The sequence below is a fragment of the Thamnophis sirtalis genome, unplaced genomic scaffold, assembly GCF_051295495.1.
Source record: "Thamnophis sirtalis isolate CommonGarterSnake01/CBP01778 unplaced genomic scaffold, rThaSir2_p1.2 scaffold_10, whole genome shotgun sequence".
NCBI lineage: Eukaryota > Metazoa > Chordata > Lepidosauria > Squamata > Natricidae > Thamnophis > Thamnophis sirtalis.
This window is the reverse complement of record NW_028261390.1, coordinates 46,657,663-46,729,349: the sequence shown is the minus strand read 5'-3', so window position 1 is coordinate 46,729,349 and position 71,687 is coordinate 46,657,663. Positions and strand designations below refer to the sequence as shown.

Below are 71,687 nucleotides of genomic sequence, written 5' to 3'. Positions count from 1 at the left end.
GAGCCAGTGTTGTCCAAAGACATTCCCATGGTCATGTGGCTAGCATGATTATACACTGAGGCACAGTAACTTAGTCTAGCTGTTACATCTCTCTCATATTACAGGTTCACTTAGATTTCTGCTCACTTCATTATAAGGGAGAAGTCAGACAACCACTTATTTTAGGAGAATGCCAGTAACCTTCCATTTCCTCTAAATGACTTTTACGTATCCCTTTTCATCCAACTTTCCCTCAAGATTATTGATGTGGGACTAAAATGATGGAAGACTCTGTGCTACTTTATGCTCTTAAGAGAATGCATGAAATTATCAAAAATCTTAAATCAAGCCCAGGATTGTCAAAACCAGTTGCTTCTGGGACAGATGAACAATCTTTGGGGACAACCCTTAGCATCTTTCTGTGCTATGAGAGTCTTGCTGATTCATAAATAAAGGAACATTTTCTGTGGTATTCAGAGCAAGTATTTCCTTAAGTACAGATAAATCCCCAGAAAATTATTTCCCTTATGACAGAACAGAAAAAAATAGCAGAAATCCACATGGCAAGACAGGCTTATGAGATCAGCCATAAGCTCTAGATACTCATGTAAACCAGCTTAGTCCTCCTGTCTATGTGGAACTAAAGTGTAACATTGAAGTTAAGATGCAACATGCCACTGTAAATTTCTATTTGATATAAGTAATTGATGCTTTCCTACATCTGACTATTACATCCTTCTGTTTATAAGATCTGGAAAAAAGTTTTTCTGGCTTTAATCATTAGGGATTTTTGTCATTTTAAAAAATTCTTTATGGTGAGATGGAAATATTTTGCTATTTAAAAAAATTAAAGCAAACCAATAAAGCTGCAGTTGGAGCTCCGCTACTAAAATGGAAATTATATTAAAATTATTATGCATCCTCCTACTCAGCTGTGTACCCAAGGAAAAAATTGATATGTTTAAAATGTATGTTTTGTATAATTCACGCTTTTTTAAAAGAAACTACATTTAGCTGAATAGTTTCTTTGCTATGCTAAAAAGTTGTTCCAAGTTCATTTCAAATGTTCCACAGAAGGATGGTAGTGTTTCAAAACCTGCTTGTGTTATCTGCGAGCTTCTAATATTTGTAAAGCCAATATCTTGAATAATTTCGTACTCAATTGTATGTAATGGATATTTCTTTTGTTTATTTGTAATCAATCAATTTTTCCACTGAAAGGAAAATTTTCCACTAAAGGGTACTCACCTCCTTCAAGTCAATTAAGGAGAATGTTGGCTTAATTTGGTAGGGATGAAAATGACAACATTTCTGTTTCTTCCTTCTTTTCTGAAAGTGATGATCAAGTACGTGAAGTGGGATTTTTATTTTTTATTTTCTTTCTAATAGTGTAAGAAGGGTTTTGGTTATTCTTTTGGAATGGATAAAACATATGAGCCATTATAATAAATTATAATTCCCATATATAAAACATCATTTTGTTAGAATTTATCCACTCTCTTCTGTATTTTAGCCTACAAGTGTGGCAAAAGAACCATGGGAAAAAGTATCTTGTTGATGACACTGTATTGTTCTGCCTTTTCATGACAGGTTGTATGAAGTCAATTCAAAAAGTTAATAGTTTTGACCTCCTAACAAGAATTAAATTCAAAGTTCTTATAAGAAGGATAACGAAAGATCTTCTATGACAGTTTTTTCACTATCAAATATTGATGGAGGAACTCTTCTTGACGATCCATCTAAGGAACTACAATGAACTATACCAAGTAATGTTTTGATTTCTATCTCCAGCAAAGGCAATAGCCCAGTGATGGCTAACCTTTTTCTATAGGTGTGCCAAAATTGTGTGTGCGCACTATCACGTGTGGCCACTCCCACAGGGAGCAGTTAAACAATACTTACAAGAAACCAACCTTCCCCAGATACCTAAAGAAATGGAAACAATATTAGAAAGTAGAATAACGATGATGGAATTAACTGGAGCACTTAAAAAACAAAATAACGGCAAGGCTCCAGGCCCAGATGGGCTGCCTGCAGAATTCTATAAGACTTTTCAATATTTTTTGTCCATTCCACTACTGGAAGTTATGAATGAGGTGATGTCAGAGAGTAGGGTACCCAAATCATAATCAGAGGGATATATTATGCTCCTACCCAAAGAGGAGGCTGATCTATTACAAATTAAGAATTATAGACCCATCTCCTTGCTGAATTCAGACTATGTTATTTGCTTTGATACTAGCAGAAATACTTAAAAAATATTTAAATGGTTTTATTCACCCTGACCAAAATGGGTTTTTACCAAAATGACTAATTAAAGATAATATGAGAATAATTTTGAATTCTTTGGAATATTATGAGGCGCACCCTGAAAAACAAATGAATTTGATCTTCTTATATGCCCAGAAAGCATTTGACAACGTGAATTGGTTATTTATGTTCTTACAATTGGAACAGATGAATTTTGGCAAGAAATTCACACAAGCCATTCAAACCATATACCATAAACAAACAGCAAATATAATGATAAATGGAGAATTGACAGACGCCATTGAAATAAAGAAAGGTACAAGACAAAGCTGCCCATTATCACCTTTACTTTTTGTCTTAACATTAGAAGTATTAAATAGAAAGATCAGAGAAGAAAAAGAAATAAAAGGAATAAAAATCAAAAAAGTAGAATATAAACTACAAGCATTTGCAGATGACTTGGTTTTTATTCTCGAGGATCCACTTGAAACGGCACCTAAATTGATTGAGAGAATAGAGGAATATGGGAATATAGCTAGGTTGAAAATAAATAAAGACAAAATGAAAATTTTGACAAAGAATATAACATCAAGACAAAAGGAAGAATTGGCAGAAGCATTGGAGATCCAAGTTACAAACAAGGTTAAATATTTAGGGTTATATTTAACTGCAAGATGTAGCACTCTTAAAGAGAACAATTATCATAAACTTAAGCAACAGATTGCGCCTGATCTAATGAAATGGGAAAATTTACAATTATCAATGATAGGGAGAATTTCTACAATCAAAATGAACATTTTACAGAATGTTCAACAGAATTTTATATCTGTTCCAGACAATTCCAATTAGACTAGGGAAAAAATTATTTTGATGAATTAAATAAAATAGTATTGAAGTTCATTTGGCAGGGGAAAAAAGCAAGAATAAAATTAAAGTCGCTACAAGATGCTATAAAAAGAGGAGGCATGGGCCTACCCAATTGGGGAATTATATCACCAGGCAACCAGCTTGATGTGGGTTAAGGAGTGGATAACACTAAGGAATTCCAGACTATTGACTTTAGAAGGACATGACTGATTGTTGGGATAGCATGGTTTTTTATGGTATAATGGTACTAAAACACAGGGTTATTTCAGAAGACATTACTTAAGGGAAGCTTTGTTATTGAATTGGGAGAAGATTAAAAAGCAATATTACTTAAAAATACCAGTCTGGCTATCAACTATTGAAGCTTCTTCATATCAAATAATATACAAACGGTTAGATATGGTGAAATTTTGAATGCAGAAGGTAAACTCAAATCTATGCAAGAGCTGAAACAGGAAGGAATAGAAATGAATTGGTTTTCATATGTGCAAATACAATCTAGATATGACAAAGACTGTAAAATGGAAGGTTTTTATGATAAAAAACTGAGTTAGATAAAATCTTGGCAGGTATTGATGAAAAAATAATTTAAAAACTATATGGACATTTACTAGAGGTTAAGCTAAAAGAAGAACAAGTTAAACACCCTATGATAGCTTGTGGGAAAAATTTTGGACATGGGATTGAACTAGAGAAATGGGAGAAATTGTGGTCCCAAAATTATAAAATGACAATGTCAACAGCTTAGGAAAATTTGTATAAGATGTTTTACAGGGGGCACTTATCCCAATGAGAATAGCAAGAATGTCCAAAAACAAATAGGAAAAGTGTTGGAAATGTCATCAGACACCGGGATCATACTACCATGTGTGGTGGACTTGCACAGAAGCTAAAAGATATTGGACTAAAATTCACATGTGGCTGGAGAAAATGATACAAAAACACATATACTTTAAACCAGAGATTTTTTTATTGGGACATACTGGAAACATAACAGGGATTTGAAATATTTGATCATAAATATTTTAACAGCAGCCAGAATTGTATTTGCAAAAAATTGGAAAAATGAAAAAAGACCAATACAGGAGGAATTTATTCAAAAAACAATGGAATGTGCTGAAATGAGTAAATTGACATTTGAAATTAGAGAAAGAAAGTTGGTCCTTACCTGAAAGTTTCTTTTCGGTAGACGAGAGGGAGGGGAGACTCCTGGGATATTCTTTTTTTTTTTTTGAGAATTTTTTTATTGTTTTAGTTAAACAGAAAGAAAAATAAGAAAAAAAACATCTTTCGTTACATCTTGTTGAAAGCGTATCGATTGGTTACAAATATATTCCGTCCGTTTCTTCCACAGTCCTTACATATACTTCATTCAAATCATGTTGTACATTTTAAATCAAGAAAGAAAAGTTATATATTTTACTGTCTCTGTACCATAATTCTCATTTGGTTACCATTGTTTAAACATGTTTTTATCTAGAATCATTTATATTAGAAGACACAACCACCTACTGGAGTTCATTTGCAATTTCAATAAATCTCCAATACTATTACACCTTTATGACATGTTCTAAAATTAATTCGGCTAAGTAGGATATCTGAGCATTCCCCACCCTTTGTAACACACTTGTATGTATCCTTAAATATTGTCCATTAACATTTCATTGTTATTATTGTAGTTAACTAAAGGTTATTTACTAATTATCTCACCTCTGCTCTCCAGGCCCACACAATATTATAACTTTATAACTGTCTTTAAACAATGATTTATTAATAAGATTTATAGGACTTTTCCCTCAATCCCAAATTAGTTAATTACAGGCTAAGAAAATAAACATTAGACATCTAAGACAATCTAAGAAATATTAACATTTCTACTTGACAATCACCCAGAATGTATATTAGTATTTCTATGGTCTGGTTATTTATCCTAACTAGGGTTATTATTTATTAGTATCATAGTAAATTTATGTTAATGGATAAACATTCAATGGTAGTTTAAAACAGTCTAAAAGGTACTATAATCTCTACTTAATAATCCATCAAAAATTAACTAGTTTTTTTCCATCAATTGTCATTATTAACCAGTATCTTTCCAGTAACATAATAGTCTTTCATCTCTCGCCAGTTGTTGTGCCAATTCTATATCCAAAACCTTTCCAGGGTTTAAGACTTCTCTCCGCACATTGAAGCTTAAACGATCTCTCATGTAGTTTTGTTGCCCTTGAGTTGTTATTAATGTAAGCTTAACTTTAGTTGTTTGTTTGTTTCTAAATAGATTTGTCTTATTACCTCCATCTTTTTCGCTCTTTCTTTTTCTCCTACATCTTGAAGTTTGGGGTGAAACACCAAATTATCAAAGTCACTTTTCCAGCTTCCCTTCTTTCCACTTTCACTCACGTTTACTGCATTTATAAGTTCATATAAGTTCTTATCTTTGTTTTCTGTATTTCCATTCACTTCCTTAATTTCTGGGGCTATAACCCCATCATCTTTTTCTGTAATATCCCATAGTCTGTCCCATTTCTTGTAGAATCTCTCAAATCCTTCTGAGATGTTTTGAAGTCCAGCCAAAATGTTTTGAATTAACAAGTTTTCTTCATCTGAGTATTGCTCCATTTTTTAGAATAAGGAATAATATAGGGAAAGAGCAAGAAGAGAAGAGGAATTTGGTACAATCTGTCTAGTCTATCACAGATTTTGAAGAATATATCTATTTTTATTTTAGATGAATGTTCTTTTATGGTTTTCAAAGAAGAAGGGTCCTGAAGTTTTTCTTTCCTTTTCCAATTCTTGTCAAAGTATTTTCCACACACCACTATTTGTGACCTTGAGTCTTTATCAGGTTTTAAAGAGACCAAATCCTTTTGTTGCGCAGTCACAGTAAATATAGTCAGATAAGAGTGAACAAAGAAAACATTGTTACAGTAGCAAAAGAAAAAGAGCTTCAGATTTGGGCTTTCAAGAGGCAGATTCGATTCTTTTAAAATCTCTTTCCTTAAGTATCTCCAATATAATATTGCAACAAGTAGAAGAAGAAATTTATTGAAGTAAAAAGAGTTTTAATTTAAGCCAAAAAAGTTAAAGTAGTAAAGGAAAATAAGGAAAAAAGAGATCCCTTCACCACAAGGAAAAAACAGGAGCGTTGCAATCACTCAATCCACAAAAGATTACAAGCAAGAGCAAAAAACTTTCTAAGGCAGTCCCATGGTGATTAAGTATGCCACTTTGTTCTTGCTTAATGGACTAATTAAGCTTAAGAAAAGAGTTTCTTGGAGCAATCTTCTAAAAGAAAAGAAAAAAAACCCTCACCAGTAGAGACACTTTCATTCTCTCTTCTTGGAGCTGTCTCCAACTATGTCAGCCGGGGGGGGGGGGCTGCCTGTTTGCCGCCAGTTGGAAGCACTCCCCTTGGGTCGATCAGGGACTTTGCGATATCCCTGAGACCAGCAAGGTCTTGTCTCCCCAGTCACCGTCTCTTTGGGACGGTTTAGGTCCTGCCAGACCGGCCAGGGGCAAAAGTGTCATCGGCGGATTTGGACAGCCGAATCCAACAATATATCATTGCGATGTTGGCTCCTCCCATCTCCTCTCCTGGGATATTCTCACAGCCTGATTGGTCCAGAAAACTGAGGTAAATCTCTTTTAACCTCCTTCTTTCCCTGTGGTTCCCAGTTCCTCGAAGCCGCATGAGCAGAAGCATGCTGTCAAACAAACAGACAACAGACAAGGGGACATCCTCACCCCAGCCCCCCACCCCAACTGACTACCAACTATGTCTTAACAGGGGTGGGATGTTGCCCCTCCCTCTTGTCTACCGAAAAGTAAGGTTCAGGTAAGGACCAACATTCTTTTTCTGGTAGACTCGAGGGAGGGATGACTGCTACCTGCTGTAGAACCCTATGCCCAAAAGATTCCTTGGCCAATGCAAAGGCATCCAGCCAGTAGTAGCGAATAAACGGAGTGGGGGAGGTCCAGATGGCCGCCCAGCAAATGTCTTCCATTGGAGCCTCAGATCTATGGAAGGAAGATCTGCGTCAGAGATAAATGCACAAAGCGCGACGCACATCCAGCCTGTGCTGAAGTCACTCCCTTTCATGAGAGGGAGTCAGACAAAAATTGGGGAGTATGACCTCCTGACCTCGATGGAAGGGCGAATTGACCTTAGGGAGAAAGGTAGGATCCAACCTCAGGACCACTCTATCCTAGTGAAACTGGCAGAGGTCGTCCTTAGATGACAGAGCCCCTAACTCGGAAATGCTCCTGGCCGAAGTCACGGTGACAAGGAATGCTACCTTGAGTGATAGAAATCTAAGGTAGACTATGCGCAAGGGCTCAAAGGGAGCCCCTGTCAAGGCCCTAAGTACAAGCGGCGGGTCCCAAGTTGGGAACCTATGAATGGGGGGTGGCCGTAAATTAGTGGCCCCCCTTAGAAGCCTCTTGACCAAGGGGTGATGAACCAGAGATGAGTGACCGTCCCTTGGATCGAGGCCAGGGCCGCTGCCTGATGCCATAGGGTGTTATGGGAGAGCCCCCATCCAGGCCTTTTTTGTAAGAATTCCAGAATTTGAGTGATTGAAGCCTCAGTCAGACAAATTCTGAGTGGGCTGCACCACTTAACAAATGCAGCCCATGTGGAATTGTATATCTGAGTGGTGGAGGGGTGCCTAGACGCCTCGATGGTTGCTATAACTTGGGAGGACACGTTGGCACTTCTCAGGAGGCTCTGCTCAAGCGCCAGGCGGTCAAGTGGAGCCATTGGGGCTTCGGATGGATTAAGACCCCCTGGTGCAGAGAAAGCTTCTCCCAGGGGATCCTCCATGGGGGGAGATGGAGAACTGGACGAGGTCCGCAAACCAAGGTCGTCTGGGCCAGTAAGAGGCGATCAGAATGATGTCTGCCCTCTCTACCACTACCTTCCTCAGGGTCCCCGGGATCAGAGGGAGTGGGGAGAAGGCATAAAACATGCCCGTAAGCCATTTGCTCTGGAGAGTGTCCGTCCCTTCTGCGGCCTGGGCTGGAAAACAGGAGAAGAATCTCGGGAGCTGGACGTTCATCGGGGTCGCAAACAAGTTCACCAATGGATCGCCGAACCTCTGACAAATCTTCTGTAAGAGTTCTGATAGAATCTGTCACTCACCATGGTCTATAGTCGCACGGCTCAACCAATCGGCGTTGTGGTTGGCTGTGCCCAAGATGTGCTCTGACACCTCTGACACACAATGTTTCTCTGCCCGGGAGCCGAGTTTCAGTGCCTCCAGCCAAAGGGCTCTGGAGTGGGTCCCCCCTTGGCAGTTTATGTGGGCCTTTGTGGCCATATTGTCTGTCAACAGAAGAATGTGACGGCCCTCTATCGTGTCTCTGAATTGTTGGAGAGCCAGCTGGCAGCCTTCAACTCCAGCCAGTTTATATTGTGGTGAAGGTCCAACAGCTCTGCGCCATCTTGGCGTTCATGAGCACTCCCCAACCGAACAGGCTTGCGTCTGTAGTGATAGTCACTCTATCCGGCTCCCAGAACACCAATCCGCGTTGAAGAGCTGGGGACAGCCACCACCGCAGAGATAGACGCACATCTGCTGGCAGATGGATGAGTCGCAGGGAGTTGCTCAGGCGTTTTCGCTGGAATGGGATGAGGACCCACTGCAGAGTCCGTGAATGAAGCCGTGCCCAAGGAACAATCCCTATGCATGATACCATCTTGCCCAATAGGCGGGGCAAGGTCAGGATGGAAACTGACCGCCTTGCACGAACCTGTCTTGCCAGGGCCCAGAGGTTGACCAGCTGGTCTGAAGATAGGCAAATCATGCCCTCTATGGAATCTATCCAAAATGCCTGCCCCCACGTGTGCACGGTCGAAATGGCTACCGGAAGGCTCCGCGCACTGCAAACGCCTTTTTTTCTTCAGCCACGGCTCGAAAAGGCTTGCTGTGGCTCGTTGCAACCAGGCGCGGCTTGTAGAGTTGAATTCATAGCCCGCAGCCTGATCATTGCCTCTGGCCAGCAGCCCTTCCCACGGAGCTGCGAAAAGGAGCCTGACACCCCTGCAGTTCCAGGGATCGGTCAGACCTCCTAAAGAACACAGGCAGAGAGCGGAGCCAATTTTCTCTCCCCCCGGCTTGCTGCAAGACGGAGGACCCTGTCTCTGCAAGATACCAGCTCAGACAATTTGGAATTTAGAATAGCTGATATATACAATCTAATCATTTTAAAATTTTACTTACTCACTCTGGGAACTCAAAACACAGTGCTTGGACCAAAAGACTGAGAGAAACTGGGAACCACAGGAAAAGGAGGAGGTTAAAAGAGATTTCCCTCAGTCTTCTGGACCAATCAGGCTGTGAGAATATCCCTGGAGTCGCCCCTCCCTCAAGTCTACCAGAACAATTGTTCACCAGAAGATGAACAATTTTATAAGATTTGGGACTTGTTTTATCAAAGGATACAATTACCATAATTTTGAATTGTAATAATAGTGACAGGAGATACCATAAAGACATATTACTTTTATATAGATTTTATAGAATTATAATAATGTAATAGAATATTGGTATATATATGAATTGAATATTTAGAATATTTTGTTTAAAATGAAGAAATAATAATAATTGTAGTTTGAATATATGAAACACAACGATAAAGATGTATTTATATACATTTGATAGATATTTTATGATTTTACATATAATTGAAAGTAATGATACACAAATATAAAATGTTGGTGAACCTTTTTTTAAATATATACTGCAAGAAATACCAGAATAAGATAGATGATACCATAAAGATATGTTATTATTAGATTTCTAATGATGTAACAGATAGATAGCATACATATGAATTTTAACTTTAGAATACATGTTTAAAAGGAATAAATTATAAGAATAAACTGAATATATAATTTACAATGATAATCAATGTACTAATGTATATTGGGTTGAAAACTACCGATTTTATATGCAACTGAAAGCGGTGATACACAAATGTTTGTGACCAAACGACATGCTAAATAGATATGTAATTGATGATAATTTTTATGTTATATGTATGGTTTTGCTTGTTTTAAAATAAAAAAAACTTTAAAAAAAAGTTAATAGTTTTGACTTCCTAACAAGAATTGAATTCAAAGTTCTTATAAGGATAACTAAAGATCTTCTATGACAGTTTTTTCACTATTAAATATTGATGGAGGAACTCTTCTTGACGATCCATCTAAGGAACTACAATGAACTATAGCAAGTAATGTTTTGGTTTCTATCTCCAGCAAAGGCAATAGCCCAGTGATGGCTAACCTTTTTCTATAGGTGCGCCAAAATTGTGCGTGCGCGCTATCGCATGCGCATGTGTGCCCACTCCCCTCACATGCATGTGCATCTCCCCTGCGTATGCATGCATGACCCCCTGCACATGCTTGTGCCCCCTCCACACAGGGCGGGGGAGAGCTTTTGCCCTTCCCAGGCTCTGGAGGCTTTCCCGAGGGTGAAAACGGAGGGTTGGGGGAGGCTGTTTTTGCCCTTCCCAGGCTTCAGGAAAGCCTCTGGAGCTTCGGGAGGGTAAAAAACGGCCCAATAGCCCAACTGTTGGGCCTGTTTTTCACCCTCTCCAGGCTCCGGAAACTCTCTTGATGCCTGGGGAGGGTGAAAGCGGCCTCCCCCAGCCCTCTGGAAGGCCAAAAATCAGCTGGCTGGTGCACTTATGGGTGCCAGAGTGGAGGGCTGCCGTGCCAGAAAATATGGCTCCGCGTGCCACCTGAGGCACATGTGCCATAGGTTCACCATCACGGCAATAGCCTGTACCACAAGAAATATTAAAGGATTCTGCAATGATCTCAGGGAAGTATTTAAAACTGTAAGTTCTAGATAAAGAACTAGATAGATTAGGATCCTTCTAGCAGTTTATGAACATTTTTCATGGATATTAAAATTTTAAAAGACCATTTATTGGGAACTTTGTGTAACATGGATAGTTTACATATAACTACAGTACCTTGCACAGGATTTCCGCCCCCTCCCCCCCTTCACAATGTTCTTTTATTTAGTTTGGTTTACTTCCTTATCTCTAGTGACACCCTGTGGATACAGAGGACATCTCAGTTATATGGAAATTTAAAAAATGATCCTTTATACTAGTTATGATGTCAGTACAGGTAGTCCCTGACTCACAACTATTCATTGGTGACTGAAGTTATAAAAGCACGGAAAAAGTGACTTATAAGGCAGAAGCTAGATTCATAAACACTACTATTTTAATGACTGCAGTGATTCACTTAACTGTGGCATGAAAACTTGTAAAATGGAGCAAAATTCACTAATGACTGTCTCATTTAGCAACAGAGATTTGGCACTCAGTTGTGATTGTAAGTTGAGGACCACCTGTACACAAAGAGCTCTACCTTGCTGTGTGAAGCAAAAAGGAGACAACCCCACCCCCTTGTAATTTATTCTATTATGAATTCTATTTATTAGAATATGAAATCAGGCATTGGAGCCAGGAGGGCTGTGATATTAATTTGGGTTCCTGATTCCTATTAATTTTTGTTGTTTATAACCATATTGGTTGGTTGGTTGTTTCTTTACTTTGATGTTTAATATACACACTCTAGAATAATAGATGTTCAAGTTGGGAGATCATATTAATGTATTGATCAGTCAAGCACACTAAGCCTTGTATCATTGTTTGCATGTAATAAAATAACCTTCCATGGCCACCTTCCAGAGACATAATTGTACACTGAGATAGTTCTATTGCTTGAAATGCATACCGGTTGAAATCTGCAAGGTCCTAAATTTCTACTGTTAAAAACAGAGATGGTCACTCAGTTGATTAAAACAATGTATAGGATTTATTGTTGTATGAAAATTCATATAGTCACAGATGTAAGTATTTAATAAATTAAACATTCCTTGAAATGGTGATCAAGTTTCTGATATCACTTTTGTATAAGATGAAGAATTCTTTTTAAAGATTAATGTCTGCATGCTTACTCTACAACCAATTCAGAAAGCTGTAAACCGAGAACATGCGACTTATCAAGCAAGTACACATTGTAGGTTTATTGCTGACATACCAATGTACTGTTCAGCAAGCCCTGTAAGAATGGATACTTCAATTCTAGGATCCCTGTTTCTTAAGACCTTTCTTTCTATCAAGCATATAGCAGCTACTATAGTGCTCTTGAACTCTTACCTCTCCCATCCATTTGCATTTTTGTAATTGATAAGAATCAATTGTTTTATACTGTGGCATTGGTAGCCACAACAAAGACCATCAGAGTAAACTCAAATGTCCTGGTAGAAATGGGCATCCTTTTAAAATATTTTTTAATACCTGTTGTTTTTCTGAATTCCCAGGGTGCTCTCAGAATTTTAGCCTATCCCACTGAAAAATCCTAGTGAATATATGAAGATCACTGGAATGGAGGCAGAAAATGTCCTGATTTTTAAAAAGGGGGAAATGGAAAGTCTTTAGCAAATCTTTAATCAGGACAAAATTAAGTTCTAGGAACATAGATTTCTATTTTAGCAGTATGAAAAATTCAACATCAAAGATTGTTAAAAAGTGAAATAGCCTTACCTTTACTCTTGAGTTTATAAGAAGAAAACAAGCATGCATTGTAGATGCTCAAAGTCTGAGTTTCAAAGGAAATGTATACCTACTGAGGTTTTAGAAGCCTCTCTCTTTTATTCTATTTTTAAATGATTCATATTTCTACAAGCTACACATTCAAAATTAGAAATGTGGACTCACTTTTGCATGCCTTTTAGAATATACAAAGTGTATATACTACAAGTTAAAAACCACACACTACTGCACCACAAACTGAAATCCGAATCCAATTCTGAATCAAGTTCTAACTTCTAAGCACCTTTTGTCATCTTTTAAACTTAAACCCATTTAAAGATATTGCTGGTATTCTAAAAGAGCAAAATGCTCTGAGTAAAGTTTAAAAGTCTGTCACTGAGCATTTTGTATTCAATAGCAAATGCACAGCTATCAGGAATTTGATTCTATTATCAACAGATTAATCCTATTGATAGTTTAGTCTTTACACCATTTTGTAAAACCTGTTGTATAAGGATATTACAATCCAGTCTTAAATACTCTGATTGACAAGAAGTTCCAACTAATAACAATATTAATTTTTGGTTGTATGTTTATTTACAAATAGGCTATTGCATTGCTACCAAAATTAACCACTTATTCTGAAAATGGTACATTTTTATTACTTTTTACCTGCAAATTATATTGTCAACCAAAAGTTACTGAATCTTTCATAATTTTTATTGAAAATTACTCCAAATCAAATGGAAACATTTTCATTTTCTAAATCGTAATTTCTATATCACCAAATCTTCACAATTCTGTACTATTGTTCTATCAACTGGAATACTTATCTTTATAAATCTTATCTTTATAAAGCAACCAGGGCACCAGAAAATAAACATAGCTCAGAATAAAACAAATTCTGCCATCTCCCTTCTTTTAGTTTCTGTATCAGAAGATAAAGAACTCTTTAGAATGGAAAATAAAAATCTTTTGTTAGCATAGAGACAATACATGGAATCTGCTTCTTTCCATGAAAGTCAGGTCTGTTTGAATAGGAACTGAATTCTGCAACTTTGCAATTTACACGTGTTAGGATCTGCATAAGTTCAAGTTTCTTAGCATATTGTTTCAACATCACACACAATGACTGTATAAACCAGGAACCATCTAAGGAATTCCTCCATGAGTAGTAGCCTAAGAGAAAGTAAAAAGAAATAATATTGTTCAAGCAATAATTATAAAAGCCAGCCATAGAATTTGTTATCTACAAACTTATACAATTATCATTAAATTCAATGAGAGCATCTAAAGCAGTATTCTGGTATTTAAAATATTTGATCACACTATACCCAAAATTATTTATTTGTAGATTGTAGATTGTAGATTTATTTATTTATAGGCTGCCCTTTTCCCTGAGGGGACTCAGGGCGGCTTACAATCAAAAAGGAAGGGGAGTGTAGGACATTACGAAAAAAGAAATGTGCACAAAGTAAATTAGACAGTAAAACTCAACATTCATTCAGCATTCGGGTGGGGCGAAATAAGATTATCCCCAGGCCTGACGGGTTAGCCAGTTCTTGAGGGCTGTGCGGAAGGCCTGGACGGTGGTGAGGGTACGAATCTCCACGGGGAGATTGTTCCATAGTGTCGGAGCCGCAACAGAGAAGGCTCTCCTCTGAGTAGTCGCCAGTCGGCACTGACTGGCGGATGGAATACGGAGGAGGCCAACTCTATGCGATCTGATGGAACGCAGGGAGGTAATTGGCAGAAGGCGGTCTCTCAAATAGCCAGATCCACTACCATGGAGCGCTTTATAGGTGGTGAGTAGGACCTTGAAGTGCACCCGGAGACCAACAGGTAGCCAGTGCAGCTCACGGAGGATCGGTGTTATGTGGGCGAACCGTGGTGCGCCCACGATCACTCGCGCGGCCGCATTCTGGACTATTTGTCATATCTCATTTCCCCTTTCCTTTCACCAATTCTTCCAATTATATTTTCTTAGGGAAAAAGGAAGAATGAAAGAAATAACCTCCATTTATTTCCAAAGATTTCAATAGAGGTAATCATTCTATTGATAAGAAAAATCAGTGATCATAAAAACATTCATAGAATGGTCTTTCCCTGTTGTATCCTGATCCAAAGCTTGAAACCTATCGTCATAATGGGCAGGCTTCATTACAGTCATAAGTCAAAGAATTTTGTCAAAACAAAATTAAGTTCCATTAATTTTAATAGATCTTTTCAAGATAAGGTTATAAACCTAATAAAATTTATGCAAAAGTTGCATTTTCCATTCATTTATCTTACCTGGTGCAGTAGAATAAGCATATAGGAAATCTGCCTCTACAGGTATTTTCTGACACATTCTTTCCTCTGAGCCGCTGTCTGTTTCAATTCCAGAATCAAGATCCGTTCCTCTACAAGCCTACCAAATACAAAACAAGAAAACATCATAAATATTACTAATGTTCCTTATTAACACTAATGGGATATAAATGAGTGCATAGAGTGTAGAGGTGAGCAATATTTTGATTCAAAGCAGAAAAAGTACTTTGGATCCAGCATCGATTCATTTGTTGTATCTCGCAGCAGCATCTTAAAAAGCTATGCCTTCTCCTGGTCTCACAAGAAAGCTTCCTGGGTCCAGACAGTTACCATATAAGACCAGGAAAAGGCATGGCTTAACACCACATGAGCTGAGACGGTGCCCCTATGAACAAGGAACCATTGAAACTGACCGTTGTCTTACCTGAACGGTCCTTCTATGGGTGCTGCGAAGGGAATCCAATCATGGGTTAACTTAGCCTTCTAGCCTTGAGACTGAGTATGCAAATATCAAAGTTACGCCTCCTCTGACTGGACTTCCGTTTCCTCCCCAGTTCTTATTACGAAGTCCACCGAAGAAGCATTATGTCAATCCTCAAACAAGCCGCAAGTCATCCGGCACTACGGAGTCAAGTCCAGTCAGTAACAAGTCAGAGAGTCACAATCAAAATGGAGCCCTGACCAGCCGAAGCTGCGGGCGGGTTTGGATTCCCTTCGCAGCACCCATAGAAGGACCGTTCAGGTAAGACAACGGTCATTCTCCTGTGTGCTGCTCCGGGAATCCAATCATGGGATATATCAAAGCAATGAACTCCCAGGGCGGGAGCTAGGCTGGTCAGGCTCCTCCGCAGACGGAAGGACCCTTTGCAACACTCTCCGCCCAAAGGACGCCTCGGCCGAGGCGAAGACATCAATCTTGTAGTGGCGAATAAAAGGCGAGGGGGATGCCCAAGTGGCCGCCCTGCAAATCTCTTCCACAGACGCTTGCGTCGCCCAGGCCGCTGTGGTGGCCGCACTCCTGGTGGAATGAGGAGTGATTCGCCTTGGAACCGGTCTGGAGTGGGTGTCATACGCCAACGCAATGCAAGCTTTCAACCATCGGCCGATGGTGTGGGAGGACACCTTCTGTCCCATTGAAGATGGCTGGAAGGAGACGAACAGGGCCTCCGATCTTCGGAACGACGCCGTGCGCTTCACATAGCGACGAAGAGCCCTGCGCACATCCAGATGGTGCCACTGACGTTCCCGCGGATGAGACGGGTGAGGACAAAAGTCCGGCAGGACAAGTTCTTGAGTTCTGTGAAACAACGAGTTTATCTTTGGAAGAAAGGTCGGATCCAAACGAAGCACTACCTTGTTCGGGTGGAAGATGCAAAGATCTGCACGAACCGAAAGGGCTGCTAGCTCCGACACCCTCCTGGCCGATGTTATGGCCACCAGGAAAGCCGTCTTGAGTGTCAGCAAGCGGAGGCTGATGGAATGTAGAGGCTCAAAGGGGGCAGCTGTAAGGGCCCTGAGAACCAAGGTCAAATCCCACGTGGGATAACGATGTACCGTCGGCGGTCGTAAGTTGGAAGCACCCTTAAGGAAGGTTCGAACTCGCAAGTGCTGGGATAAGGAGCGGCCTTGGCCACCCCCGACCACCGTTGACAAGGCTGTGACCTGCCGGCGAAGTGTGTTTGGTGCCAACCCCTTGTTGAGGCCGGACTGCAAGAAATCCAGAACCTGGGGCACCGAGGCCTTGATGGGATCGACCCCGGTGCGTCGGCACCAGCGGCAGAAGGCCTGCCAGGTAGCTTCGTAAATACGGGTAGTCGACGGGCGACGGGCCGCTTGAATTGTAGAGATGACTTCGTCTGAATAGTGGAGGGCCGCTAGCATCTCCCGCTCACGTGCCACACGGCTAACTGCAACAGCTGAGGGCGCGGGTGCCGGAGAGCCCCTTGGTGGAGCTGAATCTTGTCGTCCGGGATCCTCCAAGGACGCGAAACGGACAGATGGACGAGGTCTGCGTACCAGGGACGTCTGGGCCACATTGGAGCGACCAGCAGCACTTCCGCCTGTTCTGTCAAGATCTTCTGAATGACCGACGGAAGGATCGGGAGAGGAGGAAAGGCATAGAGAAGGCCGGCCGGCCAACGGCTGCGTAGAGCGTCTACCCCCTCCGCCCCCGGAGCCTGGTATCGGGAGTAAAACCGGGGAAGTTGTGCGTTGTGCGGGTGAGCGAACAGATCCACCTCGGGCAGGCCGAAGCGGCGAGAGAGCTCCTGGAAGAGAATGGGGTGGAGCTGCCACTCCCCCTGATCCACAGTCGCTCTGCTCAGCCAGTCCGCCTGAGTGTTGGCTTCGCCCGAGATGTGCTCCGCCCGAATCGATGAGAGCCTGGGCTCCGCCCAATGGAACAACCTTTCCGCTTCCAGCATCAGAGCTCTGGACTGCGTTCCCCCTTGGCGGTTGATGTGAGCCTTGGAGGCCACATTGTCGGTCAGGATTAACACATGGTGATGAGATACAATGTCCCGAAATTCCAGGAGAGCCAGACGGATGGCCCGCAACTCCAGCCAGTTTATGCTGTTCGCCAGCTCCTGATCCGACCATCGACCTTGGGCCACCTTGTCCAGGGCATGGGCCCCCCATCCGAATAAGCTGGCGTCTGTTGTAACTTGAACTCGGTCCGGCTCCTTGAATGGACATCCCCTGAGGAGCCTGGACGACATCCACCAATGCAGGGACCGCCTGGCCTTGCCCGGGAGCTGCACCTTGATGTGGGAATGACTGGTATGCGCTCTTTGGAAGGGCAGCAGGAACCACTGGAGAGGACGCGCATGGAACCTGGCCCAGGGCACCACGCTGATGCAGGAGATCATCTTCCCTAGCAGTTTGGAAAGCGACAGCAGCGGTACTCGCCGATGGGATAGCGCATGATGCGCTAGGCGGTATATGCTCTGCCTCCTTTCCGGGGACAGGAAAACCTCGCACGACATCGAGTTGATGGTGGTTCCCAGATGAAGGAGGGACGTGGTTGGGCGCAGGTGGCTCTTGGGCAGATTGAGGACAAAGCCATGGTCCCGCAATGCGTCCATCGTGACCTGTAGGTCTCGGAGGGCCTGATCTCGAGAGGACGACAGCACCAACACGTCGTCCAAATAACAATTGATGCGTATTGGAATTGAGCGAAGGGAGGCTGCCAATACTGCCAGAAGCTTGGTGAACGTGCGCGGGGCCGAGGAAAGGCCGAATGGCAAGGCCCGGTATTGATAATGACGGCCGTTGAAGTGAAACCGCAGGAACTTCCGATGTGCCGGATGAATGGGCACATGGAGGTACGCTTCTTTGATGTCTATGGAAGTCATCATGTCGCCTTGGCGGATGGAAGCCAATATGCTCTTTAGAGAGTGCATTTTGAATTTTTGGTATTTGATATACTGATTGAGCTGTTTCAAATCTAGGATTGCCCTCCATCCCCCGGAGTTCTTTGGTACTAGGAACAAGATGGAATAAAACCCTAGGCCTCCCTGCCCTTTGGGAACTTGTTCTATGGCCCTGATGGTGAGAAGATGAGATATCTCGGTGTCCATAAGGCGCCGCTTTGACGGGCACCTGGGCACAGGGCACCTGATGAACCTCCTCGGGGGAATGGATAGAAATTCTAGCGTGAGACCCAAACTCACTACTTGAAGGGCCCAGGCGTCTGACGTGAGCTCCGCCCACCGGTGGGCGAAGGCCAAGAGACGTCCTCCTATGGGCCCTACCTCCTGCGAGTCAGCGGTATCTGCGAAAGGATCGGTTGCCCGCTCCTCGGAATGACCGTCTACTCTGCGCCTGACTCTGCTGGCGCCCCCTGTCTCTGGCCCCGGCTCGGTCCTGGCCACGGTCCTGTGCCTGGGAGAACCCCCTGGTATAGTTGGGGACATAGGGGGCAGAGGTAAACCCCGAGTCCCCAGACCGAAAGGGCTGCCGTCTACCATAAGGCTGTGGCCTTCTGGCCACACGGGCACTTGTGGAGGGAAGCACCCTACGTCTGTCCCGAGTCTCAATGAGAATTGGATCCAGCACTGAACCAAACAAGGCCCCGCCCTTAAAGGGCGTGGATGCTAGACGCCACTTGGATTTGATATCAGCTTGCCAGTGGCGGAGCCAGAGCAAACGGCGAGAAGCCACATTGGAAGCCACGGCTCGGGAAGCAAACTTTGCCGCGCTAAGGGTGGCATCAGCAGAAAACTCTAGGGCCGCTATCAGTTTGGTGACATCCTGATGGAGGCGCAGTTCCTCCGGATCCAGCCTTTCCTGTAGCTGTCTCAGCCAAACTAAAGAAGTCCTATTAAAGAAGGAAGCTGCAGTGGCTGATCGCAAGGCCCACGCTGCTGCCTGATGAGTCTTGCGAAGGACCGATTCGGCCTTGCGGTCCTCGGCCTTCAATCCTTCCGAAATTTCAGAAGGAATTAACGCCGGTGAAGCAAGAGCAGCTATGGGAGCATCCACTGTGGGAAACTGCAGGAGGGCCTCCAACTCTGGGGAAGATGTGAAAAGCTTCCTATCACCAGACCCAGGGGGCTTAACCGCGGTCGGCTCATCCCACTGCTTTTGGATCAAATCAAGAAAAAGCTTGGGAGATGGGATAAAATCCTGCAGAGCCACCTGCTCAGCAAAGAGCCGCTCGGTGGCATCCAGGCCCACAGCAGCACTTTCTGCAGAAATTGCCTCCCCCATGTGGGTGGTAGTCTTGGCCTTATATAGCAGGGATTTGAAAAGAGTGTGCCTGAAAAGCCCAGGGGGCGGAGGCTGGTCCACAGGAAGGCCCTCGTCACCAGAGAGTTCCCTATCCTGGATTTCACCTTCCTCCACTAAAGGAGACTGTGCGCTAAACACAGAGTGTAAAGGGGAAGGAGGATCAGTTTGCAGAATGGAAGAATCCCCTTGTACTGCTTGGGGAGCCAGGCCTGAGTAGGCCAGAGTAGGCCTGGAGACCTGGGATCTACGTGCTAATTCCGCATCCACCCCTCTGGAAATAGCCTCTGAGATCATGCTGTAGAATTCAGCAGAAAGGCCCAAATCCTGGCCCTCCAGAGGCCTGAGGCCTGCAGCTGTGGGGGTGAACGTGGCAGAGGGCCCAGCGCGTGGAGGTGAACGAAGAGAAGCCCCACTAGCCTCCGAAATAATTGGGGGAGAACGAGGCCCGAAAGCCCCTACCTCAGGAATAGGGCCCTGGGGAAGCTGAATATCAGGAGACCAACCCTGCTCAACAACCCTCACCGGAGACACAGGCTGCTGAACCAAAACCGGAGGGGAAGAAATGGGAGCCCCAGGTGCCTTGGGGGGAACTTTGGCCTTGTCCTTGCGCTTGTGCGACTTATCCCGAACAGTAGATGAGGCTCGAGGCCTACTAGTAGAGGCCCTGGTCGCGGCCCTGTTGGGCCCAGGGCTGGCCCCTCCCTCGCCAGGGGAGCGGGGCTCAGAAACTGGCCGGACAGTACCTTGCAATTGATCAGCCATGATATGAATTTGAAAGAGCTCAATCAGCGAGACAAAGGAATGCAATTGAAAGCCCTTCGCCAAGAACGCCACGTGGAAGCAGAGACCAAGAGAAGCGACCTCCTCCCTGAGTCAGCAAACTCGAGTGAGGGAAAAGGGAGGGGCGGAAGCAGTGCGCAGACTCAAGCGCGCGAACAAAATCTGCCTTCTCATCCCAGGCGTTAGAGCGCATGCGTGAAAAGCGCTTCCAAATAAGGTCACCGGCTTCAAAGGCGCGAAATTCAAAGGAACCGCAGGGGAAATTCCCAAACAGCCGATTCATGTAATCCTCCGGCAGCCGCTCCAGCGAGGGCACAAAGGAGGGAGGCGGGGAGGGGGGGAGACCCGCTCCGACAAGCCAAAGCCTCGGATCTGACCGCGCCCGCGGGCGGGTGCTATCCGGCAGGGGTGGCAGCGCTGGGAGACTCAGCTTCCTTGCGCGCTGATGATAAGGGAGGGCAGGCGGAGAACGCCCCACTCCAGCTGCAGCGATCCGATATCCCTTTAAGGGAAATAGCGAGGGAGGAATCTGCTGACAGCAATCTGCCGCTTTACCTCCAATCCAGCAAGAAATCCACAGTGAAAAACCAAGTAATTTCATCCTTAACCCTGAAATATTAGCAATTAATCAAGAGAGCGTTGAAAATAAGTCTCGTAGGCTTGACTGAGTAATAAGGACTGGGGAGGAAACGGAAGTCCAGTCAGAGGAGGCGTAACTTTGATATTTGCATACTCAGTCTCAAGGCTAGAAGGCTAAGTTAACCCATGATTGGATTCCCGGAGCAGCACACAGGAGAATATAGCTCACCTCCCACTGTACTGTATCTTCTCTATAAGGACTCATAGACTCAATTAGGTAACACCTTACCTAATAAAATATCTGGGAAAGACTGGTCTTTTTTTACATGCAATTACTGTTACCAGATTGATATGAAATAGTTTCTCTGAATGTGGCTAAATTCTCTAAGATATATGTAAAATCAGGCAAACTTTAACTGGGCACTGTTCATCCACCATCAATCGCAATATGTTATGTCTGTCTTTTATTTTTATTGTTTACTATTCTTATGTTTTAATGCTCTTATTTGCTGGTCTGTGACAATAATAAGGATGGATTGATTGACAGGTTTTACTATGTCACTGATAAATACAATGAGCCATGTTGACATCATCTTTGAATACAACCCTAGTCCTAAAACTAAGAGAATAAGTGCACTTTCATATACAAGAGGCACATAAAGTTATAATATGTAAAATTTAATGTCTATATTAAATTTGGAAGTTTTATCATTACTCTCCGAATCATATTAAAAATTCACACCATCTTTAGAGTGCCTTGTCACAATGGAGGTTATAGATGAAATCATGCTCAGTAATGGTTTTTTTATGTCATGACTTCGATTTAGGTCAAGGGAATATTGATGATTTTAATTTCTAAAGGTGAATATATGGAAACTTCAGGATTATGAATTAGATTGCTTTACTTTGAAAATAAGCCCGCTAAAAGAAAATAATGCATCCTTTAAAGAAAGGACATAACTCTTTGGGAAGAGACTCAGTTCCTGTGTAAGCACATCAGAATAAGGGGTCCTTGGTGGTCTCTGAGCTTGGTTGTTCTCTTGCAGACATTTCATTACCTAAACCAAATAACCTCATCAGTGCTAGTCACTAGCACTGATGAGGTTACCTAGCTTGGGTAATTAAATGTCAGAAAGAAAACAACTAAACCCAGAAGCATCCTGATTTCAATCCACAAACATTCTCCTTTATTGGGATACAAGAATAATTTATATTACTACACAAGGACAATTACCACATGTAAGAGGATTCATGTACTTTCCTACAGATGCCAGAAGGATTCTACTTCACTACTATTCCTAATAGTATGTGTATGTTGGGAGGATATGAAATGTTTGGTCCTTTGAGGCAGTCTTCTTTTATTGAAGGATTTCCATTTCTCTACTTTATGTTTCTTATTACCTGGATAAAAAAGAGCTTTGGCTTCCCTCGCAAGGTTTTACATCTGTCTCCTCTGAAGAGGCTGGCTAACATTTTCAGCTCTATAGGGCCATCTGTGCCATAAATCAGTCCATCTTCCCCATGGCTTAGCAAGACACAAACAAAACTATTTCGCTTTCTATGATCATCCTTGGAAACTTAAAGAGAAGATAAACAATAATGTTATATCAGGTCAGAAATTCCTAAATAACAATTTTCTTCAAATTAACCAAGAAAATTGCATTTATTCACAAAAAAGACTTTTGAATGATAAGATCTAATTGATCTATAGAAACAGAGTAACATTTAGTATCATTGTTTGTTTTTTGCACTTCCAAAAACAGTCTATGATTTTGCTATCTTCATCAGAATAGTCACAGCCAAATACTTTCCTATTTTAAGTATTCACATAATTTTCACAAGATGCAGTACTGGTAGACCTCAACATATGAATAACTCAAATCATTGTTTAGTTATTGTTCAAAGTTACAATGATGCTGAAAAAAGTTATTTATAACTACTCCTCACACTTAAGAGTGTCCATGATCACAGTGTCCATGATCAAAATTTGATCAAAAATATGATCAAAATTTGGTTACTTGGCAACTGGCATGTATTTATGACAGTTGCTGTGTCTTGGGGTCATATGATCGCCATCTGAAACTTTCCCAGAAATGACAAGCAAGTCATTGTGGGAAGCCAGATTTGCTTAACAACCATGTGATTCACTTAACAGCCATGGTGATTTGCTTAATGACTGCAGTAAAAAAAATCAGGCACGACTCATTTAACAACTGGCTTGCTGAGTGATGGAAGTACCAGTTCCAATTGTGGTCGTTAAGTCAAGGACTACCTATACATAATTTGACTCTAGTTTATAGCAATAAAATGTTCTACCTTACACATCATTTTATTAACACCAGAAAGTAACAAAATGATGGGAATTGTATGAAACAAAACACCTTTGAACACGACAAATTTTATTCTGAAATGTAAATCTGATTGGATTTCAAAATTCTATACTTTCTTACCAATATGCCATACAATTATTTTAACTGTTTTAACTCTAGGCATAAATCAGGGGTTGGCAACCTTAAACACTCAAAGAGCCACAAAGGTCCTAATTGGAAGCCCCCTGTTCAATTCTGGAGCTGATCAGAAGTCTGGTTCCCCCACCATAGAGTCTCCTAATAAGGCATCCTTTTTCCTCTATCTGTCCTAACCGAAAGCCCCATCAATTGTGGAGCTGACCGGCAACAGGGAGCCGCAGCAGAGGGATGAAAGAGCCACATGCGGCTACAGAGTCATGGGTTGACAACCCCTGGCCTGTTTTACATTTCATTAAGAAGAACAGATAGCTCCAAAATTAAAACATTAGCTTGTTCTGTAATATACTTCAATACAACTGATGATGCATCATAAAATGACTACTCACTGTTTTGCAACACATCAATAATTTCTTTACATGAAAGATCATTATAAATTTTCACATTATATCCCAAGGTTCTGAAAGTGTCTAAAACAAGTGCTGCGTCTGCATCTGTACCAGATCGAAGTGACATTCCTTCATGTTAAAAAAAAAGGGGAAAAAGTCGTAAGACATCTTGCATTTTGAACACACTATAATGCAGCAAGACTGTGAATATTACAGGCAGCATCTACCCGGGTAGAGAATATATAAAATGTGAAATAACAGCTAGACTGGGACATGTTTTCAGACAGATCTCACATCATAGAAGGCCATGGAGGCATTTACAGTTGGGTATTCTGGCAAGGCAGAATTTCCAATTAGATTTACTCTTTAAGTCACCGAGAGTTGTGGATTTTAGGTGAGTGGCCAAACAAACCTCTTCAGAAGAGTCTTTTCAGGATTTCATGGTGAGTGTACAATGATCTAGCAGGCAGCTGAGTCCTTTGGGACACTGGAAGGAGGGTTCACTTAACATGCCTTTATTCCCACAATCTAGGAATGCTGTATGGAACGATGCCCTTCCATAGCCTTAGCTTAGTTATATGAAGGTAGTTTAGTATTGAAGCCAGAATGGAATGGGCAGAGCTTCTTTTAGAAATGGATAGAGTGTCTGAACTCATGGAAGTGGCAGATATAATGGACACTGGGTGTAGTTGCCACACTCTATAGGCTGAACTTTCATGCATTCTGAAGAATTGTTGCAGAATAGATGATAAACTTTATTTAAATGCCAAGCAAATTGTCAAGGGAATTAGACTTCACTCCATTGCAGTGTTAATTCTGTCTCTTTGTACTTAGGGAATTACCGTATTTTTCGACTATAAAACACAAATTAGCTTCAGAGGATGAAAACAAGATAAAAAAATTTGCCTCTGGGGCCCATTTGCTGCTGCTGCTGTGGCTCATCACTGCTACCGTGGCCCATTTGCCATGGCCTGTTTACTCCCGCCACCGCAGCCTGTTCCCCATTACCTGTTTGTTGCAAATGGGCGGAGGCAATAGGTGGCGGAAATCCTCACTATTTAGAACAGCTGATTAGTGCAGCATCAACCCCCCCTCCCCTCGGCTGCAATATTCCCTCTATAAGATTCACACGCACTTTTGGGGGTGGGGCAAAGTGCATCTTATAGTCCAAAAAATACGGTATTTCTCTTTTAAAAGATAACAAGAGGAAGTCAGGTTCTTCCTTAATGTTGTATATGGAAATGTAGCTATCCATGGCTGCACACAATTGTAATTTACTGATTCTAAATCTCCAACTCTTGTTGCTAGGAGAAATGAAGTTGGATCTTCTCTTCTGTTTTCCTATATGTGTTACCCTTTTGCCTTTTCTTTTCCATTTGATGTTTCTGTATCCATAACCTAAATCTGGGATGGCGAACCTTTGGCACGCCTGGGCACATTTGTGCGCTGGCCAGCTGACTTCAGCCTTTTTTTGAGGTCATTTTTGCCCTCCCCAGGCTCCATAGGCTTTATAGGAGCCTAGAGAGGGTGTAAACAGCCCCCCCCCCTGAGGCTTCAGGAGCTTCACTGAAGCCTCCGGAGTGCAAAAAGTGGCCCTATGGGCAAACTGGAAGTTTAGGAACGGACTTCCGGTTTGCTTATAGGGCCGTTTTTTGTCCTCCGGAGCTTTCAGGGACCTTCAGGAGGCTTCCCTGAAGGCTCTGGAGGGCAAAAAGCGACCCTATGAGCAAACTGGAGGTCCAGCCCTAAATACGGCCCTACGGAAAAACCACAAGTGACTTCCAGTTTGCTCGTAGGGTCATTTTTTGCTCTCCAGAGCCTTCAGGGAAGCCTCCGGAAGGCCCCTGAAGGCTCTGGAGGGCTAAAACCGGCCCTACGAGCAAACTGGATGTCCGTTCCTGAATTTCCAGTTTGCCTATAGGGCTGTTTTTTTGCGCTCCGGAGGCTTCAGGGAAGCTCCTGAAGCTTCCACAGGGCCTCAGGGGTGGTGGGGGAGGCTGTTTTCTCCCTCCCCAGGCTCCTATAAAGCCTCTGGAGCCTGGGGAGGGCGAAAAAAGCATGCAAAAAATGGGGGGAGCGCAGGTAATGCACACATGCGTGCTGGGGTCATGCATTGCATTATTGGTGTGGCACGCCCGTGCACAACCCCCTGCACTCCCCCCACTTTTGGCACACAAGCCAAAAAAGGTTTGCCATCACTGACCTAAATGTTCCCTAGAGATGAACTGAGATATTGGAAATTTTCCCAAGACACTCCACTCATCATGAATACTCCTTTTTTGGATTGGGAGGGGATATTAGGTATTTTTAAAGCTGTGATCAGAAGTGCATGCTTAACTATAGAATATTGGTTGATGGTCTTAGGAAATATAACTCTAAAGGATGGCATTGTAGAAGGAATGCAAGTTCTAGGAATTATATTTTTAAAAAAACATTTGACTGTTCCAAGTCAATTACCCACTTATATTTTCATTTTAATAAAAATATGTTTACCGGTATCTGGAAGGAAATGTTTATTGTTGACTAGAATGCATATTCCCATTTCTGGACAGTCCATTCTATAACTTTCATCTGCTTGTATCACAGAATCAACAGATTTGCTAAAAGGAATGCTTTTCCTATGAAGAAATAAAACAATGTAAAGCTAATGTCATTCAAGTTATAAACGGAAAATCACAATATTTGATTCTATGCATTTTATATGCACTGAGATATTTACCAATGTTAAGATAAAGGGTTGGTGGGAAAAAAAATACTAGTTACACAAATGACAAGGAATCAGATCTTGAAACATGTGAAATAATTACACATCTCAAAGCTGTTTAATGCAAAAAGATTGTTAGTTTATTTTTGATACACAAAAATCAGAATAATATACAAGGGGATGATATGAAAAGAAATAAGATATAGAAATTGTGACAATATAAACAACAGGGCTGTGAGCATCCCAAAAAATTAGAAGTAATTTGGAACCAGTACAAAAATACACCTCTCTATTATTCATTAAACAGTCGAATTTTTTCTAGGTTTCATGAAAGTTGAAAAAATATTTGTTTGCTTTAAGAACTGACTTGTTAAAGGAACACAATCTTTTTTAATGCTCATGTGAAAATCTAAATTAGGGCTGTCAAACTCTCGGTCCATGGGCTGGATGCGTCACAAGCTGGCTACGCCCACACCCGGTTTAGTGAAGAGGAAAAAAGTGATGTGAGTTTGACACCCCTGATCTAAATGCTTTAATGAATAACAAAGGGATGTTGCATTTACAAAGTCCCAAAAACTTCTTGTGATGAGTCTGTTCCCAAACTCAAGAAAATACAGCACACTTTTAGTTATAAAACCTTAAGATACTGAATTAAGTTAGGATTAATTTGTAATTATCTGATGCTAATGGTTTAATACATGTATTTATTTACAAACTGGCACTTGTCAAAGTACCCAAATTTTCATACGGAATGTAAAGTAAGGATGCTGCTACAATCCTCATAGTTTTACTTCTGTTTCCTTTTGATATAGATTTTTTTCATATTTTTTTTCATTTTCCCTTTATTTGTATGCCGCCCTTTTCCCTGGGGGGACTCAGGGCGGCTCACAGTTCAAAAAAAGGGGGGGGAGGACAAACAATGTTCCAACATGAAGGCAATACAACATATTAAAAAGAAAACACAACAGTCACACAATTCGAGTGGGGTTAGAGTCTTAACCCCAGGCCAGCCGGGACAGCCAGGTCTTTAAAGCGGCGCGGAAGGATTGGAGGGTGGTGAGGGTCCGAATCTCCATGGGGAGTTCGTTCCAGAGGGTCGGAGCAGCCACCGAGAAGGCTCTCCTCCAGGTAGTTGCCAGTCTACATTGGCTGGATGATGGAATTCGGAGGAGGCCTAATCTATGCGATCGTATCGGTCTAGTGGAGGTAATCGGCAGTAGGCGGTCTCTCAAGTACCCAGGTCCAATACCATGAAGGGCTTTGTAGGTGATAAGTAGCACCTTGAAGCGCACCCAGAGATCAACAGGCAGCCAGTGCAGCTCGCGGAGGATAGGTGTTACGTGAGTGAAGCGAGGTGCACCCATGATCGCTCGCGCGGCCGCATTCTGGACTAGCTGAAGTCGCCGAATGCTCATCAAGGGCAGCCCCATGAATAATAGTGAGTGGTAGGAAGTGCCAAATGAAATAACCACTGTTGACTGACACACTCTTAGTTGATGCCAGGCTCACTGTAGGAACTGAATGCAGTATGGATAACTATTATAATTGGCTTAAATAGGTCAGTGAGATTTCCCATAAACCAATTAACTTGAAAAAAAATACACACACACAACCCAAGAGACCTCCCCCGCCCCAAGTCCTACTTACCCTTCAGAACCAGATAAAGTCTTTGCATCTGTTACACTTTGTGGTGATTTTAGGACATGGTTTTTGTCTGCCATGGTTGTTTCTGTTTGTAAATAAAAAATATATAATTTTAATTGTATAATTAAATAGTGAGCATCTTTTGTTTCATTGCACCTTAAAATGTAAATTAGATACCCAACTCTGTTTGCCTTTTGTAAGGCTGTGAAAACTTGTTTCCTCCTCCATGCATTTGGAACAGGATGCTATTCTGGATGGTTAATAGTTTCTCCTCTGGCATCCAGGTGGAGGGATGTTGGGAGGGTTCTTCGTTTTTAATCTGGTAAAGCACCCAGAGTCACTTGTGTGAAATGAGTGGTTGTAAACATGAATAATAAATAAACCATGCTTTAACAAACAGTATGTGATTTAGCAAAGTGTGACTTTGTAAATTCCTGTATATATGCACTTAGACTTACTTACTTGCCTTGTAAATCCCTTTTGAGAAACAAGGTCAATAGTTACTGCATCTATGGGATCAAGGGATATATGGTGTATTTTCCCTGAACGTTGAATTATTTCAGTTAGGCAATTTGTCTACTGACCTATGAAAAATCAATACTTGAAGGGGTCTCAGGATGCTGTTTCCCCTCTTTTCGATTGGACTTTCCTAATTTTATGTGCTAGCTAACCTACAGCAGGGATCTATGTGAACACTTTCTGAGATCCTGATGCTGGACTCCTGACAATAAGAATAAGGGTGTGGCAATTAAAAGAGGCTCCCCCTTTCCCTGTAGGGTCTGTTAAAGGTAGAACAGTGATGGGACACATGGACACTGTCAAGGATGGAATGTTATGAGGATGTGAACTGGTGATATCTTTTTCTGTGACTCTCTTACTATTTATTCCAGACATCCTGGTGAGCATTTCACCCTTATTTGAGCCTATTGTCTCTGAATCCTAAAAATACTAATTGGCTACTCACTAGTTATCCATGGTAATAATAAAATGAATGTTTCCCTTCAATAATGTTCAAACAAAGAAAATACAATCTAGTTACCACTAAGGCTTAGATAATTATTCAGAAGAAATGTTGGTCTAAAGAAATTGAGGGTTCCATTTTTTTTAGCCCAGAACATGCAAAGAATGTGCATATATAATTAAGGGAAATTCAGTCAATATACACAAAAACCAAGATACCAATAAGAAAACTAGAAGAATACAAAGAAACACTACCTGCATAAGTTAAATGAATATGTCATCGCTTTAAAAACAATTACATTTTACAAAATACAATCATTTTTTCAAATAAAGCAAATTGACCACACACTTTTCTAGGACAAAGAACCACAAAAAGACCTTCCCATAAGCCGACATCTGTTCTGATTTTGCAGAGTCTGACACATGCTCTGTCAGCAATTATTTACTTCTGTTCCACTACAGTGATACTAACCTACAGAAGCATCAAACCTCTTGAAAGGACAATGCTGTTACCAACTAACCTCACTCATGTATCAAAGCATTACCTCATCCTGCTTAGCTAATGCACTGATGTCATCGTCTGTCAAGCAGAATATACGTTCCTCTGGGGAAGATGATCTCATTTCTCAAAGGGGAAAAAATCTATCTAGGACTGTTTAAGTTAACGCTTGTCTGCTTTTTGGAATTAACATTTGCTCCCCTGAGTTTCTTTGACAGAAACACAATTAAGAAAGTTAAGATGGTTCTATGAAAAGTTAGCAATAATACAGATAACATATAAAGTAATGTATGTCAATACAATTTTTAATGCAATTTAAACTTAAAGTAGTACTTTTTATACAGTAAAAGGTAGTGCTAGCTCCTTTGGAAAGGCATTGAAAATAAAATAAAACACAGCTTTCAGGTAATACTTGAAACCATGTTTTTCCATATTGTTCTTCAAATAATTGACCTACTGCTAACTTAGGTTAGCATTCCTCTAGAAATAGTAATGTTTTAAATAAGGCACTTCTCATTCAGCATTATCAGTTTATAATTTTAAATATATTAAATGTGATACACCAAGAAGAATAGAATCCAGATTCCCAGCTATGGGAGTAAATCACAAGTACTATTAACTGTAAAGGAAACAAGGAAGTATCTTTCTTCCAAATGTGGTATGTATCAGACTTGGAGGCACTGAGAGGTATCTACATTTTACTGGACAAATTTATCTGCTTTATGCTAGCATCCCAAAGATTAAATTGATTCTAGAAAGAAAAATTAAGTAAGTATAGTAACTCCAAAGTATGCAACTATAGAACCTTGTCAATTTTGGTGCAACATTGGGGATTAGAAATTATTTTTATTTTGGATAAGATTCTTGTTGAAAGCAGTGTTAAAATAACCCTTGTTTAGCTTTTCCAATCTTTATAATTTGAGGCTTTATTGACAGAACCTGGATGCAGCCTTGAGTAATCTGTCTAATCTCTTAGGTGAAGGTTGGGCGTGGTCCTTTTCCAATCTTTATGGTTTGAGGCTGTAATTATTGACAGAACCTGCAGGCAACCTTGATTAATCTGCTTAATCTCTTAGGTGACTGTTCCATTTAAAATAACAATGGAAAGCACAGATGTGTTCCAGATACATCTGCTTCCAGTGTGGCGTAGTAGTTAAACCCCTGACTATGAAAAGGGAGGCCCAGATTCAAGCCTTGAAAATCCATTAGATAATAGACCAATTACAGTGTATCAATTCAACCTACTGCCCAGAGTTGTCATTGTGGGGATAAAATAAAATCATTTAATCTGGTGTGAATTTTAGAAGGGAAGGCAGGATATAAATCAAATAAGCAAATAAATTGTGTCGACCTTCTTATAAAAATCAGATAATTTAAGGTTAGCCTCAGAATATAAATAAGTGAAATAATAAAATCAGCTAGTCTAGTAATCTTCACTTAACATCCATTTGCAGTTACAAAACATTGATGAAAAAGTAACTTTATTACCAATTCTTGCAGGTCTGTTAAACAATGGAAAGCTAAAGTAAGATCATATGCATAACTTAGCAACACTTTACCTAGTGACTGAGTTGCTACTTTCAATCGGGGTATATTAAGTCACTTTTACTATACAAAATTAATGTGTAACTTTCATTAGTAGCAAGTAAAGATTCAGGGTCAAGGTACTACTAGCATATAAAAGGCATATCTAGTAAATTGCTCTTAAGATTGTTGCAAAGGTTATCTACTGGTATTCTAAGAGTTTCAAATATCATCAATTTTATTCCCATGAATTCTCCTAGTAGATGTCTTTGCACTAGCTGTATAAAGGCCCTATATGAAATTTTATTTTGGTTATGTCATAATCAAAGATAATAGACCAATTACAGTGTATCAATTCAGAGTTTCAGATTTCTGCAAAATTAGAAAAGACAATACAACCCATAATTTACGTTAACTCCTGAAAGAAAAGGAGATTATAAATCTAGCAAATAGAAGTGTTAATTTCATGGTGTCCTTAGTTGAAAACTCCAAAGAACATTGAGGGAAGCCAAATATTTAGAGCACAGTATTCTCAAGGAGGATTCTCAGGGGTTGCCACAAAAAAGAGGGAGTCAAACTATTCTCCAAGGCACCTGAGGGACAAGAAGCAATGGGTGGAAACTAATCAAGGAGAGAAGCAACTTAAAACTGAAGAGAAATTTCCTGACAGAACAATTAATCAGTAGAACAGCTTGCCTCCAGAAGTTGTGAATGCCCCAACACTGGAAGTCTTTAAGATGATGTTAGATAGCCATTTGTCTGGAATGGTACAGGGTTTCCTGCCTAGGCAGGGGGTTGGGCTAGAAGACCTCCAAGGTCCCTTCCAACTCTGCTATTGTATTGTATTGTATTGTATTGTATTGTATTGTATTGGTAGCAAGTGCCCCTATCCTCACTGAGCTGTATTTCTGAATAAACTACGCTAAGATTGTGTTGCAATTTATCAGAGTTGATTCCAAATTAATTTGTTCTAAAGATCTGACAATTCTTTGGGAAAAATATTTCTAGAACAATGCAAAATATTTGGTGCAACATTTCTCAGGCAGCACTTTAGTGCATGTTCTTCACAATGCAGGATGTAGTTTTGTCAGTTAATCTCAGTGTGAACTACCCCATGAAAACTGTTCATGAACTCTCAGGTAAACTGCCATACATTCATTGTAATCTTGATTATTCACAAGGCTTAACCCAAACTCAAAGTCAGGAACTAAAATTAAGAATGAATCCAAAATAGTTAAGTTTTGCTTTGCAAGCCATGCTCTTGGGATGCCAAAATGGAGGTGGGAAATCAGTGTTAAAGGATAGTTTAATTTAGGGTAGACAATCTACCAAATGCTTTAATACTTTTGAGAATTAAACTCCTCCTCTTTTAGGGATACAGTATTGAGTGTTAAGAGGCTTCCTTTTTTTCACTTAGTTAACTGTAGTCGTTTGGTGTTTGTTTTTAAATACTCAAATGTTGGTCTGTGACCATAATAAACATCGATTTTTAACATTCGTCTCTCTTTCTCTTATCATTGAAACATCGTGAATGTTAAGTGGAGCAAAGGGCACAGAGAGAAAGGAAGGCAGTCTCAATCCACTGCCAAACCAAAATCTTTTTAAAACCTTTTTCAAACTGTTGCACAAGCGATCTGGGGATAGGTATCAGAGAGAACGGGTTATCACTTTTGTTTCCAGGCAGGACGCCGCTACCTACTTTGCTGCTTGCCAGCGGCTATTCGGCCACGTCTCAATTTCCGAGACTGGTGTAGGGGAGAAAAAGCTTGTGGGGTAGAAGTAAGCAAGAACAACTAACCGCGATGGCGCCTATTAGCAGCTTCCAGAGAAAGGAAAGAACGGCGATCCGAGAGAGCAGCAACAGGGGCGCGTCCCCGCTCCCTTGCGGGTCAGCTCGGCTAGAAGCAAGCTTTTAAGGGAAAAATGCTTTATTTCCAACGGAGGCGCAAGGACCACCGGAAAGAACTGCTCGAGGGACTCCCCGCCCAATGGGCGCAGCACAAGCACCAGCACCAGCCTGGGAGTGAAAACAATGAGTTAGGTGGGGAAACACCCTCCCCCCACCACGGGCCAGGGTCACTGACCTCTGCTGACTCCCCCTTCTTTCGCTCCTACGGGTTTATGCTGTTTCCGACCGCTTCCAGGGCTGCCTCCGACCGCTTTCTCTACACTCGGTCCCCCAGCCTAGCCTGCTTTCAACCCCGCCCTGGAGGAGGGGCCAGAAGGGGGAGGGGAGGGAGGGGTTGCCGCTCCTTGGTGCCGTTGACGACGACCCCAGCAACAGGGCCGTTTGTCCAATCACCAGCGCGGGCGCGGTTTTCTTCCCGCCGTCTTTCGAAGCTTGGCTGGCAACTGCGGTCCTCCCTCGAGAAGGGGCTCCGTAAAGCCCCCACCCCACACTCCGCCGAGGTAGGTGGGCTGAGCTTCCTCCCTTTCCCACCAGTTGCTGGGACGAGTTTAAGATGATGTCGTGCAATCACGCAACCTCCGATTCTTTTGTTTTGGAACCGCATGTTTGTTTTCGCAAGTTGCACGGGGCCTTTTGAGTTTTTCTTTGGAGCCGGCAAGAAAAAAAATGCTATACATACATATGTATGTACGTACGTACGTACGTACATACATACATACATACATACATACATACATACATACATACATACAAATAGGCAGATGCAGAGAGACACGGGAGGATCCAGGACACCGTTTTGTGAAGAGGCACTGCTTTCATTCACAAAGCTTATGGGAGATGCACATCCAGTTTGGTGTGCACATCCAAATCAAACTGCCAAATCTGACCTGAGGTAGTAGTTTGCAGTAGACAGGAATGCAAGTTTCTATTCACTTTCAGCTGATCTGAATTGGCAGCTTCTTTTGTCACTATGTGTCAAAAGTGCTTTCCAGTTTGTGCAGACTGGACTGTTGTGGTTTATGTCATCTGGCCCACTTCATTTCATTTTGGGCAAATGCCTCCACTGCACTAGGCTACTAGGGTATGCAGTGACTCCTCCCTTTCACTCACTGGTTGTTGTCCTCCACAGTTATTTCTCTGGGTTGCCTGTCTCCTGAAGGGCCTTCAGTGCTGAACCTGTGGACTAGAAAAACAATGGGCTTTTTCTTTACAAGCTCACTGGGGAGAGTGAAAGGTTGGATTTTCTTTTTATTTTACATATCCATTGATGAAGTAGTGCACCCGTCCTCGTTTCTTAAACTCGCTGAAATTCATGCTATTTCTGCCCCTCTCAGTTTCTAGCCCAGGATCATGTTTCTGTGGTCTGTGTGCACGCACAAACACATTCATTACAGAATAAGGCAGTGGTTCTCAATCTTTTTTTCATCATGTACCCCTTTTGAGGCCAAGAACTATGACCACAGACCAACAAGAGATTTAACTTGAGATTTAAATCATAACATTTCTTCAAGCTTTCTCAGATCCCCTGTGATGACATTGCAGCCCCCCCCCAGTGGCCTGCGGACCACAGATTGATAACCACTGGAACACATATTGGCAATCCAAGACTGTAAATCTTGAATCAAATTATTTTTCCATCATTGATGTATAAATGTATATTTCCAAAAGAATCATAGCCAATAGTTGTTTGTGACATGTAAACAAGCAACAAAGTGCAAAAATTAGCTACATAATGAAAATTGATTGAGTTTGAAAGATTTGTTATAATCAATATAACAATATTGGTACTAGAATAACAAATTTTAATGAGTTGTAGAATGTTTCACTGGTTGATTAAATATGCATTTTATTAAACTTCAATCTAATGCCATTTTGAGACACATAAAAGTAAGTTGGAAGAAAACCAGTTTGGTATAGTGATTAAGACATTAGGCTAGAAACTGGGAGACTATGAGTTCTAGTCTCAGTTCCAACCTAAAGTTGGCTGCATGACTTTGGGCCAGTGACTTTCTCTTGGCCCTAGGAAGGAAGCAATGACAAACCATTTCAGAAATACCTTGTCAAAAAAAACTGCAGGAACTTATCCAGAAACCTCTCCAAGAATCGGACACAATTAAATAGAAGAAAAAAAAGTTAAGTTAACTTGCAGTGTAGTAAACAAAAGCTAGCAAAATTTTGGACATATATAGTACTTTTCTTTCTCTATTAGACTAATAGACTATTGTATGAATTACTGAACATGTGAACATAATCTAGCCTCACTTCATCATTAACTTGAAAAAATGCATTAAGGGTAACAAGTTTCTATTGGTAAAAATTCAATAACAGGCTGGCTGTAACAGCATAATAATCTAGTATTTTATGTGTTTTCCTACAGATATTTTTCTTATGAAAACTAAAGATTGAATGCTATTGATTACTATCCAAAGAAACTGTCATGAATATTGGTAAGTTCATTGTTTGAAAACCTAATTATGTTTATAATGTATTTGCTCACAATAAATATTTGCTAAGTAGTAAAAAGACTTGCAATTAAGTTTTGATTTCTGTTGTGTGTTTCACGCTCCTGTTTCATATACTATTAAAATCTGCTTAAGAAAAAAAAAGTTGTTAACTGGAACCTAAAAAAACAACAACCTATCTCTTTCTCCCCTTCAATTTCATTTCCACATTTTTACTGCATTCTAATTCTTTCCATAAGTGAAATAACATTTGTAATATGTTTTTACATATACATCAAGAATGTACTTTGGGAATCTTGATGCTAAATTAATGGAATGATTATACACCAGCATAGAGTGGTTTTTCTTTCCAGTTGGCTTTTCCTTATTTGTAATCAGATTTCAATACTTGGGTACAAAATGGTTGCAAAAAGTAGTCAAAGGAATGTGCTATTAGTTACATATGGTGACTATTTATTTATTAGATTTATACCTGCCACTATTAAAAGAGTTTGCACTTAGGCAGTTTAGTTATGAGAATAATATCCTAAAACATATATACTGTAGTAGAAAATCAAAGACAATGGCAACAAAGTTCCATTCATAACACATCAATAGCATCTCAACTTTCAAAGGCACTCAGAATAATTTAGCTTTTAATGGTTTACAAGGGGATCAGTGTAATTTCCCTGGGTAAACTATCGGTAATGCAAATGTACTCACTGAATAATAGTGCTTGTATGCCTCATTGCCCTTACTGCAACAAATAAGTAACTGCATTTCCTGACACCTGCATATATGACAGGTCAAATCATGCTTGGCTCTGTTAATGTTGTATAAAGCTATCCATCTTTTTATAATTGCAGCAAGAAGTGAACATTGTCAGATCAAAATGTAATAATGTTTCCAACATATGTCAGCCAGCATTTGGACCATTGCATTCTGGACTAGTTGCAACTTTTAAGTGGTCTTCAAATATAGCTACTTTTTGAATACATTGTAGGGATCAGCAGGAAATACCATTACATGGTCTTCCCAGTCTAAGCAGTCCTGCAACAGGCACAACAATCAGAGCTGCTGCCACCTTCTCCACCTGTTTATCCTGCAATACCTGTTCTCTTAGGGATATTGCACCTCATTGAGAGACCAAACTGGGGCTGACAGAACTCCTTAATGTACAAACAGTAACTCTGTTCTGAACAGGGTTAGGATTGTTTTGTCCCTTTCGGCCTCTAATATTTACTCTCAGATGCCAGAAGAAGCCATTAACAGATCTCTTGGATGTCCCAGGGTTACACTATATACTTGCTGATAATATCATACTTGGTACAGATGAATGTTCTATCAGTTTGATGTAAATGTCAAAAACCAGGTAAAAGAAGATTTCACGTGGGAGTAACTACCAGGCTAATCTCTCCACTGACCAAATGGATTACACACTAAAGAAACAGTAGAGCATAGGATAGTGCTTTTAATCACCAATCTTTTCAAATGCTCCAGAAAGATGCCAGTCTAAATGTTATAGAAGGCCACCAAAAGATCTAAAAGAACCAGAAGGGATATGCCACCCTCATCCAGCTTCTAAAGAAGTTCATAAGAATGGCCAATATTGTTGCATTCTATGTCCAAGCTTACATCCTGAGTGAAAATGGTTCTAATAATCAACTTTCTTTATTATGCTCTTGAAATGGGCTGTAACTTTCCTAGGAGAAAATAGAAGACAGGATGCTAGCTGCCAGGACCAAAAGGCTTTCAGCATCACTCTCTCCTGAAGACAGGTTGGATCCAGATCATCACACACTTCTGATTCTCAAAGTCAGGAGGATCCAATCTATAAGTAGCCAGAAATAGACAGAGAGCACATTAATAGATCACCTTAACAGAGAGAGGACAGCTTCAGTAACTAATCAGATACTCAATATAACACTACTTATCAGTGGAAAACTACCTTAAACACCCACTGGAGTCTATTTTGATTCATAAAATGTGGCAGACCATGTCTATTGGTTTAATCATCCCATATAGAGAGATTAATCTTATTTGCACTAGGAAGAGATTTGACAAAGGGTGATAGAAATAACTTCCATATCCAGACTACTAAATATCTAAAGCAAATCCAACATGTGGCTTCCTAAATCTGGAGAAGTGGATCCCAGCCTAACATGTCTGGTCTAGGATTATATGGGAGAAGCTCATGGTTACCATGGAGGCCATGACCAATATCTGACCCAGCTTCACATGGATAAAAGTTGATGTTAGCCAATACCAACACCAAAAGATCTTTGTCTTACATAGGGATTCTGCCAGACTGCAGGAAGATCCCCAACTTGCTGTAACAGCCAACATAAATACAGATATTTAGGAAAATAAACATCTTTCTTCCACATCCTGTACTACATTCTATAATATGTTTATAAAACTTTCTAATTTCAAACATTTTGATAAACATAATGTTACTATTGGATTGAATTGGGATTTTTTTCTGGAAAGGTCTTAAGTGTTTACTGTTAATTGCTTCAGGATCAACCAAGAGAAAGTGGGAAGAAAAACTGAAGAATGTTGAGGAACTAACATCTTGCTATAAGCGGAGGCGTCTCTGCTCCAGTTACAAGCCCAAACTGTCCAATCCATTGCAACCACCTTCAGTTTGGAAGCTATTCTATCGGCAAACTCATGCATTTAATTTTGCCAAGACTTGTAAAGAGGTACAGTAGTAATGAATAGGGCAGCATTTCTGACAATTGAATGTTAACAACTGTTATAGGATTTTGATAATTCAGAAATTAATTTATTATTACTGAATTTTAGTTATGAAATGCTCCATATTCAAAAAACAGGTTTAGTCTGATTTACTCTACAAATCCTTGGATATTTAAAACATAAGCTAATAAGCTTAGGAAACAGCCACATTTTAATTACATAGTGAAGAAACTGAAAATTAAAATGCACAAAGCCAGCTTGCTTCTGTTTCTTTTGAAAGAAGTCAGAAATGGTCAATAACAACTAAATAAGTACCTTTAATAAAAATGGCTGAATGTTGCTTACAGAATTATGGTCGAATCAGCATCATTAAAAAATAAGAGATTTATACTTAAGGAAATTTTTAGATTATTACAATTATTTGGAAGAAGCAGGGCCATTCATATAATAAGCAGACTTAATATATTGCAGGATTTAGATATAATAATACATAGCAAATAATAAAAATAGAAATATATATTTAAAGGATTTAAAGGATTGTTTTCATGTGACTTTCTTTTATTGTCAAACATAGCATGTTACAGACAAAATATGACAACAGAACTAAATTAATAACTAGCTATGACTTTCAGAAAAGCATATGTAGTTATGTATGTCATTGATGTTATTTCAAAAGGATGTTCATGTATTTGCTTTGGAAAAGTGTGATGGAAATAATCAGCGGCTCTATCTTGTGACAACTTATACAGAACTTTGGTTCTACTACCGGTATGTACCTGAAGATTGGGAACAAAATAATTCTATAGCCTACATTGATGCAAATTCTGTCTAGCAAAGCTTATTCCAAAATTTGTGTAGAATTGCAGCCTTTAATATTTGTGTGTTTATTTTTCCCATTATTATGAGACATAATGAATTTTATCAGATTTTTAAAAAAAATAAAGCTTAAATTCAGAATAGCTATCTCTTTACAGTGATGCTAGCTCTTTGCTATGATGCTGAACATCCAACCTTACATTAAAGTCTCTAAGCAGCTTCTTAAAATATTTAAATAGTACTGGGATCATTCTGTTGTCGGAATAATAGATAATATAGATACCTTTTAAATATTCACTCACAAACATTTTGGCTTAGATAGTACCTTATGCTTGGGACACTTGTGATTTTATGATTTTAAGGTGGTCCTTTAAAAATGAGAAATGCATGAAATAGACTAACAAGTCAACAAAGCCAGGATAAAAATACATTTAAATTAAGTAAATACAGTTCATGATTTTCCCTGTCTCATTTGACAGTTTTTGAAAGGCCCTGGGGATATTTGAGGCTTAATATGAATAGCTAGAGATTATATGTTCTTCACATGGTGACTCATGAAGGTCCCCCTAAATATGCAGCTGACATTTGGCATTCCTTCCCGAAATATTGTGGTTTTCCATAATTGTCAGGTCAGAAACAAACAAAAAAAAGGAAGATTGTAAAATATTGTATAAATATCTTATATAGCATTTCTGCAACATTAATACAATGCCCTGATTAGTATTGTGATGGTTCTATAGATCACAGAGCTCTACTATGTTTTAGTCAAAGTTGGCTGAGGAACCCAAGACCTTCCAGTTGTTACTATTGAGTTACTGAATGGCAGCTCTCACATCCTTCACCATTTATCTGCATTAGTTAAAATTGCTGATATTTGTAGACAGGGAATCTTTAGTCAACGGTACTATACAGGGAAGAAATAGTTTACCTAATTATGATGATAATATTTCTGAATTTCAACGTAGCAAACATGAAACAAAACTGAAACACTGCTATGAAATCATCCCAGAAACAGCTGTTTGCAAGCTTTACTTTGATTTGGAATTCTACAAACCAACAAATCAGGGAGCCAACGCAAATCAGATGGTAGAAGATCTAATTAAGGTATTTTTTTAAAGGAGAATTGCAATTACAAATTAATTGTAATAATAGATTGTCAGAATTAATAGCCAATAGAAGCTGTAAAGCTTTCTATAAATTCAAGTTTAAACCTGAAAATGAATTTCATTACAATTTTAGAAAATATTATTTGTTTGGGGAAGATATATGATAAGAATTATTTAACTTACAATGTATCATAATTTTTTATATATGAAAATTAAAATTGTTAATGTACATTCTGAGTGGTTCTCAGAGGCCAATATTTTTTTGAAAAAGCTCTCAAAACCATAAGAATGTTGTGGATTGCTGCTAGTATATGGAACTATTTGTTTTGATTGTCTGCCTTTACATATGAACATACATAAATATTAAATGAAAAGGGGCATTGTGATTGGGTTTTTTTTTAGTTTATAGGTAGAAAACTAGATGAATACTATAAAATAAAATGCTCTGCTGAGAATATTTTGAAATTGGATTCCAGCACTGAAGAAAAATATAGCTGCCATTTAATATTTCTACTTGAAAATGCTGCATTTAAGAATAATATCCACATAGGTAAATATTTCATATTTCAAATGCATGTTCTAATTCATTTGCTTTTATAAACTTTATACCGTTCAGTTTGTATAACAAATATTGTGATTTTAAACACTTTGCAAGACAAAATTACAGGTTTTTATGGTGATTTTCCAAATGTTTATATACTGTTTTTCTCTATTCTGATTATCTTAAAGGTAACTTTTTAAGAACAATTTTGCAACCTGCTATTCTTTTAACTAAGAATAAAGATGCAATGGACCCCCAAAACATCAACTCTGTTGGTCGATGTTATAAAACTACCGTTGGTTTGCCTACATGTTTTGAAACCAACAGTTTAATCAAAGATGCATGTCAAAACGTGAAACTGAACTCTTACAAAATATCAGAAAAAGTAACTTCAGAAGAAAACTCAGATCTTTCTTTTTTAATAGTGAATGGTAAACAAGGAGAAAAGCAACTGTTTGTGGATCTTGGTAAATATAAACCTAAATATTATACTGTCTAGGGTTTGCGTAGCATGCCAGGATTGTTTAAGATTGCAAATATTTCTTCCCGTGAGACATGCAGCTTTGAAAACAGTTAATTCATGGCTTGTGTAGTGTTTACTACAGAATTAGCATATTGGGACAAAGCATTTTCATGGTGTAAAACGATTAATGGGTATGTTCTTAACTATGAAACGTCAATGTGCCTGATGACATTTTAAGATCTAAAAAAGTTATGAACAGTTATTGCAAATATATATATGAATTGAACAGCAGTCAGGTGTTGATTAGTTAAGAACACGATTGGCTTGTGTTCTGTTGTGTGTTCTACTATTTTCAAATATGACATTCCCAGGAAAATAGCTAGCAAATTTACAGTATCTATCTGAAAGTCCGAATCTAGTATTTTGTATTTTTCTCTCTTGGTCTATGTAGAATTGGTTATGCACACAGGGAATATTCGTATATTGTTTAACTAATTTTTTCAGTATACTTCTGTTTCAAAATTCTAGCACAAATTTGAATGTTACATGATATCTGATGCTGCAGTGTAGGCCTGACCCAATTTCTTCCCAATGTATGATACTGAATCTTATAATGTGCAATAGGAAGAATATCTGTAGGGCTTCATTCGTACAATTATATGCAACTACAAATACAGAAAAATTATAGGCAATTACATCATTTTTGATATAATTTTTTTTAAGAATTAATTTTTGCATGTGTAATATAATCTTGGTTGCAGAGCACTAATTAATTTTAGAATAGAACTTTAGAATTATACAATCACCAATAAATTTGTATTTGCTGCATTTCCATTTCTGAACATTTATTAGAGATTTCAGAAGAAAAGTAATATCAGTGTCTACCATGTTGTCTAAAATATTTTCCCTACACATTCAGACTGAAGAGCACATAAAAACTTGAAAAGTTCAAAATTCAGAATAAATGTTAAATCGAGTCAAAATAACTTGATTTGTTTAAATCAGTGTTTCCCAAATCTTTTCCTTCATTATCCACAAGTATTTTTGGGGTCCGGCAAAAAGAGAAAGTTCAGTCTGCCCAAGGAACTGCTGATACAGTTTTACAGAGGAATTATTTAATCTGTCATTTGTACTGCTCAACTTACCGGTACATCACTTAGTGACCGTTCAAAGTTATAATGGCACTGAAAAAAGTGACTTATGACCATTTTTCACTTATGACCATTGCAGCATTCCTATGGTCACATGATTTACATCAGTGGTGAAATCTGTTTTTTTTTGCCCACTGGTTCTGTGGGCATGGCTTGGTGGTGGTAGTGGTCATGTGACTGGGTGGGCATGTCAATTTTTTTTCCACTTTTTAAAGCATTTTTTTTCCTGCCTATTCGCCCGAACTGGCAGGAAAAAAATGCTTTAAAAAGTGGGGTGGCAAGCTTCCCATGATTATGTGGATCAGCTGTGAGCTACGTGATTGTGGGAAGCTTTCCTCCCCCCCCCCCACTTTTTAAAGCATTGTTTTCCTGCCAGTTCAGGCGAATTATCTTACTTTGTTGTTTGTATAAGAGTTTGTGCATTAGAGACAAATTTCTTTTGTGTCCAATCACACTTGGCTAATGAAGTATTCTAACAATGTAGATAGAAGACTGGGGAAGGGAGCACAGAGAAAAGAGGGATCAATCTGGAAACTCTACAAAGTCGCAAGGAAACTATGTCCAATTCCAACTTGAGCACTGCTTACCCATATCTGACTCTTAACTAGGTGCTAACCATTAATAAGATTCATGTACATAGACTTTTAGCAATAAATCTGCTTCATTGAACCTTCATGTGTGGATTTGTTCTTCTGTGCCTGGCAAAGAGTTTTGTGTTCTTTATGAAGGCAGGTGTGGAAAATCCTACTTCAAAATGGCACCATAGCCTCCCCAGATACCGCATCAAGAATGAATTATGAATTGCTAATGAGAAAAACTCTAATCTTCTTCAATTAACATGTTGCCTTGACTGTTTGACCTAAGCTTAATTATTTATTTATTTGTTTGTTTAGCATCCCAACTTTATTATTTTTACAAATAACTCAAGGCAGCATTTGCTCTAGGAAACCATTTTAATGGGCTTGTGTATTGTGACCCAAAGAAAAACCACTTTTACCAAATTCGGGGTATTTGAAAAGCATTCATTTAAATAAAAAACAATCTTTCGAAGTAATGGTTTTTTTAGCCAACTTGTTTCCGAAAAATAGTTTCTTTAAGAAACTATGCCACATGAAGGAGAATCTTTGGAATCCGTATTTCTTTAAAAAAATGATAATTCTAGTTTAAAATGACGATTCTAATTTAACTTTTGAACACATACACATGTATAATTTGTCTTATTTTCTATGTTCTTTTTGTATTTAAAGGAATGCATGATAAACTGAAGACTTAATTCAGTAGGGTTAAACATTCTTATGCAGACCAAAATCCATAGTCTTAAAAATGGTTGTTGAAATGTTTTGTATTCATGGATTAAAACCCTCATACTTTTCTATATTTATCTTTCCTTAGGAGTTTATACAAAAAATAGAAATTTTCGATTATACATGTCATCAAAAGCAGGACACACTGTCATTTTGAATATTGCAGAAGATAACAAGTTTGTTCTTAAATCTGTAAATAATTCTTGCATAGATGAACAGTATTTTTTGTCCTCCTTGATCTGCAATGTAAGGTAGTAATTTCAAAGTATTGCCTTTTTAATTATTGAAGATGTTTATTTGTAGCAGCAAGAGATTTTCTGTCTGGGAATGCTTGAGGCGACTATGTTACACAGAATCATACTCGAGTTTAAGCATGCTAAGAGTTACTAGTGTGAGGAGTTGAGTTTTCTCAGATTTGGATCCTTGAAGATAAACAGCTCTGTCATAGAAGGAAATCATTGTCCTGTCTCTTCTGTTTCAAGTCTGCATCTTGAAATTTCTTTAAGTCAACTTCTGTCATTTTATACGTAGTATATATATCACAGTGAAAACACTCTTAGAATACCTTGCAAACTAAAAATAACATTTTCTAATGGGCAATGATGGAATGAAAAGGATACATGAATAGAGAAGTATAATTGGAAAAAAATATTCTTATAATTCTTGTTTTCCATCAGATTTTCAGACTGCTTAAAAATTTTGACCTGTGACAACCAAGAACATGCAAGAGAACCATCCCTACATTTTGAAGACAAACTATCAAGGAGCTGTCTGGGTATTTCCATTAGATTAAATTGAAATGTTGGTTCTAGTAATAAATGTATGGCACTGACATCAGTATTTCACAATATGTAAATAAATGTAATTTTCAAACTTAATTCTGTGCATCAGGAGTGCACTTTCAACAAAAAATCCTGTGCTGTAAAATATGTATTAACTTTCTGTAAGGTAATTGCGAAACAATATTGCAGATTTCAAAATGTGTTTTGCTTCTGAGCAAGAGTAAGGTTCTTGCCTCCGTAATATTGACAATAATTATGAAAAGCTTACAAATTACTTATGAATCCTAGCTGGTTCTTACTATGATTTTTTTAATTTTATTGGTAAGAATAAAGATGTAATTTTATTCTTTTACAGCTCCAATAGAAGGATGCCATTGTTCACCTTACCCAGAAATTGATGATTTTGTTCGCACTTTAATCAAGAAAGATAATGTTCAAGGAGGTAAAAAAAAATTACCCAGGAGAAATATGTTTTCTAAAGATACTTATATTGTTTTCAAGAAATAGACTATCTTTTTTTTCAGGGATAAGAAGATGGAATTACTTTTCACTTGAACAGCTTATTGTATATGACATCTTCAACTATCGATGGTGCAGAAATATTGGCAGAGCTCACAAAAGTAATAATATAATGTAGGTTCACTCTTGTTACTCTTAATATCTACTTAATGCTTTGGAATCTAAATTATATTTATTTCATGGCATATAGGCTTTTGTAATTATGTTTAGAATTTGTAAAAAAAGGGTATAGCAAAATTTGATATGTTAGAATACAGGGAATAAAGGTTTGGTAATCATTTTAGTCAGCATCAGTATATGGTAAGTATATGAACTTTCTAAATCCAATATATGGATGCTTCTGTATGTTCATATACATGTGTATGCATGCATGCAGAGGTTCAGTATGAACAGTAAATCAAATTTTATTCACTAGTGCTTAATCTTATATCTATGATCGCACTATTTTTTCTTAACAGTAACAGAAAAGGAGGGAATTAATTTCCTGGTATACAGACATCAAATAATAACATTCTTATTTATTACAGAACAAACTTTGTAATTCTAAAATCCCATTTATATTTTAAGGATTATAATAGATTTGAAAAATGAAAATTGGTATCAGAAATGTCATGATCCTATTTGCAGAGCTGAAAACTTCAAGTCAGAATGTGAGTACATTCTGTAATTATCCCATTATCATTGTTTATTTTAAATAAATTGCTAATATAATTTCACTTGTATTTATGACATAGGTTTTCCACTACCAGTCGAAGTATGCTTGCCCTTCCTTTTCAAAGAGGTATGTTTTTCTCTTTTAATACTGAAATTCAGCATAAGACATGTTTAACTGAATAGATAATTATGAAATAGGAATTAATTAATAAATTAACAGAATTACAAGTACCAGTATATCTTGTTATCTTTGTTTACCTTATAAGTAACTTAATTATCATAAAGTTTCAGTAAATGTATTTTGTAGTTATAAAGTTATATTTGGAAGCTTTCCTTTAGAACAGTGGTTCTCAACCTGTGGGTTGGAACCCCTTTGGGGGTCAAACGACCCTTTCACAGGGGTCGCCTAAGACCATCGGAAAACACATATTTTCAATGGTCTTAGGAACCGAGAAACCAATTTTATGGTTGGGGGTCACCACAACATGAGGAACTGTATTAAAGTGTTGTGGCATTGGGAAAGTTGAGAACCACTGCTTTAGAACAAGGGTGTCAAACTTATGTCACGTGATGTATCGGGACTTTCCCCTTCGCTAAACCGGTAATGCCCAGCGCCTGACGCAAGTGGTGCATAGGCCAGGAGTTTGACAGCCCTGCTTTAGAAGCTTTGAAGTGATTTGATTTCCAGGAATAGTTCTGCAAAACTGTAAATGGGTGAAGTTCAGCATGAATCTATACAATTTGTAAAGTGTGCAATTAAAAATATTGTATTTTTCGTAGTATAAGACACACTTTTTCCCTCAAAAAAGAGGCTGAAAATCTGGGTACATCTTATACACTGAATACAGCATTTTTTGCCTCCCCAAACCCTGCCCCCTTCACCAAAATGGCTGTGCAGAGCCTTTAGAAGGCTTCCAGAGTGATCCTGGGGAGGGGAGAAATGAACGAAAAATGGGCCATTTTTTTGCTCAATTTTGCCCCCCCCCAGCCCCCAGGAACATTGTACAAGCCTCCTAAAGCCTATTCATGCCCTTTTTTTGATTAAAAAAACAGGCCCGTTTTCATGAAAACGGGCTGTTTTTGGGACATCTGCAGAGTGCAAAAACTTTTTTTAAAACTTGCCTCTTCAAAATTTTGGTGCGTCTTATACTCCGAAAATATGGTAGCTTTGTTCCCTCCATTAGAGCAGGATAAAGGAAATAATATCAGTAACCTGGAATAAGAATAGTTGAATAAAATATTTCTGTCCGAACTGAGACATAGGGAAGACTGCATTTAACTTTTTTAAACTGGCGTTGTCCCTCTATATTCTGTTAGCTTAAAGCATCTTTAATAGAGTTCTTTATGTCTAAAAAAATGTTCTGTGCAGAACAAGATTGTTATGGAAACGACCTAGTTCTAACAATAACTGTGTATCAAAAACAATAAATATAAACAGTTTGTTTTCTACAACAAAATAGCATTACTTAAGAGTTTCTTTTTTTACAATGGATGGGGGTTATTCTGTTAATCAACATGTTCCTCCCACTTGTTTTGATAAGGCTATCATTTTTTTCAGCATATCCCTATGGGAACAAAACCAGTTAATACAAGCCAAAAAAGGGCAGCTGGGCACTCCAGGTGAAAATAATAATAAAATATACAGTGGCTAAAAGCTAAATTCCCCTTCTCTCTTTTCATTATATGTAGGACACTGCATAGATAATCACAGTTCATCTATAGCAGTGTTTTTCAACCTTGGCAGCTTTAAGATGTGTGGATTTCACTTTTCAGAACTTCCCAGCCAGCATGCTTCCTTCTCATATAATCCACTATTATCCACCCATCCAAATCCTAAATACAGCAGTGTTGTGTTGTTCAGGGCTAGATAAGCCTAGAACTTTGGGGGGGACGGGGGGGGGGTAGCTTTAGCCAATATGTAATTGGTATTCTATATGACAATGTCACCAGAAAAGTATAATCTAAAACTCTACATTTTGACATTTGCTCTTTAAAGGATGAAGAATATGTTGGTACAATAGGTGAAAATAACACTGAAGAAAGAGCAAATACAGTTGATACTACAGGCTTATTGGACAGCATGCCTTTTACTTCGGTGCAAGAAAATAGCAAGCTAAACAAGAAAAGTTCAAATGTTGAATGGGATCATGAGTTTGACGCCTGCCTTTTGGAAGCTTCTGAAGATGTGGAACTAATTGAAGCTACTGATATTTTTCATACCCAGAGGAACTGTACTGTGGATGAAATACCTGATGAGCTCCTAGCAGATGTTTTAAGAAATTATGAAGTAAAAGAAAGGAAAGTTACAAAAATCTTGTGGATGAAGTAAGTATCACATCATCAGATACATTTGTCAATACTGAAAACCCAGCAAAAAATTAATTTGATTATTTCTTTAAAATTACTGTGACACTATGTATATGATACATTTTGTATGTTTACTGTGGTTGATGAAGAATAAAGACAACTAGAATTTAGAAGCAACTAGGTGTAGGAAAGATAACATTTGGGATTTAGGAAAAGGATTTTATTGAATTGCCAAATATGTAAATAGTAATGCAAGTACATAAATAGTAATGTTATATATTTAGAGCTGACAAGTAGAAGCCTGCGCTCTAAGTTTTAATTTCTCAGCAACCATATTCTTTCTTATTTCTTGAAAAGCAGCATATATGTACTCAACATGCAGCTACATGTGCCTTGCCAGAAGAAACATTACTGCAACTAAATAATAGCAAGATTATTTTTTCTGTTGGAAAGACTACTTTCATGAAAGAATAAGTTAAAGATCACTTGCTCTCTCACACAAAGTAAATATATTAAAATACTATATTTATGATTCAATGGTCTGTTTTATTGCCTCATTATTTCTTCTTTGTCAAACAAAATATTTTTCTTTTTCTTTCAGTCAGTCATACCAGTAAGCATGCCAAAAGGAATTTATGGAGTTTAGGTCACTGAAAAAAATGCGATTATTTAGAGTTTTCCTACTTCAACTTCAACTTTATATTTGAATACATTGCACATCTGATAACACAGAATTTACAGTATGAATACTTAATTGGTTTTTTGCAATTCCAAACTTTCCTGTAATTTTGTGTTGATATTTTTTAAGTGACTTTCTGCTCCTAAAATTCTTCGTGACTCCATCAGAAGTGCAGGGAGGCTGGAAATGCCATACTATGGAACAGAAAGAGAAAAACAAGACATAGTTTATAAATTTGTAAGAAAAATAAGCTGGCTGATTTTGGGCCATTCTCTTTCAGCTGAAGAAGAGGGCAAGAGGAGAAACCACTTCCAAAAGGGATGCCAGGAAAACAGCATGGACTTGTGCAGGCAGTTGCCACAAGTCAAGACTGTTTTAATTTCCTCTGCTCTTGTAGTTAACAAACCATAGTCCTGACAGTTAAGATATATGGGTTTATGATTAATATCCATGCTGTTTTTGTGATGAAGGCTGATATTCTGCCCATATCCCAATTGTGTTTGTGGGCCATCTCTGACATGTTCTTTCATGCATGCCTGAAAAGAAAGCTTTATTAAAATATGCAAGACTATATTTTATTCAGATGTGTTTTCTTAAAAATTCAATGTTGAAGTATCCTTCAATCTGGAAACTCTGGAGCCATTACAAGGCTTGTTGCATTCTTAGTTTCAAGTGAATACAAGTATCATCCCGCACGTTCTGCCCACCCCCCAGCTCTGCACATTCGGGATCCCCCCTAGTTCAGTGCATGGAGCTCTGCCCCGCTGGAGAGGGGTTGCACGAGCGCCTGTTCTGCCCTCAGCCTCACCAAGCCCTTGCGCAGCTCTCCCAAGGCACCTCCGCCACGCTCCGAACTTCCAAACTCCAAAACTCGGGGCTGAGTCTTCCAGCATTGGCTGCTCTAGGAGTGCTCTCTATGGTGGGCCGGCTGCTGGAAGACACTCTGTCTGGAAGACTCTCTGTGAGGCTATGGAAGAGCTGTGGTCTGAAGTGCAGATGGGCAAGGGGTGTTACTGAGTATGAGATCCCTTCTCCTTGGGAGAATACAGAATTGGGGTAACTTGTGACCTATCCTGCTGACATCTCCATTGGCTTTGCTTGTCTGAAGCCTGCAGGGTAAATTGCAAATGGCAATCTTGTGAGTGGCTCACTGCATGAATTGGGCACCTGTGGGGGCACTGCAACAGCCAGAACTAGAATAATTGTTAAGTCCATTTTTTCCTGTGCTATTGTAACTTTGAATAGCCTGTAAAAAAAATGGACATAAGCGGAGTACTATATGTATTTGAAAATGATGCCAGGGATGGAGAATCATGGCAATGCTTATTTCACTCAAATAGGTTTCTCTGTTGCAGCACACCCTGAATGTCTGAAAAAACTGCATCTCCTAGGAACTATACAATTATGTGTATTTGCGTTATCTCAAATATGGAGGGGTTAGCATTTAAAGGATAAGCAGCAGTAGCTACAGCTATGATTCTTCCAGTATGCTAAGCCAGTATGCTAAGTTACTTACTCCTAATTTTTCTTGTGAATGTTCCTTTTCATCCATTTGCTGAAGACTCTTTAAATCTTTGATAAACTGAACTGCATTCTTGAGACAGGATATTTTTTCTTTTAGTTTACTGTGTTCTTTATTTAGTTTCTTCAGTTCTGGTTCATTTCTAGCAAAAATAAATGTTGAGCATTATGTTTTGATAAGATTTCCTTTTATTTTACAGAAAACTGTTTACATAACTGAATCTAAAGGAACAAGAGTGATAAGCTAAACAATCACACAGCAAGAGGATAATCAGTTCTTGATTCAGACCTGATAAAAATAAGGGAGGACATCAACTGTTACTGCATCAATATAAAATCTAATTGGAAACCTGCTTCATAAGCCAGGGTGGCAACTCTTTGGTAGTCATCTTTTTTTCTTCATTGGTTGAAGAACATAGGACAGTCTTGGTGACATTGGAAGGGGCAGGCAGAGGTTTTGGGTCTTTTGCAGTGTGTGATAACCATATTTTAGCAGTACAATTTCAGATAGTTAGGGTGTATGTTTGGAATTTGAACTTTATTTAGTGTATGTCACATGTTAGGCAGGGATCACCAAGGTGGCTGCCTGCCTCTGTGAAAAGAATTTCACAGTGCTATCTTTACCCGCGGGTCACCTGAATACCAGTAGGCGTCGGAGGAGGCTCCTTTCTTGTCCCTTCTGCAGTTTATTCACTCACGGGAATCAAACCGCCAAGCTGCTGACCTCACCAGTGTGCAGGCCCAGCGCCTTATCACATGAGCCACCACGGCCCTTATTTATTTCTCTGAGATCTATTATTATGTTTGTGTTAATTTCACTACAATCTTTTGTTTTCAATGTTATGGTACAGATACTTGCAAGCAGTATCTCTGCTGTATGAAATTAGTCTTTAGTTTCATTTTTCATCCAGCCAAAATCACAGCAAAAGTTTGCATTTCTACATGCATTTAGGAAGATTATTATGATTATCTGAGTATGAGCAATCTGATAGCTTCTATAGTCAATGTGCAAAAAGCTGCATAGACCTAACAGGAATGATTGAGGTCAACAGGTGCCAACAAGTTATCTATTTCAAAAAGTGGGTTAATAAGGCAAATCAATATTTTCTTAGATATTGTTATTATTTTATTCTTGCAAAATAATGGAAATAAATCTAGAAATAATATTGCAATGGAAAGGAATGAATATGGCCAAATGAGAAACTATACTGTTTGAAACCTATTTGGAGGAAGGATCTGGAATTTAGTTAATGCTCCTCTTTTAGTTTTGAAAAAAATCTTTACCCTATTCATAAATGTATAGTTTCAGTTCTCTGATGCATTTGATTTGGAGCAGCATAGTTAGAGCTCTAAGTATATATTTTGAGCAAAAAGAACGTTGGTCTTACCTGAACGTGTCTTTTCAGGGGAAGAGAGGGAGGGGTTACGCATGGGTATTCTCAAAGCCTGATTGGTTCAAAGACTGAGGGAAACTTCTTAAATACTCCTTCCTTTCCCTTTATCTCCCAGTTTCCTTGAAGGGGAAAACTGCACCTGTAATCAAATACAAGACACCTCGGGAACTTCCTGCCCCCCCCCCGGTCCACCCCACTCAAATTAGGGCGGGTTGTAACCCCTCCCTCTCTTCCCCTGAAAAGACACATTCAGATAAGACAACATTCTTTTTCCAGAGGAAGAGAGGGAGGGGTTACGTCTGGGACATCCCAAGCTTAGTCGCAGGGAGGGATACCCAAGGGGAGAGTCAGCTGCCACCCTCTGCAGGACCCTACGTCCAAAGGCAGCGTCCACTGAGGCGAATGCGTCCAACCTATAATGATGGATGAAGGGTGTCAGCGACACCCGTAGCTCCAAAATACGCCTGGCAGATGTAACGGCCACCAGAAACGCCACCTTAAGGGACAAGAACCTAAGATGGACTGTACAAAGGGGTTCAAACGGAGCCCCCGTCTAGGCCCTGAGGACCAGAGGGAGATCCCAGGTCGGAAATGTATGGACGGGGGGGGGGGGCCTGCATTATTTTTTGTTGCCCCCTTCAGAAAGCGCTTGATCAGGGGATGGTGGAAGAGGGAAGACAAGCCCACCCCCCCAGGACGGAGGACAACGCCACCACTTGCCAGCATAAGGTGTTGTGTGACAGACTGCCATCCAGTCCCTTCTGGAGGAAATCCAGGACGTTGGGAATCATAGCCTTGGCTGGACAGATAGCCAATGGGGAGCACCATCTGACAAAGGCTGTCCAGGTGGAGTTATAGATTCGAGTGGTTGACGGTCGCCTAGAGGCTTCAATGGTTTGTATGACTTTGGGTGAATCAGGACCCCCTGGCACAAGACGATCTCCCGAGGAATCCTCCATGGCTGGGAAACCGAAAGTTGTATCAGATCCGCAAACCAGGGTCTCCTGGCCAATAAGGGGCCAGCATGATGACTTGAGCCCTCTCTGTAACTACCTTCCTGAGGACTGCTGGGATAAGGGGTATGGGAGGGAAGGCATAGAGGAAACCCAGAGGCCACCTGCTCCAGAGGCCATCCGTGCCCTCTGCGTCCCGGGTTTGGAAACGGGAGAAGAACCTTGGGATCTGTGAATTTTTTGGGGTGGCAAACAGGTCCACCCGCAGGGAGCCGAATCTCTGGCATATCTCCTGAAGTAGGGCGGGATGGAGCTGCCACTCGCCATTGTCGACAGTCGCCCGGCTCAGCCAGTCCACTTGGTGATTGGCCTCGTCCGATATGTATTCTGACACCAGCGAAGCCAGATCCGCCCAAGAGCCAATCCTCAGAGCCTCTAGCCAGAGGGCTTGAGAATGTGTGTCCCGCTGACGGTTTATGTGGGCCTTTGTGGCGACATTGTCAGGAGGAGTACATGGCGCCCCCTCACTGAATCCTTGACATGATGGAGAGCCTTCAGCTCCAACCAACTGGTATTGTGTTGGAGGTCTAAGACAGTCCAGTGGCCCTGAGCTAGCTTAGAGCCCATCAGGGTCCCCCAACTGAATAAGCTCGCATCGGTTGTGACAGTCACTCTGTCCGACTCCCCAAATGAGCAGCCCCGCCGCAAAGCTAGGGAGAGCCACCACAGGAGGGATACCCAGACCTCTGCTAGGAGGCGAAGGGTCCAGAGGGAGTTGCTCATTTTACTCTTCTGAAATGGGATGAGCGCCCATTGGAGGGGACGCAGGTGAAACCGGACCCACAGGACTATCCCGATGCATGAAACCATCTTGCCAAGTAACTGATGGACTTCTGTGAACTGAGCTTGCCAGCTGGTGAAGACTGGCCAATCGATCCGGGGAAAGGCTGACTATCCCCGACACCGAATCTATGACTGTCCCCAAGTGAAGGATTTGCGTGGATGGTGAGAGATGACTTTTGGGGAAGTTGACTGAAAACCCCAGGGACTGAAGGCACTGAATGGTGAGTTGAAGATCTGATACCGCCTCGGGAAGGGACCCCGCCTGGACAAGGACGTCATCTAAGTAGCATTGGAGTCTCACTGGGACTAAGTGGAGGTGAGCCGCCAATGTCGCCAGGACCTTCATGAATGTGCGAGGCGCTGAAGCCAACCGAAGGGGTGAGAGCCCTGTACTGATAGTGGAGGCCCCCCTGGGAGAATCTGTGATACCTGTGGTGAGCTGGCAGAATTGGTATGTGAAGGTACTGTCAGGTTCACCGAAGCCAAGAAGTCCCCCCTCCGAATGCCCTGCAGGATGGATCAAGAGAACTGCCTGTCCAATCTGAATGTATTGTATCTCTGCTGATGTTCATGCTTGTGAGCCCTGTAAGAGGACCTGCGATAAGGATGAGAACGAGACTCGGACATTTTAGCAGTGGAAAGGAGCACCTTCTTTTTATCCTTATTTTTGTCCAAGACGGGCTCTAAGGCCTCCCCAAAGAGGTTGGGACTGGTGAAGGGGGAAGCAGCCAGATTCCACTTTTCCTTATTATCCATCTGCCAGTTGTGAAGCCACAGCAACCGGCGAAAGGTGACCGACATAGCCAAGGTGCTGGAGGCAAACTTAATCGCGTCCAGCATTGCGTCGGCTGAAAACTGGCAAGCCATTATTTTAGTGATGTCTTGGTGCAGGTGATCCTCCTGGATCGGGATGCGATCCTGGAGCTGGCGGAGCCACATGATGGTTGTACGATTGAAATGAGGCTGCCGCTGTCGATTTGACGGCCCAAGCAGAGGCATTAAAGTTCTTATGTAAAGTAAGTTCCGCCCACTTGTCCTCCAGCTTCAGCTTGTCAGCAGCATCCCCTGAAACTACCGGGGAAGACACGACCAGGGCAGCAACAGGGGTATAAAGGGAAAGGAAGGAGTATTTAAGAAGTTTCCCTCAGTCTTTGGACCAATCAGGCTTTGAGAATACCCATGTGTAACCCCTCCCTTTCTTCCTCTGGAAACTTACCAGTACTGAAATCCATACTGGGGCATGGGAAAATGAATACATCACTAGATTGGCACAAAACAGGATTTTAGGATTCAGTGATAACTATCTAAAACTTAATTGCAAAGTTATTACAACATACCTAAATATTTCTCCTTTTATTTCTATTAAACGTTGTCTTGCCTTATTTGTCTTTCTGACCATCTGTAAAGCCAGAAAATAAAATAAATATTACATATGAAAATCCTTAATACTTTATCACTGCCATTACCTCTCTAAAATACAGGTAATTCTTGACTTACGACTGGTCGCTTAGCCACCATTAAGTTTCAACAGACCTACTTAAGGGTTCTTATGATGTGAATTCAAAGTTCCAATAGTTCCTTACAGATGTGACTGCACAAGGAGCTCAGCAACCAGACCACATTTATGACCATTTTCAACATCCCCTGGTCAAGGGGTCATGTTTTAAAATGATTTTGCCAAAAACTGCATTTATTTATAGTTTTCAGCAAAACTTCACCCATACTAAACCATTGGTTCACTTTACACCTGTGCTGTTTGCTTAATGACAACAGTGATTCGCTTAACAAGTTACAATGGCACTGAAAAAAGTGACTTATGACTGTTTTTCGCATACTTATCCAAGAGCTGTGGTGGTGCAGTGGTTAGAATGAAGTATTGTAGGCTAATTCTGCTGACTGTCAGCTGCCAGAAGTTTGCAGTTTGAATCTCACTTGCTCAAGGTTGACTCAGTCTTCCATCATTCAGAATTCGGTAAAAAGAGGACCCAAATTGTTGGGGGCAATATGCTGACTTAAACTGCTTAGAGAGGGCTGTAAAGTTCTGTGAAGCAGTATATAAGTCTAAGTGCTATTGCTATCACATGATCAAAATTAAGATGCTTGGCAATTGACTCATATTTATAATGGCTGCAGTGTCCTGGGGTCATGTGATCACTTTTGCGACCTTCTGGCAAGCAAAGCCAGATTCACTTAACAACCTGTTACTAACAATTGCAGTGATTCATTTAACTGGGGCAAGAAAAGTCATAAAATGGGGCAAAACAACTTAATGAAGTTTCACTTAGCAACATAAATTTTGGCTCAATTGTGGTCATAAGTCATGTATATGTATACACATATAGAACTTAGTATGCATAAAACCTTCAATTTGTATTTGTCAAACTCAAAGACAGAATATTTTCTATTCTTGCTCCTAATTTGAATTAATGAAATTTTATATTATTATTACATCATATTTCTTTAAATAGTGTCCACTAAAAGCTAGTTTAATCTATTGGAAGAAAATCTATACAGTTTAAAAGACGATGCACTGGCTAGTTTACCTTTGTTTGTTTCAATTTTGTATTTTTCACTTTCTCAGCATCTGCAGACTAATTAAAATATTCAAAATTAAAGATATGGCATAACTTAGTAAATAATTACAATAAATATAAGAGATTTAAATTAGTAAAATTCATAGTTTCTAATAACCAGATTTTAAGAAGCTTATTTAATTCAAGAAATAATAATTTTAAATGTTTTTGGATTTTTATGTACATGTATCTAATTTTATCCTTTTTCAGTTTCTATATAAACAGGAATTAAAGTGATAAGACCTGGCTGGATATAATACATAGGAGCAAAAAATAGTATGGGTAATACAAAGAGAATTGTTATACATAAAAAGAAAAAAACTGCAACTGACTTTTTTATTGCCTAGTTTTCTCCTGTCTGAATACTTTCCAAATTTTCAATTTATTTTTCTAACTAACATACACATATATCCTGCAACAGTTTACATCATGGACTGTTCCCATGCCCAATGCCCCGCTCTATAAAATTCTTTAGCACTCTACTTGCCCCCCTCCCAGAAACATTTAATTGCCATTCCTTTTCTTCTAAAGAATACATCAGTTATTTTGGTGATTTGTCTTTAATTACCCCCGTAACATTTGCAAAATACAAAATTTTCCCAATCAAAATGTGTACGTACAAATTCAGTGAATTGGTCTTTGAGCGTGGCATGAAATTTATCAATAACATTTTTATACTTCTCTTGTTCCACTTCTTCTCTGAAACAATATACACAATACATATATCATGATAAATCTATGCTTAAATGAACACATTAAACTAATTTGTACATGAGGCGGTACAAATTCTTGTCACTGTATTTTATCCTACTAATGGTTGATACATAAGATACAATGCCAAATACCTAACATTTTCCTGTTAAAAAATGTTATCATAACTTACAATGCTAAAAAGTTTTCAATTATCATTCTTGGGTTTGTACTTTTGCTGCTAGCCAACATGTTTCCTGCAATAATTCTGATATCACATAATTGCTACTATTTTTTTTTTCAAATTTCCCAGTTTTTCTACAGTCCTGATATTTTTTTTTGCAGTCTCCTATCATAATAGTGACGAGGCCCAAGCCTGCTTAAATCCTGCTTAGCATCCAGATGATGTTGATAAAAATTATTATCATAAATATAACAATTTTCTATGATGCATATTTTTCAGAAAAAAACTATATTTAAAACAAAGTAATCCTTTTATTATGTTTTTACAATATCTCCAAACAGTGCAACAGCACCAATTCAAAGTTTAAAAAGTGAAAAAGCAGATTGAATTATGTTACATTTAATGTCACAGCACAATTTTCAGTCATAAGGAGATTGTCAATCATAAGAAAAGAGGCTTACTTGTAATCTGTTGTTATCTTTTCAAGCTCCTTCAAAACAATGTTTTCCTTGGTAACATGTCTGGTAACTTTTGTTGGCTTCTTTGGAACTTTTTTTGAAACTAAATGAAACGAAAAACAGAGTATTAATACATTTGGTTATTATGGGTCCAAGCCTATCTAAGCTTCCCAAAGATACACAATTTAAACTGATGCACATGAAATGTGAAGTCCTACAGTTTTACTCAGTTAATATAAAAATCAAGATCAGCAGGTCTGGTACTACACACAAAAGTGAAAAACCATTCTAATGCTGTGGAGAAAGGAAAAATGATTTACCTGGATGGTTTGTCTCCCTTTCTGGTAAAGCATTCTTTTTTACATGTGATTTAATCTTTTTCTTGGGTATCTATTAGATCAAAGTTAAGGAGCATATTAGTTAGCAACCTATGTTATTAAAATGTGTTTGAATTTAGTAGCTCAGGTTGTCAAACTCAGTGCTCAACCAGCAGCCTACCTGTGATATTTCATTTGGCAGGCACTTTTTCAAATTTACTCAAACTATAAACTTTATCTAGATGTACATTGCTTAAATTTTTAGTAAATTCTCATAACACCTATAGAAAAAACAAGGTATACACTATTAGAGTACACTTATATAATTCTTTGCAACAACACCCCATTAACTTTGAATACTCTATAGCTGCACTGCAGCAAATATAAATTGAAAACAATTTTTTTTACAACTAGTGGACTCTTTTAATGAGTATATGGTTTTTAATAATCAGCCTGAAGTATGTGCTTTGCTTCATTTTTATAATAAAGAGTTTCATATCTGATATGTGACAGAGTAAATACTGGTTTTTAATAAAAACATTTAAAGATATATTGATCAACGAAACATTAAAATAAATTACATAAGTCCTCTCCTAGAAAGTATAAAAGTTTCTAAGAAATTACATATAATTATATAATGGTAATTATTAGGAATTACTATGCTGAAATGAAGGTAAAGACATGTTAATAAAATAATATTAAAGGATTCTTCAAGAATCTTTGCTATCTATTTTTTAATCAACATGATTTCCTAAACCAATTACCTGCTAACAGATTTCTGCAATGAATGTAAATTTTGTTGACAAGTTGAAAATAATTTAGGAATTATTTTAATCATTTTTACATATTCACTAATGCAGTCAATTTCTATTAGAATAAGAAAAACTCTTGAAGCTATATGAAATGTATACAAAATATGCAGAAAATCATGCAGAATAAATGAATGATAAACAGGAACTTTATGTTATCATTGCTTACAATTTATTATAATTAAAACTAAACTTTTTTAAAGTAGCTAACTCCACTGAGAATATAAACATAAGTAACATATACAATAGCATACTAATTATATTATTACTAATGATATCTGTACGATAGACACCTTAACAGGGTTTAGAAGTATTCAGATTCATAATTAATTATTATTAATTATTATAATTATGGCCATCAGCTCATAAAATCTATTTTATCACTCATGGATAAAAAATAATAAAAAAGTAAAACAAGTCCATTGCTGAGAGAAAGTGGCAAGGTGGTGACAAGCAACAGGGAGAAAGCAGAACTACTTAACTCAGTTTTTGCAACTGTCTTTACACAAAGCGAAAAAACAGTCTAACCTATCAAAAACAGCACCACAAAAAACAGATCAGAAACAAAAGTTAAAATAGCGAAGAAAGGCATCTCTCTACCTTTGATGAATTCAAATCACCAGGACCGGATGGATTACACCCCAAGATTTTGAAGGAATTAGCAGATGGGATCTCAGAACCATTGAACCAGTGGTGGGTTCCGGGCAGTACGCCATGGTATGGGCATACCGGTGGTAGCTGGGAGCAGCAGCCACTGTACTGGAACAGTGTTTTGGAGGGCCCACCTGCATTCCTTACCTGCATTTAAGCCAACCGGGCCATTTGCGCAGGCGCATGCAGCATATGGCACCTGTGCGACCTCTGCTGAGCAGCTGGAGCATCGCAGGGTGGTTGGTGCGCATGTGTGCGCAGTACGCATGCCCAAGGTGGATGCCCGGCCCCGTCGCAGCATACCAGTTGCGACGGGATCCAGAACCCACCACTTCACTGAACCATATTTTTCAAAGATCCTGGAGCACTGAGGAACTGCCAAAGGACTGGAAAAGAGCTGATGTACTTCCCATCTTCAAAAAAGAAAAAAAAATAGATCCAGGAAATTACAGACCTATCAGTCTGACCTCAATACCAGGGAAGATTCTGGAGAAGATAATCAAGCAACGAATAAGCAAACACCTAGAAGCAAACAAAGTGATAACCAAAAACCAACATGGATTTGTCAAAAACAGATCATGCCAGACTAATCTTATTGCATTCTTTGACAAAGTGACAAAATTCGTGGACCAGAGGAATGCTGTCAATATAATTTACTTGGAGTTCAGTAAGGCATTTGATAAAGTAGGCCATAACTTACTACTAGATAAAATAGAAAAATGCAAGTTAGACAGCATCACCACCAGATGGATTCGTAACTGGTTGACCAACCGCACTCAACATTATAGTCCTAAATGGAACTGCATCTACATGGAGGGAAGTATGCAGTGGAGTACCCCAAGGCTCTGTTTCAGGCCCAGTACTCTTCAACATCTTCATCAATGATTTGGACGAGGGGATAGATGGGGAACTCATCAAATTTGCATCAAGCTAGCAGGAATAGCCAACACTCCAGAAGATAGGCTTAAGATACAGAAGGATCTTTACAAACTTGAATATTGGGTGCTATCTAACGAAATGAAATTCAATGGTGAAAAAAGTAAGGTTCTTTATTTAGGCAAGAAAAACAAAATGCACAGATACAATATACATGGTACCCCATTCAATAGTAGTAACTGTGAGAGGGATCTTGGAGTCCTAGTAGACAACCATTTAAATATGAGCCAACAGTGTGCAGCAGCTGGCAAAAAAGCCAACACAGTTCTAGGCTGCATAAACAGTGGGATAGAATCAAGATCATGTGAAGTGTTAATACCACTTTATAATGCCTTGATAAGGCCACTCAACATCTACATGAAACTGCTGGGAGAGATCATCCGCAGGCACGGGATTAGATACCATCAATATGCGGACGATACTCAACTGTATCTGTCCGCCCCGTGCCAACTCAATGAAGCGGTAGACGTGATGAGCCGGGGCCTTGAGGCCGTTATGGACTGGATGAGGGTTAACAAGCTTGTGCTCAACCCAGAAAAGACCGAGTGGCTGTTGTGTTTTCCTCCCAAAGATTTGGCTAATATTCCACCACTCAGGCTGGGGGGTCAAATTTTATACCCCTCAGAGAGGGTTCGCAACTTGGGAGTCCTCCTGGATCCACAGCTGTCATTTGACCACCACTTAACGGCTGTGACCAGGGGGGCATTCGCCCAGGTTCGCCTGGTGCGCCAGTTGCGACCCTACCTGAATCGGGAGGCTCTCACAACAGTCACTCGGGCCCTTGTGACCTCTAGGCTGGAATACTGCAATGTGCTCTACATGGGGCTGCCCTTGAGGAGCATCCGGCGACTTCAGCTAGTGCAGAACGCAGCCGCGCGAGTGATTGCGGGTGCACCCCGATTCACCCGCATAACACCTATCCTCCGCGAGCTGCGCTGGCTACCTGTCGATCTCCGGATGCGCTTCAAGGTGCTATTAGTCACCCATAAAGCCCTACATGGCAGTGGATCTGGATACTTGAGAGACCGCCTTCTGCCAATTACATCCCTGCGACCAATAAGATCCCATAGATTAGGCCTCCTCCGTATTCCATCGGCCAGCCAGTGTCGGCTGGCAACTACAAGGAGGAGGGCCTTCTCAGCAGTAGCCCCGACCCTTTGGAACGAGCTCCCCGTGGAGATTCGTACCCTCTTCAACGTCCAAGCCTTCCGCATAGCCTTGAAGAACTGGCTCGCCCGTCAGGCCTGGGGATAAGGATAGTTACCCCTCCCGAATGATGAATGTATGTTGCTTACTATTTTATTATATGTTTCTATCTTAATGTCTGTATTCCCCCTTCCCGGTTTTGTGTGAGCCGCCCTGAGTCCCCTCAGGGAAAAGGGCGGCCTACAAATACTAATAAAACTCATAAAAAAAAAAAAAACACTCTTGGAATACTGCATCCAGTTTTGATTGCCACAATGTAAAAAAGACGTGGAGTCTCTAGAAAGAGCGCAGAGAAGAGCAATAAAGATGATTAGAGGACTGGAGGCTAAAACATATGAAGAACAGTTGCAGGAACTGGGCATGACTAGTTTAATGAAAAGAAGGAATAGGATGACATGATAGCAGTATTTCAGTATCTCAGAGATTGCCACAAAGAAGAGGGAGTCAAGCTATTCTCCAAAGCACCTAAGGGCAGAACAAGAAGCAATGGGTGGAAACTAATCAAGGAGAGAAGCAACTAAAGTGAAATTTCTTGACAGTTAGACCAATCAGTGGAATAACTTGCCTCTAGAAATTGTGAATGCTCCAACATTGGAAGTTTTTAAGAAGATATTGGATAACCATTTGTCTGAAATGATATAGGGTTTCCTGCCTAAGCAGGTGGTTGGACTAGAAGACCTCAAAGGTTCTTTCCAACTGTTATTGTTTTTTCAGTTTTCTGATTCAGGAAAAATATGAGACCATTGAGATTAGCACTATCAGGATAAATGAACATTAAAAACAGAGATAGACTATAACATATAATGACTGCAAGGAAATGATACATAATACCACATACGGTCAACAAATGACATTATAGATAATATTTTACTGCATGGCATCTACCAGATTTTTGAGCATAAAAAAGTGAGTATGTTTAAGAAAAACATAATTACCAAAATAACAAATTACAATAAATTTCAACTTAAAATTATTAAATTAGTTTTGCTTGTTGTTTTGAGTCATATAATTTTAAATGTTATCCAATTATGCACCATTGAGGTTGAAAATAAATATAAATATATATATTTCAAAACATCTGCATATAATTGATTGTAGTTTACTATCAATAAAGTGGAAAAAGTATTATCTAAATCTTTTACTTACTGTGTTCTTTACTGAAGATTCCTCTTCTGAATCCTCAATTCTCACTATTGTTTTCATAGTGTGAGTTTTTCTGGTAAATATAAAAATGTTACAGTATATTTTGTCATGGAATTTTAAACACTGGCATGGAAACTGCTCAGAATTTTTTTTTTGCAGTATTATATTGATTACATAATTTCACTGATGGGCCAGAGATCCTTTATGCTATTGTCAGATAAAGATTTGCAGTTAAAAATAGCAAGGAGTAAGCAACATAATTAGTAGTGATAAAGTATGGAAATTCAATGGTACATATGTCATACTGAAAAAAGAATATATGGCCACAAATGTGCATACATCAGGGATTATTTAGTTTTATTGAACAAACAAGTATACAAGTACATCATGAATGGTAAGGGTTAAATTACATGGCAATTAGACTCAACTAGCAGACATACCTCCCCAGCCAATTATATCCTTATCAAGAACACCAATCTACAAAATTGCCAAATAATTGACAAATGAACTTATACACTTCATAGAAGGAAGTAAACACTCCATCAAATCCTGACTATAGATTATAGGATCAAAGATCTGACCATACGTGAAGATGAAATCATGGTCTTGTTTGATATTACAGCACTGTTTGTAGACCCAGACCTAGCAAAAAGAAACCATGACAGCACACCCCACCTAACCAACTACACCAACATTGAAATACCCAGAATCATGAACCTTATCAATCTTTGCCTGACAACATACTTTCAGTTTTATGGACAAATATATCAACTCAAAGGATTACCACTTTCAGGATTCATAGCTGAGACCATAATGCAATGCCTGAATCTATAGTACTCCCAACTAGAGAAAACACATGAAACGATCCGATTCATTTTTTTATTTTATTCAAAGAAAAGTTTAAAATGCAAAAAATATATTAAAAATAGAAAAAGGCAACCCTTACCCCACAAAATAAACAAGACATTTTAAAAGTTCATTGAAAAAGAAAAATTAACACTTATACACATATTATTCCCCCTTAGTTGAATACTGGTTAATATATTACTAAAAAATAATTTCTCATCCCTTGCTAAATAGGCCCAAAAGATTTTAAATTATCAAATCCATTTGCAAAAGGAATGTAAAAGTTTTATATTCCTTTTGTGAATCTAACTCCAGAACAACATGACTCTGAATATTTTCCACAGCTATTATCATTTCATCAAACTTTTAAAATAAACTTACACCTAAAAATTGCATGTTAGCCAGCTCTGTTCTGTTGTAATTCAATCCATTGTTGTTCTGTATATGTGAGTCAGAAAACAAAAAACACTAAAGCAAAGTAGAGAAATAAATTAAGGAACAGGGAAGATTTTTACTGGATATGTTGATCCAAAGTTGAAGAAAAATTAAAAAAAAAAATCTCCAAATATTTTGCAAGTTAATAAAGTACAAAAAAACTGTGGTCAAAGTCTAATATTGATGTAGCGTATTTTTCAGAGTATAAGATTTTGAAGAGGCAAATTAAAAGAAAAAGTTTTTGCACTCTGCAGACCTCCCAAAAATGGCCCATTTTTCGTGAAAACTGGCCCTTTTTTTCCTTCAAAAAAAGAGCATGGATAGCCTTTAGTAGGTTTGTAGAGTGCTCCTGGAACACCATCATTAACATTAGACCAACAATTAAGAAACAATATTCCAACCAAGGAACTGTCAATGCAGACAAACAAATTAATAGTAAATAGCCTAATCAATGAACCTTCAAAAACATTCTCACTAACGCTAAGACGGCAAGCCACTAGAACAATTCCCCAACCTTTCAAGATTTGTGGACTGGCAGAGGGTGGGGAGAAGAGGGGATTATTACACACCAGCCGAGGGTAAGCATGCACGAGCAGCTCCATTTGCATGAGCAGCAGGCACATGCACCTACCACCCCATGCAAATGTAGCACATGTGCACTTGCCTGTTGCTTCCACGGCCCAGTTCCCATAGGCTCAAATCCCAGTGGTGGGCTGCAGCCTGGGGATTGGGGACCCCTACACTAATACATAAAAATAAGAGCAAATTCCATTCCCTTCCAGCACTGATGATTTATTTAGTTTGGTAATAACAGGTCTGCAGGAAAACCTAAAGCTCAGAGCACCAAGGATCCACAGATAGAATTCAGTTCAAATCTATAACGTTTCATAATTTTAAATGGTTATTTATGTATGCCATCTCACTATAAAAACTTTGGACAGCTAATATCATATAAAAATGTACAAATACACATAAAAAACACAACATATATATAATGACAACCCAAATTTAAAAAATTCAGAACAATCAGAACTATGTCTTAGTTCTAACCAACTGACCCAGGAATAAATCCAAATCTTCAAGGCTTTCTAAAAAGATGGCATGCAAAGAGTCCAGAATCTTCTGACTTTTGTGAGAAAACCAAGTCCTGGGGAAGTTGGCCAGAAATGCCACCTTTAGGAACCTATTGTAAGAACTAAATATTGGCAATGATAATACAGAGGAAGACAAAAGGTCAAGCAAAAAAATCATCCAAGACTTTACTGCCTTCAAACTGAAATTTAAGAAAATATTTATGCTAATGAAAGATGTGCAAATCCTTACCAAATTTGAACCCTGTCATACTTGAAAAGTATAACAACAGATATTTTAAAGAAAAAGCAATACATTTGGAACATAGAGAAAAGCAATGATTATGAAGAAAACATGTTGCTAAGAAGTCTTAGCTATGTGGAGACCAAACTCAAAGTTGATTCAAAAGCACAAAAATAAAGAATATACCTGATTCTTTAACTGATATTCGTACTTTACTAGGAATTTTAGAATGAAGTATTGGATGTGCTCAAAATATCCCTTCTTTATTTTGATGACATAATTTCAGTGGTCATAGAACTAGATTAAGTTAACAGGGCTGGACATACTAATAAATTCATGTACATTAAGAAAATTGGTCCAGAGAAAATATTACACACAAAATAATGTCTTGAACTTATTTTTGGAATACCTTTTCTTTGTATTTTTCTCTGGATCAGAGAAACTGCCGGTAGACTCATTGATCTTTGAATATTGATCATTCCCATTATCCGCATCTTCTCCCTCTTCATATACAGACAGAGCAGTGCTATGTAAAGGATGATCTAGAATGAAAAAATATTAATTAACTATAACAATTTAAAAGATCCTATATGTCTCAAAACAGAAAATCTCAAAACAATAGTTTTTGTGTGACATGGATGAAGCAATTTTATTCAAGAGGAAGATATTAGGGGGAGTGAAGAAAAAACACCCAGATGCAATTTTTTAAAAAAGTGTTTGGTAACTATAGTTCCTTGAAGCAATCACACAGAACAAGTTACCATGAAAGGCTGATATTCCACCTTGATTATTTTAGAGTTCTAACCTAGTTTGGTCCACTAGACATTGAGCAAGTACCAATGCCTGGTCATGTGAAAGTGAGAATAGAAATGTTAACCCTCAGTGTAATAAACCTGGCTTAGCTGATAGGATTTAAGAGTAGGACAAATTAATGGAAGAAAATGTTTATGCTACTGAGATGTGCAAGGCCTTACAAAACCTGGACCCTGTCCCAAAGAGTGTGCTGGATTAAAGCAAACAAAAACTTTATCAATAAAAAGTATTGCTAATATGAACATCTTACAGATAGTCTCGAGGCAAGATGGGTGGCAAATAAATTTAAACAAAAAAAAAAAAAGGTGGTATCTGCCACGCTTGTTTCTGTGAAAACCGGGACTATGGAGTTGCAGAAGGGAAGGGAGTGGGTTCAGGAAACTGCTATTCAGTCCTGCATTCACACAAGAATTTCAGAAACTAAACACAGAGCTGTTTGTAGCCAACAAAGTTTCCCAAAGGGAGAGATTTCTTTGTTGCTAGAACTGAAAGATGTACAAGGCAATGATCATGAAATAGTAATCTGTGTGGTCAGTGTTCACAGTTTCAAATTAGCAAAATCTGACATACTTCATTGTATAGTTTGCAATTTGTAATGTTAATTTTTAATATTACATTTGGATATTTTATTTAAAATTCTGTTGTAAAACACAGCAATTTATTTTATTATTCAATTGTTTATTAATGCTAAAGCTAATCCAGATGATGTAGCTAGCTTAGTAGGATTGTATATTTGATCTTTCTGTATCCATACAATTAAATAAGCATATTTATAAAAATGTACTAGACATTATAATATTCATGTATATATATACATCTGAGAACAATTACTATCTACAAATTGTAGTTGGGAACAATATTAATAAATTAATATTTATTACAATTATTTTTATATTACCAGCTAAGCATAACTCCTGGTCACTTACAGTAAATATAAAATCCAACATCAGTAAACAAAAATAATAATTCAGAGTTCAGATGGCTACCTGAAGTGCCAATTAGAAAGCAGACAATTCTAATAACTATGGAACATCATAAAAATGTTATAGACAATAACTAACCACATAAGTCATCAGTTTCATCTGTTTGCCCAGTTCCAGGAATTTTCAAAATACTTGAGACATCAGGCTCCTCAGATGAAAACAATTTACCATGAAAGTCCTGCTTGGCTTCATATCCCTGCAAGGTAAGCAGATTGTTTATTTATTCAAATTATATGCTACCCATTTCATCTGCAGGCAACTCTAGACAGTTATTTAAAAACTGATAAAAACATGAAAGCATCAAACCAACAGTAATATTAAATTAGCTTAACATTCATAAAAATAGGGAGGAGGGAGCAGGATGCATGGTGTGTGTGTGTCTTATGGTCTGTTAACCACCTCAAGAATGATGTGCCTCCATGCCAATTAGCACAGTCAAGTCTGGAGATCCTTTTGGAAGGCCAAAAGGGTGGATATAGAGCTCATCTCAGAGGTCATGATGTTACAAAAGCTAGGAACCATAGCAGAAAAGGCTTTGCCTAGCGGCAGACAAAATTCATTGATTGATAGGTTTTGCAGCATTCCCCTTCTACTGGGGCAGGTAGGGTGAGGCAATCCCTTTGGGGTATGATGGTTCTTTAGGCAATCTGGATCCATGCCATGAAGGGCTTTAAAGTGATAACCAACATCTTGAACTGAACCTAGAAGCAAACTGGCAAGTGGTAATACAGGCCATCCGAGGGGCCCCATGCATTGTCTACAAGATTGCATTCTGTGCCAGATGTAGCTTCCAAATACTCTTCAAATAGCCCCATGTACAGCATGTAGCAAGTCCAAGTGTGAAATAACCGGGGTTTGAGTGATTAAGCACAGGGAATTCCAAACCAGGAAAGAACCTGCTGGCACACAACTCAAAGTTGCACAAAGGCTCTCATAGCCACTATTGCCACCTGCTTTTGAGCAGTCACTGCAAATCTAGAAGAACCCCCAAGTTGTGCACTGGTTCTGTAATTTAGCCCCACCCAGAATGAAAGATGTTAATCAAAGTCATGGATTTCAAAAGCTACATGCACCTATGGAATATCATGACAATGTTAAAAAACATGTTATCTAAGTTCTTCAGATAGTTAAATATTTAAGGTTATTACAATTAAGTAATAAATTAAATAAATAAGCAAATTAAATTAAGAAAAATTATCAGAGCCATATGTAGTACTACCATCAAGAGCAGGGGTGTCAAACCCAAGGCCTGGGGGCTGGATCCGGCCTGCAGGGTGCTTAGATCTGGCCCCTCAGGCTGCCTTGGAAACAGCAATGGACTGGCCCACGGTGCCAGGAAATATGGAGCATGCGAGCTCTGTTTTCTCTAGCAGAAAGTTGCAGGAGACTGTCACAGCCAACAGAGCTTGGGAGCCCATTTCCACCTGCAGAGCACTCGGGCCACCACAGGCACCCCAACACAAGTGACATTGAACTGGCCACACCCACCCTGCCCCCCCCAAGGTCAAACACAACCCTGATGCAGCCCTCAATGAAATCAAGTTTGACACCCCTATTCTAGAGCTCTGCAGACAGCACCTATGAATATTTTAGAGCTACTGCATCTATTCCCGAAATCATAGAGTTTTTCTATTTTGTTTAATATATATATTTTGTAGTTGTATAAGTTTTACTTGTTTACTTGAGAGACCGCCTGCTGCCAATTACCTCCCAAAGACCCGTCAGATCTCACAGGGTCGGCCTCCTCCAGGTTCCGTCCACCAGCCAATGCCATCTGGCTACTACCCGGGGGAGGGCCTTCTCTGTAGCAGCTCTGGCCCTTTGGAATGAACTCCCCGCGGAGATCCGGACCCTCACCTCTCTCCAGGCCTTCCGGAAAGCCGTCAAAACCTGGCTGTGCCGGTAGGCCTGGGGTTGATGAGTTCCCCTCCCCTCTTGACTGGTATGGCTGTGTGATTTTCGTGTATTTTAATTATGTGTACTGTTGTTTATGTTCCCTTTCCCCCCTGAGTTGTTCGCCGCCCTGAGTCCCTCCTGGAGAAGGGCGGCATACAAATAAACCAAATACAATACAATACAATAATGTAATCCGAAATAAAATTATTGGAAATTGTTAAATTATTTTAAAAAACATGGAGTTTTCTGAAGCTGCTGTATAATCCCAGAAAAATATGTGATTGCATTAATGTTCACACTCCAATCTGAAGACAAAGTACTAAGTAGGAAACAACCCTACTTCAACTATGTCACAAAAATTGATGATGTACTGTTTTATATTCAAAAAGGCATAGCAAAATTAAATGGGTCAAGAATTAAATAAATTTTATAGAATTTCTACACCTAAATCAATTCAAAGTTCTACATTAAAAAGAAGAGGTAAATGCCTATTCACACTTTAAAACAAAATGCCACTTACTGCCAATTTCTTTTTGAAATTTTTGGTTGCTTTTCTCTTCGACATCTTGTTACTAGAGAAACAAACAAGAGTGGAAAATAAGCTTAAATGGAATTAATCCTCTTTTCTTCTTTTACATTCATGAATCAATGGTATCACTATAAAATCTTTGTTCCATGCATTAATCTTGTCCAAAAGCAACCTCCCAAATTAACCTGGCTATGTCCAAAGCAACCTCTAATTTAAGCCTGGCCCTGCAAAGGCCAGGCCAGGCGCCCAATTTTTACCTACACCCACTCAAACCCTTTGATTGCTACCAACCTGCCTTCCATTGAGGACCTGTATACAGCACAAGTCAAAAAGAGGGCTGTGAAAATATTTACAGACCCCTCACATCCTGGACATAAATTGTTTCAATTCAAAACAACACTATAGAGCACTGCACACCAAGACAACTAGACACAAGAACAGTCCCCCCCCCCCAACAACATCACTCTGCTAAACAAATAATTCACTCACCACTGTAAAACTATTCACTAAGGCTGCATTACTATTGCTATTACTATTAGTCTCATAGTTTCTATCACCCATCTCCCCCCACTTATGACTTCAGGACTGTAACTTTGTTACTTGTATTCTTACTGTATTTTTCAGAGTATAAGACACCGGAGTATGAGACGTACCAAGATTTTGAAGAGGCAAATTTTAAAAAAAGTTTTTGCACTCTGCAAACCTCTCAAAAACAGCCTGTTTTTCGTGAAAACAGGCAGTTTTTTAAAAAAAGGGTATGAATAGCCTTTAGGAGGCTTCTAGAGTGCTCCGGGTGGGAGGGTTCAAAAATGAGCAAAACAATTGCATGCATAGCCCTATGGAGGCTTATAGATGCTCCTGGGGCTGGGGGCAAAAACAGCCTGTTTTTCGCTCATTTCTGCCTCTCAAGCAGCTCTCTGAAAGCCTCTATAAGACTTTTGGTGAAGGGGGCGTGGCTTTGGGAGGCAAAAAATGCTGTATTCAGTGTATAAGCCGCACCCAGATTTTCAGCCTCCTTTTTGAGGGGAAAAGGTACGTTTTATACTCCGAAAAATACAGTATATTGATATTGTTTCCTGATTGCTTATTTGTACCCTATGACTATCATTAACTGTTGTACCTTATGATTCTTGATGAATGTATCTTGTCTTTTTATGTACACTGAGAGCATATGCACCAAAGACAAATTTCTTGTGTGTCCAATCACACTTGGCCAATAAAGAATTCTATTCTATTCTATCTTAACCTTATCCTATTCTATCCTAAAAGAGAGAGGAGCATGCATTCCCAAGGCACCAACCCAAATGATTTTCACCTAAATTTCAAAAAGCGTGGAATGGACTCAGTTAAGGGGTTTTGCTTTGAATTGATCGCACATCTCTCCCTGTACCGAGAAAGGCAAGAGGAGGAAAACCCCACCACCCCAGAAGCCTAAACAGATTGCTTCCCCTACCATCAAGGCTCCTGAAACAAACTTAGAAGGAGCCCGTTTGATCTAGTGCAGGTCTTCAAACTTGGCAACTTTAAGACTTGTGGACTTCAACTCTCTATGCTGGCTGCAGAATTCTGGGAGTTGAAGTCCACAAAAGTTGCCAAGTTTGGGACCCTGATTAGTGGTTAAAAAGGGGCTGGCCTAGGAAGCAGGAGACTGTGAGTTGCACGGTACTCCAATCCTAGGCATGAAAAAAAAACCTGGGTGACTTTGGCCCAGTCACTTTCTTTCCGCTCAATCCACCTCACAGGGTTGTTGTTGTGGAGAAAATAGGAGGGAGGAGTATTAAGTATGGTCACCGCCTTGCATTGCTTATAAAACAAATAATAAGAGGAATAAAATCAAATACACGAAAAGCCGGCATGGCCCCTCGCCTCCGTCTCCTAAGTACCACTGATTCCTCAGTGAGGAATCCCTAAAGTCCCTAAATTTGAGATATATAAATATTTATGGAGAATCCTTAAACAGCCCTGAGTGTTACCCAGAAACGCTACGGCCACAGACAGGAGACCTCCTGCCCCCCCTCCCCACCCCGGGCTCACCTGTGGCTCGCGCACTCCTTCCCAACGTTCCAAATCGCCCCGTCTCGTGAGGGGGAAAATAAACCGTGAGGGAGAGAGAGCTGGATGGTGGAAAAAGACGCGCAGACTCAGCTTCCTGGCTACAACTGCTTTTTTTTCCCCGCGCCGAAACTCAAAATATATTGCTGGCACTTCCCATTGCGTACTCAAAAAAGGGGGGGGAATTGAACCAAAGCCGTTCATATATAAATTACTGTAAATTACCCTGTAAATTACTGCTCACTATTCTATATAAAATTTCACAGTTCGCAAAGAGGAGCGAAAGAAAGTTAATAGTAGACTTTCTCCCCCTGAATGAATAACCCCCCTATTTCCTTTAGTAGATAGTTCAGTCCATTGTCTGAGTTAAATTTTTAAAGCTTAACCCTTTTTAACACGCAAAGCCGCAAGAAGGAAGAGCGCCATCTAAAGGCCAGAGGATAGACAAGACGGATATTGCGACGAAATAGTCCTGTAATGTTTACGTTCATTTATCTGCAAACTGGTAACATTGTACAGTACTGTAGGTCAGG

The 71,687-nt window shown here is 39.4% G+C and overlaps 3 protein-coding genes across 11 annotated transcripts; 1 reads left to right on the top strand and 2 right to left on the bottom strand.

Moving 5' to 3' along the window:
• Positions 1-11,913: 11,913 nt before the first annotated feature.
• Positions 11,914-33,430, bottom strand: CASP3 (caspase 3). Of its 6 annotated transcripts, none has more exons than XM_087724532.1 (9): positions 33,321-33,426; positions 33,035-33,253; positions 28,436-28,593; positions 28,257-28,338; positions 26,399-26,523; positions 23,906-24,034; positions 22,453-22,628; positions 14,944-15,061; positions 11,914-13,830 (listed from the first exon to the last, which is right to left on the bottom strand). In XM_087724532.1, exons 3-9 carry the CDS (start codon positions 28,479-28,481, stop codon positions 13,604-13,606), a joined length of 903 nt encoding a protein of 300 aa, XP_087580658.1. In that variant the 5' UTR covers positions 28,482-28,593; positions 33,035-33,253; positions 33,321-33,426; the 3' UTR covers positions 11,914-13,603. The 6 variants fall into 6 exon arrangements, with proteins under 6 accessions (XP_087580658.1, XP_013910221.1, XP_013910224.1 ...); XM_014054746.2 differs by having other exon boundaries at positions 28,436-28,572; XM_014054749.2 differs by lacking the exon at positions 28,436-28,593.
• An 842-nt stretch (positions 33,431-34,272) lies between these two features.
• Positions 34,273-51,734, top strand: PRIMPOL (primase and DNA directed polymerase). Of its 4 annotated transcripts, XR_015697901.1 has the most exons (16): positions 34,273-34,379; positions 35,523-35,592; positions 38,107-38,291; positions 38,963-39,054; positions 40,068-40,206; positions 40,611-40,758; positions 40,938-41,216; positions 43,756-43,918; positions 44,345-44,442; positions 44,805-44,891; positions 44,974-45,082; positions 45,536-45,618; positions 45,703-45,749; positions 47,619-47,947; positions 48,290-48,432; positions 48,531-48,671. XR_015697901.1 is itself a non-coding variant. In XM_087724530.1 (15 exons), the coding sequence occupies exons 2-15, from the start codon at positions 35,583-35,585 to the stop codon at positions 50,343-50,345; spliced, it is 1,785 nt and encodes a 594-aa protein (XP_087580656.1). In that variant the 5' UTR covers positions 34,273-34,379; positions 35,523-35,582; the 3' UTR covers positions 50,346-51,734. The 4 variants fall into 4 exon arrangements, 1 of the variants encoding a protein (XP_087580656.1); XM_087724530.1 differs by lacking the exons at positions 48,290-48,432; positions 48,531-48,671 and adding an exon at positions 50,330-51,734; XR_015697903.1 differs by lacking the exons at positions 34,273-34,379; positions 35,523-35,592; positions 38,963-39,054 and having other exon boundaries at positions 38,118-38,291.
• CENPU (centromere protein U) lies at positions 48,135-71,287 on the bottom strand. The gene is made up of 12 exons (XM_087724531.1): positions 71,137-71,287; positions 69,094-69,145; positions 66,756-66,873; positions 65,291-65,423; positions 62,290-62,359; positions 57,545-57,614; positions 57,228-57,327; positions 56,513-56,591; positions 55,863-55,910; positions 54,657-54,718; positions 50,125-50,272; positions 48,135-48,802 (listed from the first exon to the last, which is right to left on the bottom strand). The coding sequence occupies exons 2-12, from the start codon at positions 69,136-69,138 to the stop codon at positions 48,680-48,682; spliced, it is 996 nt and encodes a 331-aa protein (XP_087580657.1). The 5' UTR covers positions 69,139-69,145; positions 71,137-71,287; the 3' UTR covers positions 48,135-48,679.
• Positions 71,288-71,687: the final 400 nt, after the last annotated feature.

Coding starts and splice junctions, on each gene's coding strand:
- CASP3 (XM_087724532.1), bottom strand. CDS start 28,481: ATGGAGGAGGAAACAAGTTTTCACAGCCTTACAAAAGGCAAACAGA. Junction 28,339..28,435: donor CCTTACAAAAGGCAAACAGA/GTTGGGTATCTA, acceptor ATTTACAAACAG/AAACAACCATGGCAGACAAA. Junction 13,831..14,943: donor TGCTTATTCTACTGCACCAG/GTAAGATAAATG, acceptor ACTTTCTCTTAG/GCTACTACTCATGGAGGAAT.
- PRIMPOL (XM_087724530.1), top strand. Junction 44,443..44,804: donor ACTATCAAGGAGCTGTCTGG/GTATTTCCATTA, acceptor ATTCTTTTACAG/CTCCAATAGAAGGATGCCAT. Junction 44,892..44,973: donor GAAAGATAATGTTCAAGGAG/GTAAAAAAAAAT, acceptor CTTTTTTTTCAG/GGATAAGAAGATGGAATTAC.
- CENPU (XM_087724531.1), bottom strand. CDS start 69,138: ATGTCGAAGAGAAAAGCAACCAAAAATTTCAAAAAGAAATTGGCA. Junction 57,615..62,289: donor AATCTTCAGTAAAGAACACA/GTAAGTAAAAGA, acceptor TTGATCTAATAG/ATACCCAAGAAAAAGATTAA. Junction 50,273..54,656: donor ATAAAAGGAGAAATATTTAG/GTATGTTGTAAT, acceptor TATTTTTGCTAG/AAATGAACCAGAACTGAAGA.